Genomic DNA, 60948 nt, shown 5'->3' with positions numbered 1-60948 from the left:
ATAGTACTGTAAACCAAAACTGCTGATGGTTTGTTCAATAGGGACAGTGTGAAGCGAGAAGACACTAAGCCGTCGGGACCTAGGACTGAACTTGAGAAACAACAACATTAAATTAAGGGACTGAGGACTGATCCCTAAGAAATCCTGACAATAAGAGGAATAGGAGGGGGCCTAGGATTGAACCCTTAGGAAACCCGACAGTAAAGGGTGCTTTACACGCTGCGACATCGCTACTGATATATCGTCGGGGTCACGTCGTTAGTGACGCACTTCCGGCGCCGGTAGCGACATTGTAGCGTGTGACACCAAGGAGCGACGATCAATGATCGCAAAATCGTTCAAAATCGTTGCTCGTTGACACGTCTCTCCTTTCCTTAATATCGCTGCAGCCACCGGTACGATGCTGTTCGTTGTTCCTGCGGCAGCACACATCGCTATGTGTGACACTGCAGCAACGACGAACATGTCCTTACCTGTGTACACCGGCAATGAGGAAGGAAGGAGGTGGGCGGCATGTTACGTCCCGCTCATCTCCGCCCCTCCGCTTCTATTGGCTGGCTGCTTAGTGATGCCGCAGTGACGTCGCTATGACGCCGAACGCACCTCCCCCTTGAAGGAGGGATTATTCGTCGGTCACAGCGACGTCGCTGACAAGGTATGTGCGTGTGACGCTGCCGTAGCGATAATGTTCACTACGGCAGCGAGCACCAAATGTTGCACAAACGACGGGGGCGGGTGCTATCGCGCTCGACATCGCTATTCCTAGAAGTCCCAGAGAGGGGTCATTGAACATTTCTACCATTGGAACCCTATGGAGCTCGAAATTTCTGGGACTTCTAGTGTTAAGAGGAGGAACCCTGAGAGTAAAGGCCCCGTCACACACACAGATAAATCTTTGGCAGATCTGTGGTTGCAGTGAAATCATGGACATATTGTTCCATTTGTACACAGCCACAAACCTGGCACTGATTGTCCACAATTTCACTGCAACCACAGATCTGCCAAAGATTTATCTCTGTGTGTGACAGGGCCTTGAGAGATGGCAACCTAGGACTGGATAGTGACAATAAGGGCTTTTTTCCACTTGCGTACAGCTTCCGATGCGAGAGTACTGGAAGCAATATGCTAATGACCCTCTGCTGCATGCGTCAGCCGAGGGTCATGCAACTGTGATGCGATCTTGCGATCGTTTCATAGCCTACCATCTCCTCCGCTGTCTGTCTATGCGTATATCGCACTGCAGTCGCATAACATGCGAGTGCAGTGCGATGTTTCACACGCTCCCATAGGCTTGTATGGGGGTGCGTGAGACGAGACTTGCTGCCAAACGCAGCATGCTGAGATTGCACCGAGAGCACGATTCGTGATAAAGAAAAGTAAGCAAGAGGACACTGCCTCATTGATTAACACTAGTGCGAATGCAATTCTATGTTTTATCGGATCGTACTCGCACATAGAAATTGCAAGTGGAAAAGAACCCTAAGGAGAAGAAGAGTCGGCTGATGATACAGTGAAGGAGCGGTCAGAGGTAGGAGGAGAACCAGGAAAGAGCGATGTCCTTGAGGCCAATAGAGCAGAGCATAGTGAGGAGGATCCAGTGTCAGGTGCAGCAGAGGAGAATCAGCAGGGAGCAATAGATTTAGTTGTTAGATTGTTAGAGACTTTAGTGAGGGCAGCTTTTGCCTGTAAAGAGCGGAAACCGGATTGTAAAGGGTGAATTATCTGAGTGATGGTGGATTAGAAGTGAGTGGACCAAGTTTGGCGATGAAGGGGAGATTAGAGACCGATCTATAGTTCTGGTCCAGGGATGGGTTTTTTGTTTGTTTTTTTTTCTTTTAGTAATGGGTGTATGATATCATGTGTGCATATGAAGGAGAAGATACTGGAGAAAAGAGAGGTTACATATTTTAGTTAGGTGGACAGTAACAACTGGGGAGAGGGAGTGAAAGCTGTGCGGAAATGGGGTCGCTGGTGCAGTTAGTAAGGTGAGGAGCCGGGACCCTCTTCTTTTGTGACCAGTTCATAGGTAGAAACAGAGGCGGCGTCAGCACCCGGCACACACGGGCAAATGCTGGGGCCCTGGACAGCTGGGGGGCCCACTCGCCGTCTTCACTTCTGCAAGCCCCAGGCTGAGTTTCGGCGACTGCAGTGCTTGGGCTGGCAGCCGCACTCAGGCCATCAGGGCATTTCAACCCCGACTCCTGTAAGGGGCCCGGCAAGCAGAAGCCAAGAGGGGGTGGGGCCTCTGACAGCCCAGGCCCCTCCCCTTTCATCTCTCAGCTCACCGGGCCCCAGGGGACGGGGCCGCCATCAGGGCAATGAGGGGGTGCGGATCGCTCACAGAGAGCTGCCCTCTCTCTTCCTGCACTGCACTGATCTATGTGATCGGTGCAGGACAGGAAATGTACTGACCAGAACGGAGGCTGAGAAGGTGAAGGACCTTGCCTGATCACATGACCGGTGGAGTGGCAGGTACTGCTGTTCAGCTGCTGCAGCCTCCGTGCAGCTCCCAGTGTCTCCTCTCCTGCTCTCCAACGATCAGGAAGTGCAAGATGAGGTCATGTATAGTGTGTGTAACTGTGCATGTAGTCTGTCTCTCTCATTCTCTGTTTCTCTGTCTCTCTCATTCCCTGTCCCTCTCATTCAGTCTCCCTGTCTCTCCCCCTCATTCCCTGTCTCTCCCTCATTCCTTGTCTCTCCCTCATTCCTTGTCTCTCCCTCATTCCCTGTCTCTCCCTCATTCCCTGTCTCTCCCTCATTCCCTGTCTCTCTTTCATTCCCTGTCTCTCTCATTCCCTGTCTCTCTTTCATTCCCTGTCTCTCTTTCATTCCCTGTCTCTCCCTCATTCCCTGTCTCTCCCTCATTCCCTGTCTCTCCCTCATTCCCTGTCTCTCCCTCATTCCCTGTCTCTCCCTCATTCCCTGTCTCTCCCTCATTCCCTGTCTCTCCCTCATTCCCTGTCTCTCCCTCATTCCCTGTCTCTCCCTCATTCCCTGTCTCTCTTTCATTCCCTGTCTCTCTTTCATTCCCTGTCTCTCTTTCATTCCCTGTCTCTCTCTCTCATTCCCTGTCTCTCTTTCATTCCCTGTCTCTCTTTCATTCCCTGTCTCTCCCTCATTCCCTGTCTCTCCCTCATTCCCTGTCTCTCTCTCATTCCCTGTCTTTCTCTCTCATTCTCTGTCTCTCTTTCATTCACTGTCTCTCTCATTCCCTGTTTCTCTTTCATTTCCTCTCTCCCTCTCATTCCTTCTCTCTTTCATTTCCTGTCTATGTCTCTCTCACTCTCATGCCCTGTCTGTCACTCCACTGATATCATATTACCTCACACATAAGCTTCTTACACTAAGAATGTCCTTTGTTGCCTATAGCAACCAATCACAGCTTCTGTTAATGACCTGTAGCTCCCAGCTCCATTGACTTTAATGTAAGAAGGCTTTTTGGCGAATAATTGTATAGCGCGGGGTAAAATTTTCCCCTCAAAACATAGTCTATGACGTTCCCTAAGTCACATGAGGTACTTGGTCAAAATATCATGATTGTAAATGCGATGGTGCAGATTCCTTTAGCGGACAGGCACGCACGCACACACACACAGAGCTTTATATATTAGATATACGCATATGGCTGACGATTCTGTCTAGGGCTCATCATTTTGATGACCTGAGAAACGGTGCATGCAGCATTTTTCGGGCTGTCAAAATGACGACTAGTGGTTAATGTTTGATTGGTGAGGGCTGTTTGCAGAGTTGGAGATTTTCCAAGATGTGTATCTATGTATGTCCGTGTATATGACTGTATAGGTTTATGTCTGTCTATATGTATTTTTTGTGAATTTGTCTTTAAATATGTATGTGTATGTATGCCTGTATGTGTATGTATCTGTGTATGTGGGTATCTACGTGTGGATGAGGCCCACTGAGACTCTTTCACCCGGGGCCCACAAAAACCTGGAGGCGGCCCTGGGTAGAAAGGAAACTGTGAAGTGCAGGAAGGAAGGGGATCCATGCTATTGGGGGATTGGGAGCCAATTTGATTTTTTTGTCTACGAAATAAGTGGCAGATGGTCCGCGCTGAGGTTGGTGATCGGGGCCTGTTCTTTATGACTGAGGAGGGAATGACAAGTGTCAGTGGTTTAGGATTGTAGGGTGGTGAGGAGGGCGGTGAAGTCGCTTGTTTGGGGAGGTGAAGGGCAGAGTTGTGTTTTCAGCATGAAGTTTTCTGACATAAGTGATTTTCTCCGCAGACGCTCGGTACCTGGAGCACCGGTGGAGAAGACGTGTTTTCCGCGTGTGTCAGGGTTTCTGTCGTCTGGGCGGGCCGTTCTGGGTGTCGCGGGTGCAGCTTCATCAAGGTCAATTTCCAGTAAATTATAATGTATCAGAGCAGAGACCAAACAGAAGGGAGTTTGGGGCCAATGTGGACTGCAAATCCTTCATAAGCTGCTGGGTATTGATGGCACGTAGATCTCTGTATGTGCGGGTGAAGTTCTGCACAGACCGGCCAGCTGTAATAAAGTAAAAAGGGGCGGGTCTTAGTTTCTCTGCCCCTCCCCCTGGCTGTCAAACTGCATACATTATAGGGGACTTTCCATTCAATGTAAGGCCTCTTTTACACGTCCGTGAAAATCACACATGTTTTTCACGGACGTGTCAAAGGTGCGTATTGCCCTCGGTGTGCCATGTGTATGGCACACGTGTGTTCTCCGTGTGCTATCCGTGATAACACACGGAGAACGGGAACTTTCTACTCACCTGTCCCTGGCCTTGCTGTCCGTGGTGCTGATCTTCGGTCTCTGGTCCTACCGACTCCCCGCTGCTGCTGCTTCCGGTCGCAGTGAAGTGAATATACAATGAGCATAATGAGCGGCGGTCGGCAGCAAGTGACAGCAGCGGCAGAGACAGGAGAATGTGAGTAAAGTTTTGTTTGTTTTTTCCTCACAGACACGTCTTCTCTCCAGGTGCGTGCCACACGGAACACATTTGTGTGTTCCGTTTGCATTACGTGTGACATGTTTGCGTTCTGTGTGACACCCATGATGCCGGAGAGAAAACAGACATGTCGGCGTGAGAAACACACGTTCCGTGTGCAAATACTTACAGGTGTCCAAAACCATAGGAATACCTAGGTGTACGTGAGAAAACTGCCAAACACGTACCGGAGGCACGTACGTGTGAAAGAAGCTTAAAGAAAATGAAGTTCCAGTACCTATAGTGCTGGCAGAATACTACTCCCAGTCAAGAGTGGAGACTGAAGAGAAAGTTACAGCAGCAGAATTGGGACAAATCCTGGACATATTAGACTGGTATGATTATGATGATCCCAGACCATGATTATCTGCATGTTCTGTGTGAAGGGGGACAGGTGTTAGAAGTTCTGTATATGGCGAGGCTTCAGTTTATTTGGACCCATTAATCTCTCAAAATATTTTGTGTTTACAGGCGCCGCTGATCTCCCGGGATTAGATAGCACCATTTCCTGGCGCTCTGTGGTTTTACTTTTCTCCTTGGCCTCCAGGGATTCCTCCCTTTTTGTTCTTAAAGGGCCGGCGCAGTCAGGACGTCTCACTGTACATCCACAGATCAGTCTCAGGTTGGTTGTTTTCTCTGCTGATCTTGTTATGTTTCCAGTTTTGCCTCTTTTTGTCTTTTTTTTTTTTTTTTTACATTTTTTTGGTTGCTTTTTCACTCACATTCCCTTTATGTTATTTTTTCCCCTTCCAAGTTAGTTTTGCTCCATTTCTCTTTCCTTCCTGTGAGGCCGCAGTCAGACGTCAGGATGTGATCCAGGAGACGTGTACGGACAGGCTGTGGATCACCAGAATCTGGACTCTGTGTGGTAGTTGCACTCCTGAGGTGGGGCAGGTAGGTGGCTGCGCTCCCTGATTGTGTAATGTGGAGGGTGGAGTTGCTGCTCCCTCCCTTGTCTCTGCCTCCAGCTGCTCCTGGTCAGACCAGAACTCCCATCCTCCTGCCCCCGCTCCTGGGACACATTCCTCAGCTCTGGCAGGTAAGATCTATGCCGCCCCGGGATCTGGATTCCTTAGGTTCTCTCAGATTCTGGGATCCTTCTTCAGGATCTCTCTCTCCTCTCTTCGGGATCACTTTCTCGTTCCTGGAGATCTTGTCTCTCGTCATCATGTTATGCTACTGGATCAGATCCTAGGAACTGGGATCCCCGGAGAGGACTACACCTGAGATATGAGATTCCCAATGATATCAGATCCCCCCCCCAGGATTCAGTCGGAAACTTTACACTCGTGGCTGCACCTGTGGGATCGTCCATTTCCGAGGCTCTGGTATCTACAATGTACGTTGTGTGTGTGTGTGTGTGTGTGTGTGTGTGTGTGTGTGTGTGTGTGTGTGTGTGTGTGTGTGTGTGTGTGTGTGTGTTCGTGATCCTCTATGTTGGTGTAGGATTGGGATCAGACATAGTTTCTCTGCACGGTGATCCGGTCGGCGGTTGTGGTGATCTGATGATTGCTCTCATATTTGGCGCCGGTCGTATCTGTGGTCGCTGTCAGTTGATGTTTCCAGTTTTCTCATTACATTGACCCCTGCCAGGCAGAACATACACAGTTGAAGCTCGTCCTGCCAGGAATGTGTCCTCTTCTCCTGCAGAACCCTCTGGTAACTATCCCTGGTAATGACTAGTCCCTGACTCATCTCTCTTTGGGAAGTTCCTTGATAACAGATATGGCCGCCATTAGTGTCCTGTACAGGAAAATGAGACCGTGAGCTGATAAGGTTTGCTGAGAGTTGTAGTTCTTCACCCCCTGGGCTGACATGAAGTTGCTGTTCGCAGGATATCGGATTCTTGGATATGCGGTATCTGGGGATTTTTGCGCCGCTCCTTTGTTTACTCCTTTCGTTCATAGATCGCCATCATTTCCTGTGTACTGTCTGTATCATTTAAAGGAACGGCGCACTCCTGACATTATACGGTAGCAGGTGAGGCTCCAGATGTGCAGCTGCAGCCAGGGATCAGACTGACAGGTTGAGTCTTGCAATTCAACATAAGCCAAAAAGTTGCCAGAGTCTGCTGGGAGTTCTAGTCCGCAGTGTCTGGGAGAGCAGCGGGTGCGCTGGGCTCTGTAGTCCCTGTGTTCGGGTGTTTATACTTGGACCAGTGCTGGCGCTATGCCTGGGGTGTGTTGTAATCCTAAAGAGTCACCAATTGCCTAATTCTGTAATAAATAAATAAGATTCAGTATGACCGCTGGAAAATGTCACGAAGAGTTACCAGAGGAACAGTGCCTCACCGAGATGAGGATCCACATATGTTATTCATACATGACACCCTCAGGCATTCTCAGTGATGTCACCGCTGATCTCTAGTGATGGATAGGCGGCATTCTCAGTGATGTCACCGCTGATGTCTAGTGATGGATAGGCGGCATTCTCAGTGATGTCACTGCTGATCTCTAGTGATGGATAGGCGGCATTCTCAGTGATGTCACCGCTGATCTCTAGTGATGGATAGGCGGCATTCTCAGTGATGTCACCGCTGATCTCTAGTGATGGATAGGCGGCATTCTCAGTGATGTCACCGCTGATCTCTAGTGATGGATAGGCGGCATTCTCAGTGATGTCACCACTGATCTCTAGTGATGGATAGGCGGCATTCTCAGTGATGTCACCGCTGATCTCTAGTGATGGATAGGCGGCATTCTCAGTGATGTCACCGCTGATCTCTGGTGATGGATAGGCGGCATTCTCAGTGATGTCACCTCTGATCTCTAGTGATGGATAGGCAGCATTCTCAGTGATGTCACCGCTGATCTCTAGTGATGGATAGGCGGCATTCTCAGTGATGTCACCGCTGATCTCTGGTGATGGATAGGCGGCTTTCTCAGTGATGTCACCGCTGATCTCTGGTGATGGATAGGCGGCATTCTCAGTGATGTCACCGCTGATCTCTGGTGATGGATAGGCGGCATTCTCAGTGATGTCACCGCTGATCTCTAGTGATGGATAGGCGGCATTCTCAGTGATGTCACCGCTGATCTCTGGTGATGGATAGGCGGCATTCTCAGTGATGTCACCGCTGATCTCTGGTGATGGATAGGCGGCTTTCTCAGTGATGTCACCGCTGATCTCTGGTGATGGATAGGCGGCTTTCTCAGTGATGTCACCGCTGATCTCTGGTGATGGATAGGCGGCTTTCTCAGTGATGTCACCGCTGATCTCTGGTGATGGATAGGCGGCTTTCTCAGTGATGTCACCGCTGATCTCTAGTGATGGATAGGCGGCATTCTCAGTGATGTCACCGCTGATCTCAAGTATCTTACTTGCATATGATCAATGTGACCCGGAAGAAAATAATATATATCTTTGTACCATCTTAACCAGTAGATAGAAAAATATTAATGAGTTCTCAATGGTCAATACCTTTTTAATGGCTAACTGGAAAGTTGGTAAGAAACAGCAGTTTTCAAGACTACTCTGGCCTCTTCATCAGGCGTCAGGTATAACACAATCTGAAGAGTCTCGCTGATACACAGCAGGACACAGGAATAGTGCATGGGACGCTTCAGATTGTGTTATACCTGTCGCCTGATGAAGAGACCGGAGTAGTCTTGAAAACAGCTATTTGTTTCCATCTTTCCATTTAGCCATTAAAAGGTATCGACCATTGACAACTTTTAAATTTTAATATTTTTGTAATGTGCTCCAGCTATTGTAGTGTTAATCTCGGGGGTGTACACTTTCGGTCGGCCCCACCCTGAGGGCGCAGGACTCTGCAGGTTTTGTGCCTGGAATGCAGTAAGGGCAGTAGCTGCAGGTGACGGATCGGTGTGATCAGCGGAGTCATACTGAGCGCGACTGAAAACTGAAACTGCTGCCGATCCCCACTGAGGTGCAGTAGTGTATATAGCTATATACCAGCTCTGGGGTCACAACTGCTGCAAGGGATTCCCACGGGGCCCATGGGACTTTTGGTATAATGTCCTGGGGGGCTGGAATATGACACACACTCCTCAAATTATCTGGGTCACAGGACCACCCTACATTCTGTGAGCGTCCATAATGGGCCCAGAGGTCACCCCAAATAATCTACATATAGTGGGTGGGGTACAGTTTATGTAAGACCCCTCCCCTCATAGGCACAGCTTATTTCTGCACAGTGCAGACATCTGTGGATGAACTTTGACCTTGTGTATAAATCGAGGTCATTGCAGGAACTCAGAATCCAAACGTGTCACGACGATCACCCCGGAAAAAGTGACTGCCCCCCAACACATCAGACTATGGGTGGTCAGTGCTTACTTTACTGCTCTCTGTTATCAGCAATCTGGGGGTGAAACAACAGAAGGCAGAAGGAACGCTGCATGTAGCGTTTTTTGTGTCGTTAAAATAGAGCACCTTGACGGATTCCGTTGGAATCCGCCACGGTGTCTAATGATTGTCTATGGTGGCTGACAGATTTCGTCACGTTCTACTGCGCATGCTCAGCATGTCCAGCAGAACGATCAAAATCGTTTTAAATCACTCCTGGTCTCTCTCCCCCCCTCGCCCCCCCCCCCCCCCTCCCCTCCTCCTCTAATACTCACCGATCACGGGCGCGACGCTGCACAGCTGTCACAAAGCTACGGTGGCTTTTCCTGTTTTGAAAAAGCCAGCCCATTATTCAATCTCGTATTCCCTGCTTTCCCCGCCCACCAGCGCCTATGATTGGTTGCAGTCAGACCCGCCCCCACGCTGAGTGACAGCTGTCTCAATGCAACCAATCACAGCCGCCGGTGGGTGGGTCTATATCGTGCAGTACAATAAATAAATAATTGAAAAAAATTGGCGTGCGGTTCCCCCCAATTTTGATACCAGCCAAGGTAAAGCCACATGGCCGAAGGCTTGTATTCTCAGGATGGGGAGCCCCACGTTATGGGGAGCCTCCCAGCCTAAAAATATCAGCCAGCAGCCGCATGGAATTGCAGCATCCATTAGATGCGAAAGTCCCGGGACTCTACCCGACTCATCCCAAATTGCCCTGGTGCGGTGGCAGTCGAAGTAATGAGTTAATGGCAGCAGCCCATAGCTGCCACTAAGTCCTAGGTTAATCATGGCAGGCGTCTCCCCGAGATACCTTCCATGATTAACCTGTAAGTGAAAGTAAATAAACACATACACACGAAAAATCCTTTATTTGGAATAAAAGACAAAAAAACACCCTCTTTCACCACTTTATTAAAATTCCCAAATACCCCTCCAGGTTCAGCGTAATCCATACGAGGTCCCACGACGCATCCAGCTCTGCTACATGAAGCTGACGGCAGCGGCAGTAGAACACCGCCGCTCCTGTGAGCTCCACGCAGAAACTGAAGTTAATCGCGCTGTCAGCGGGGACGTCACACGCCTGTGTGTGTGTACAGGGATGATGGGTGCGGTAGTGCCGGTGTGTGTGCAGTGATGATGAGGGCTGTAGTGTCGGGATGTGTGCGGGGATGATGAGGGCTGTAGTGTCGGGATGTGTGCGGTGATGTAGGCGGTAATGTCGAGGTGTGTGCGGTGAAGATGAGGGCTGTAGTGTCGGGATGAGGGCTGTAGTGTCGGGATCTGTGCGGTGATGATGAGGGCTGTAGTGCCGGGATGTGTGCGGTGTAGATGAGGGCTGTAGTCTCGGGGTGTGTGCGGTGAAGATGAGGCTGTAGTGTCGGGATGTGTGCGGTGATGATGAGGGCTGTAGTGCCGGGATGTGTGCGGTGATGATGAGGGCTGTAGTGTCGGGATGTGTGCGGTGATGATGAGGGCTGTAGTGTCGGGATGTGTGCGGTGATGATGAGGGCTGTAGTGCCGGGATGTGTGCGGTGACGATGAGGGCTGTAGTGCCGGGATGTGTGCGGTGATGATGAGGGCTGTTGTAGTGTTGGGGTGTGTGCGGTGATGATGGGGGCCGTAGTGTCGGGATGTGTGCGCCGGCCCTGTGCGGTGGTGATGAGGGCTGTAGTGTCGGGGTGTGTGCGGTGGTTATGAGGGCTGTAGTGTCGGGGTGTGTGCGATGGTGATGAGGGCTGTAGTGTCGGGGTGTGTGCGGTGAAGATGAGGGCTGTAGTGTCGGGGTGTGTGCGGTGAAGATGAGGGCTGTAGTGTCGGGGTGTGTGCGGTGGTGATGAGGGCTGTAGTGTCGGGGTGTGTGCGGTGAAGATGAGGGCTGTAGTGTCGGGGTGTGTGCGGTGAAGATGAGGGCTGTAGTGCCGGGATGTGTGCGGTGGTGATGAGGGCTGTAGTGTCGGGGTGTGTGCGGTGGTGATGAGGGCTGTAGTGTCGGGGTGTGTGCGATGAAGATGAGGGCTATTTCTCGGCTAAAGAAAACCTAACGCAACGCGTTATTTCACTGGAATCCGTGGCCTTTATTATCACACTTTTTGCAAGGCATCCGTCACATGCATTACACAACGCATTGTGACGGATGCCGTTCAACGCAAGTGTGAAACTAGCCTAAGACAGGTGGGTACAATCTATTACACTCTGGTATCAGCCATTACGGAGGGGGGGAGTGATTGTAGGACAGGTGAGTACATTCTGTTACTCCCTGTTATCAGCCATTACTGGGGAAAGGCGACTGTAGGACAGGTGAGTACAATCTATTTCTCTCTGGTATCGGTCACTACGGGGGGAGAGGGGGGACGGGGGGTGTGACTGTAGGACAGGTAAGCACAATCTATTACTCCCTGTTATCAGCCATATAGCCTTGGGGTGAGGGTTGCGTGCTTTGCTGCTCCTCAGTATTGGGGGCCTTTGGTTGTGGATTTCGCAGTTGACGGCTTCACACTCTTTGGGGCTCAGACATTTCTAGAGCTTGCTGCTCGTAGTGATGATCCCGGACCCCTCTGCAGTGACTCCAGCTCCTCACTGGCTGATTTCTTACATCTTGCTCCAGTTCCTCCATCTTTGTGTCTCCTCTCAGTGTGATGTGGCTAATCCCATCACTGTGGCCATGTGACCACTGTAAACTACATTTCCCAGAAGCACCTGCTTCTCCCCTGGGATATGCTCTGACAGGGCACAAGGTACCAGGCACAGCCTCTAACATTGTTTAAAAATATCATTATTGTGTGTCTCGGCCGCCCTGTGTAACAGACTCTTATCCTCCAATCTTGTGTCCTCATCAGTCTTTGTTGCCTGTAGCAACCAATCACAGCTCAGCTTTCATTTTACCAGAGCTGTTAAAAAAATGAAAGCTGTGATGTGATTGGCTGCTGTTAAATAGCTTGTCTTGTAGGTTATGGCTATGCTTTTGAGAGTAGGCGGCCATTGTAACCAATACGGACAGATAGTCTTAAACCAATGGGTATTTGGCTGCTATAGTGCGTGCAACACCCAGCGCAGAGGGCCCCGCGTCACTGTCACCCAGCGCAGTGAGGACGGGGCAGTCACATGTCCACAATCTCCTGGTATTGTGTGAAAATCCCTTTGATCTGTGCCAGGGCTGATGTCTGGGGAGGCGGCTGCACGGATTCTACACATCAGCGCCTTGAGACAGCCATGGTGAGTACAGAGCCTCCATGGTCCTGGGGTGACCATTGCTCCTCGCCTCCATGGTCCTGGGGTGACCATTGCTCCTCGCCTCCATGGTCCTGGGGTGACCATTGCTCCTCGCCTCCATGGTCCTGGGGTGACCATTGCTCCTCGCCTCCATGGTCCTGGGGTGACCATTGCTCCTCGCCTCCATGGTCCTGGGGTGACCATTGCTCCTCGCCTCCATGGTCCTGGGGTGACCATTGCTCCTCGCCTCCATGGTCCTGGGGTGACCATTGCTCCTCGCCTCCATGGTCCTGGGGTGACCATTGCTCCTCGCCTCCATGGTCCTGGGGTGACCATTGCTCCTCACCTCCATGGTTCTGGGGTGACCATTGCTCCTCACCTCCATGGTTCTGGGGTGACCATTGCTCCTCGCCTCCATGGTCCTGGGGTGACCACTGCTCCTCAGCCAGGATTTTCCCAGCAGTACAAAGTATTTCAGGAATGCATTGCATGGATCATTTGAATAGTCAAAAACTGTGAGCCAGCAGCACAGGATTTCAGGGGAGGAATATGTGGAGGCAGTGACCTGTTCTATACATATCTGAGGCCTCGTTAGCGGTTTGCTAATGGGCGGGGGTTGTAGGGAGCGTGCAGCTGCTGATATGTCCACATCCTCCACAGACCACCCAAAGTAATGATCATGGGTCTTTATAGGAAGCATTAGGAGCATCTGACAGCTGTGCTCTCTGTCCCCCTATAGTGGCGGGCGTGACGCCTGTCCCCCTATAGTGGCGGGCGTGACGCCTGTCCCCCTATAGTGGCGGGCGTGAAGCCTGTCCCCCTATAGTGGCGGGCGTGACGCCGGTCCCCCTATAGTGGCGGGCGTGACGCCGGTCCCCCTATAGTGGCGGGCGTGACGCCGGTCCCCCTATAGTGGCGGGCGTGACGCCGGTCCCCCTATAGTGGCGGGCGTGACGCCGGTCCCCCTATAGTGGCGGGCGTGACGCCGGTCCCCCTATAGTGGCGGGCGTGACGCCGGTCCCCCTATAGTGGCGGGCGTGACGCCGGTCCCCCTATAGTGGCGGGCGTGACGCCGGTCCCCCTATAGTGGCGGGCGTGACGCCGGTCCCCCTATAGTGGCGGGCGTGACGCCGGTCCCCCTATAGTGGCGGGCGCGACGCCTGTGCCGACTGCCTTCGGGGGCGCGACGCCTGTGCCGACTGCCTTCGGGGGCGCGACGCCTGTGCCGACTGCCTTCGGGGGCGCGACGCCTGTGCCGACTGCCTTCGGGGGCGCGACGCCTGTGCCGACTGCCTTCGGGGGCGCGACGCCTGTGCCGACTGCCTTCGGGGGCGCGACGCCTGTGCCGACTGCCTTCGGGGGCGCGACGCCTGTGCCGACTGCCTTCGGGGGCGCGACGCCTGTGCCGACTGCCTTCGGGGGCGCGACGCCTGTGCCGACTGCCTTCGGGGGCGCGACGCCTGTGCCGACTGCTTTCGCGGGCGCGAAGCCTGTGCCGACTGCTTTCGCGGGCGCGACGCCTGTGCCGACTGCCTTCGCGGGCGTGACGCCTGTGCCGACTGTCTTCCAGCAGCAGATGTGGCCAGCTGGAGTGCAGTTTATGTATACACATGGCCCTTCCTGCTTTATCCTGCCTTCTTGGTGAGGTTTTAAGACCAGTGACAAATAAGTTGACTGTCACTGGATTCAGAGGAGGACACGTACAATCCTGCAGTGGAGAATGTAGACTCCTGTGCGACATTTCGGGGCAGCTCCCCCTTCATGTGCAGCATATCCGCATCACGTTACAATACAAAACCAACGTTCAGGAATGAAGAAATGCTGAAATCAGGAAGACGTTTCATAACGTTAGAGGTTTTATTCCCCCCAGTGATGAGCCCGCACCCCACACACTGTGTCCTGTCCCTATAATCCCAGTTTTTCGTTGCTTCCTCTAGGGGTCGCTGAATCTACCGTACAGGTCCGATGTTACTCCTTGTTCTTCCTGTCACATTCTTTCCATCGTCGACCTCCACATTTGGTCGCATTCTCTGTGTCCAGCCTCATAGAAATGAAGCTGGAAAGTTGTCAGCCAACTTCTTGTTGTTCCTTTATGTGAGTAATGATCTGGGGCATCGTCATGCGTTATGGGGGTGCACGGAAAAGTCGGTGTTTCTGCGGGGATACGACTGAAGAGAGATTTGCTGTAAAAACGCAATGTGTGAAAATGGCCTAAGCGTTACTGCAAAAGTCTGGAGTGTTTTGTTTTATATTGTAGATCAAAAAAAGTCCGTGGAGCCTCTGTTAGGAGTCTCGACACAGAAAATAGCCAGATATCCCTCCGGGAAGGACCTCTTTTTAAGGAGACCACCATAACCACTATATTAAGTGGCCCTTTTAGTCAATATCTAACTCTTTGATGACGAGTTTAAAGATATGACAACGGAAATACCAAGGCCAGGTATCCATCCACTTACCATGGGGCAATGCACCTAGGATTTCACTGTGTTGAGCGCCCTCGTTGGCTGCCGGCAGTGTTTTCTCTGGCTGGTCTCCCCGAGATCAGTGATTGTTTTGTCTTGCTGGTCTACTAGGCATTGCTCCCACCTAGCCAGAATCCTACTCCACACTGATGAGGGGCAATACCCCGACACAGCTGTCTGTGGATGGATACCTGGCCTTGGTATTTCCCTTGTCATATCTTTAAACTCATCAAAGAGTTGGATATTGACTAAAAGTGCCACTTAATATGGTGGTCTCCTTTAAAAAGAGCCACTCCTTGGCTAGGTCCTTCCCGGAGGGATATCTGGCTATTTTCTTTGTTGAGACTCCTAACAGAGGTTCCACAGACCTTTTTTGATTTGCATACTTCCCAGGGGGCAATGCACCTAGAATTTCACTGTGTTGAGCGCCTTTGCTTGCTGCCACCAGTGTTTTCTCTGGCTGGTCTCCCCGAGATCACTGATTGTTTTGTCTGAATGCTTTATACTGTGAAACTTTCTGCACCCGTGGTATCGCACCATTTACCTGTGATATTGGGGTAAAACTAGAAAATGATGATGTCATAACCAATCGTTCGGATATTACGTGTCCACATGTGGTGAGATGACAGGACAAGATCACATGACTGGGAATTGCCGATTATTAGTGGTCAATGTTTTGCAATGGATGCCTGGATTGTCACCATTTCATACATTTTAATGAATGTGACATCTGCTCCTCATCCAGATGTGTGCAGTGCGACTACCACAAGCCACACCCTGCAGGGATTGGTATGTAGAGAAATTGCTCCTGAGGAACTACAATTCACAGCATCACCAGCAGACATATATAGGAGAGAGCTATGTGATCTGTGCAGAGGGGGGCGGAGGTGAGCTGTGATCTGTTGAGAGAGGGAGAGGTGGTGATCTGTGGTCTATAGTGTGAATGGTAGGTAGACCCTGTGTTATCTGCTTCCAGCTTTATAGTAAGGTGTTACCGCATATTGTAACCCTGCCTTCTTCTGGTAATGACGGAAACATCCAGGCCCTGCCCTCTTCCAATAATGACAGGACGTCCAGGCCCTGCCCTCTTACGGTAATAACTGGGACGTACAGGCCCTTCCTTCTTATGGTGACGGCAGGATAGCCAGGCTCTGCCCTCTTATGGTGATGGCGGGATGGCTGGGCCCTGCCCTCTTATGGTGATGGCGGGATGGCTGGGCCCTGCCCTCTTATGGTGATGGTGGGATGGCTGGGCCCTGCCCTCTTATGGTGATGGCAGGATGGCTGGGCCCTGCCCTATTATGGTGATGGCGGGATGGCTGGGCCCTGCCCTCTTATGGTGATGGCGGGATGGCTGGGCCCTGCCCTCTTATGGTGATGGCGGGATGGCTGGGCCCTGCCCTCTTATGGTGATGGCGGGATGGCTGGGCCCTGCAATCTTATGGTGATGGCAGAATGGCTGGGCCCTGCCCTATTATGGTGATGGCGGGATGGCTGGGCCCTGCCCTCTAATAGTAATGGCGGGATGACCGGATCCTTCCCTCTTATGGTAATGATGGGATGGCCGGGCCCTGCTCTCTTATGGTAATGACGGTGGGATGGCTGAGCCCTGCCCTCTTGTGGTAATGATGGAATGGCCGGCCTTGCCCTCTTATAGCAATAATGAGTTGGCCGGGCCCTGCCCTCTTATAGTAATGATGGGTTGACCTTGCCCTGCTCAATTATGGTAATGATGTGTGCCTCTCTCCACAGGTTCCCCACAATGATCACTCTGTTGCTTTCCCTAATCCGACTGTGGTGAGTGTAGAAATGCAGTGTATTGTCCACTCTGAACCTTCATGATGTGGACACATTGCTGGATCCTCCTTTTCTTCTGGACCTCAACGGCTACCACATGGCAATGTCCTGCTGAACCCTTCCAGTCTCTGAACCCCAACATCCACTACGACCTTCCACACTTCACCGCCCCAGGCCTCATTCAGAATGTGGCTGCCAAAGAAGAGCTGGATGCCTTACTGTTCCTCACCGCGTCCAATCGCCTGCACGTAGTCCACAGCTCCGACCTTCACCTTATACAAGAGCTCATCACTGGCCCTACGGACCACCCTGGATGTAGCCTCTGTGCCAGCTGTGAGATGGGAAGGGCACGCCCGGGCCGGGGCGAAGACACGGACAGCATTGTCCTACTGGTGGATCCAGAGGAGAACTTCTTGTTTCGCTGCGGCTCCTCATTACATGGCCTCTGCTACTTGCATAATTTTGATGACTCTGGCATCATTAGTTCTTCCTGCCTCTTCCGGCCGCAGGATAATGCCCCGGAATTGTGCCCAGATTGTATCGCCAGCCCCCAAGGCACCGTGATTGCCTTGGTACAAGGCAGAGGCACCCTCTCCTTCTACGTGGCATCTTCCGTGGATTCTGAAGTGACGCAAAATTATGGTACAACGTCTATGTCCATACGCCGACTCCTCTCATCAGAAGATGGGTTTAGTGGTATCTTTCAGTCGCTGACAGTCGTTGCGCCGTTCCTGGACACTTACCCCATCCGCTACATCCACACCTTCAGCACCGCAGAACACGTCTACTTCTTAACTGTGCAGCTGGAAAGTCTCCAGTCCAAATCCTACCAGAGCCGGCTCATCCGCCTCAGCGCCACAGATTCAAATATGAAAAGGTAAGAACCATAGTGGAGAAGGAGGCACCAAAACTCCCTTGCACTCACTGCTCACAGTACCTGGTGCCCCCTGCTGCCCTGTGCTGGTCTTCTGCCCTGTGCCTCTTGCTCATACTTCAGAGGCTGCATAGAACGAAACCCCAGGGGGGGGTGCTGGACTCAGACGCTCCAGATTCATTAAGTGGTGCACATTTTTATTCCCAGGGTCTGGCGTAAGATTTCTGGCATAATCAAGGCCACATCTGGTTAGGTATTAGAAGAACTGTAGTGTCACTACCCACAATGCCACCATCATGCCCATTCTGTTTTAAGTGCCGATCATTATCAAGATCTCTGCTTGCTGTTATGTTCTTTGAGGATTACTGTTCTTGGCCTGGAGCCGTTTCTCTCCGGAGGATGATCCACTGATCACACCTTGATCTTTCTCGTATTTTTGCAGCTACCGGGAGCTGGTCCTGGATTGTCGCGTGGAGGAAAAGCGGCGCCGCAGGTCCGAGCCCAGACGTTTCAATGTCCTTCAGGCGGCGCACGTTGTGGGGGTGGGGAAGGACTTGGCGGCTGAGCTGAACCTGGACCTAGGAGACCTTGTGCTTTTTGCTGCATTTGCACAGAGCGAACCTAACAGCGAAAAACCCACCAAGATGTCAGCGGTGTGTGCTTTCCCCCTGAAGTTCATAGACCAGTCTATCATGGACGGAATGAAGAAGTGCTGCAATGTTGGTGACACAGAAAGACCATCCCGAGGTCTCCGCTACTACCAGGACGACCACTATTGCCCCCAGAACGTAAGGACTGCATGGGAAAGGGCGCGGTCATTGGCCACTGACACACTGTGAGTGGCGGATTGTTGCATGTTTTGGACTGTCAGTTTTCTTACATCTTTGGGTTTTGTTTTGGTTCAGGCCTCGGACACGGACCTCAGCTGTTGGGGGGTCCCGACGCTGGTGACTCCGCCCATGACTCGCGTGGATCTGTTTAATGGACGTATGAGCGGGATCCTCCTGACTGCCCTGTACATCACAACCCAGGACCACCTCACCATCGGGCACCTGGGCACCGAGGATGGCCGCGTGATGCAGGTGCGGGCATCTCCATCAATTTCGGTTATCGTCACAATATTTGCCTGTCGCCCACTTCTTCCCTCTCCCTCCACAGGTCATCCTACAGCGGAACAGCAACCCGCTTTTCCTGTCCAACTTCTCCCTGAGTGACGCTTACCCCGTGTCACGTGACGTTATCCGTATCGGCGACCACCTTCTCTTCACCACGGGGAACCAGGTGGGTGGAGACTATCCTAGAGCCGAGAGTTTCATAGAGGAGAAGTCTTACATCTGTCTCTCTGCAGGTCACCAAGGTCAATGTCTCAGGGCCCGGCTGCCGCCACCTCCTCAGCTGTGGCCGTTGCCTGCGCGCCCCACGCTTCATGGGCTGCGGATGGTGTAACAATGGATGCACTAGAAGGGAGGAATGCCCAGAAGGGTGGAACCAGAACACCTGCTCCCCAGTAATCAATAACGTAAGAAGTGTGGTGTGGGGGGTAGGGCTGACAACCTTTCCCACATGTATACAAACTGGTTGTCAGCAGTAATAGACAAGGAGCTGGTGCGATCTCATGTCTGATCGCGCATTATGTCATTGAAGTCATCACCAAGGGAAGGGGCTGACAACCTCTCACACATATATATGGGCTGGTTGTCGGTTCTTTTTCCTGACACATTGCTCTTGTTGTTATGGGAAATTGTATGGGAACCTGGAGAAATAAGCCAAATTATGATTCACATCCCCCCTGCTGATCAAGTAACCACCTCTCTTTGTGGTCTTTCTTTCCTGGCAGTTTTATCCAAGGGTTGCTCCTCTACGTGGTCAGACCACTGTCACTATCTGCGGCAGAGACTTCCAGTCCCATAATGTGTACGGTGGGCCGCCCAACGCTCAGATCACAACACAGACTCACCAGGTGTTTGTTGGGCAGCGGCCGTGCTCCGTGGATCCACAGAAGAGCAGCAGCAAAAGGTGAGGACAGGCACAGCTTCTTAATGTGGAGGCTGCATCCTTTGGCTCAAAGGGGTCTCACTGAGCTTTTTGTGTTTTCAGCCTGGTGTGCACATTACAGACTCCAGGGCCCCTGGACGTGGCATCTCCCGCTGACATCACTGTAACCATAAATGAAAATCTAAGGACAGTCTCGTATTACGTGTATGGCAGTGCCAACATCAGTGGTTTTGTCTTTGTGGTGAGGACATTACCCAGGGTATGGGCACAGAAGGTTTCAGGACCATGCGGCGGCTCATGGCTTCTTTATCTTGATGTTTCATTTAGGAGCCGCTGCTGATGTCACTGTCTCCATCATTTGGACCTTTAGTCGGAGGAACTCGTGTCACTCTGAAGGGTCAGAACCTGATGGCAGGAGAGAAGCGGCGCGTGTATATAGGAGACTTGGAGTGTCCCACGTACAACCAGTGAGTGATTATAGCTTCAGTGGTCTAAGCCCAGGTCTACTATAGATATCTGACCTTCTATATCTGGCTTGCAGGTTGTGTCCAGACATTGACATCTGCTGTATCTCCCCTTCGGTCTCCTCTCTGGGACTCAAGAATATCACCTTATGGTTGGATGATGCTGAGAACCCTCACCTTCAAACCTTCACCTACAAGCCAAACCCTGTTGTCAATAGTATTCAACCCAACTGCAGCTTGGCACGGTGAGATATAAAATATACTTACTCCAGAGCTGCACTCACAATTCTGCTGGTGCAGTCACTATCATCCATTACATTACTGATCCTGAGTTATATTCTGCATTTTCTCCAGAGCTGCACTCACTATTCTGCTGGTGCAGTCACTGTGTACATGCAATACATTACTTATCCTGTACTGATCCTGAGTTACATCCTGTAGATCTTTTATTATAAAAATCAAAAATAACAATAATAACAGAAACATGACAAAAATATTAATCAGAAGGTAATCAATATAATGAGAACTGGTTCAGCCCCTCACTCTATCCTCACACACATTGTATTACTATACATATAACTTTGAATCTATGGTAAATATATACAGAATCTTAACTAATAATAATGACATCACTGACTTCTGCTCCAGTTGCCTAAAGCTAAGTTCACATTTCCGTTGTTTTGCATCAGTCAAATGCGTTGCTTGACGCATGTGACTGATGCGTTGTACAACGGATGACAAAGAACAGAATTCTTTGTCGGACTCCGTTCTGTGCGGGGGGCGGAGCGCGAGGGGGCGGAGTTTGGGGTGGGTGGAGCCAAGCGTGGCCGTGGCACTGAGGACGTCAGTGCCGCGGGGACTGCAGGGCTGGGGACAGGTGAGTGTGTGTACATGCTGAGTGCGAGAGGGGGCGGAGCCGAGCGGGGAAGTGTCGGGCTCCCTGCACAGCCAGGGTAAATATCGGGTATAAGCAAAGCACTTTTTGCTTGGTTACCCGATATTTATCTTAGTTACAAGCATACACCGCTTAGCGCTGGCTCCCTGCACACGCAACCAGTGTAAATATCGGGTAACTAACCAAAGCGCATTGCTTGGTTACCCGATGTGTATCCTGGTTACGGGTGCAGGGAGCCGGAGAGCACATGCGCAGCGAAATCCTACGGATCGCGCTGCTCAAAAAACGTTACATGCTGCGTTCCGCCCGCCCGGCGGTCAGTCGTTCCACGACTGATCAGTTGGTCGGAGGGTGCAACGCAGCATCATCAGTCACAATCCGCCGCTCATACAAGTCTATGGGAACAACGGAATCCGCCAAACGGATTCCGTTGTTTACCAGAGCAGCGGATTGTGACTGATACAATTTAACGGAAGTGTGAACCTAGCCTAATAAAATAATAGTCACATCAAATAGTGATTGAGTTAGACAGCTTTCTTCTTCATATCCCCTGCCTCAGATGAGGAATCCAACCCCCTTTTTTTTAGTGACACATATATCTCCAGACTCTTGGCCAGTTCCTCCCCCTGAGGACCTTTTATCCCCAGAAGGAGACTCTGCACCCCCTATAAGCCCCGTCGAGGCCGGAACCTCACCCTCTGCTTTCTACGCAAAGGAAGAGATGTTCTCAAGGGCTTGGAACTGGTTAGAAAGATCAACCAGATGGGAGTCACTTTTACCTTCTTTAGGCATCTTGGTCAGTTTAGGAGAAGATGTTACATCTCCCTTCTTTCTGTTGCCACGCTTATGCTTTTCCTCTATCCACTGCCTATCCTCATCCTTACTTTCATAATGGTAGGATTCTGAGGAACTGGTGCTTTCCTCCCTGTGGATCCTCCTGACCTCCTCCTCATCTCTCAGAGCCAAAGCAGCAAGACTGGCATCTAGGACAGGAGCCACCCTAGTAGCCCGTGGTTCGCCCAGCTCCCTCTGTCTGCGCTTTATCTAGATGCCTCATCTGGGTAGGCATCTTTTTTCTTGCTTTTCCTCCCTGAACCCTCTGCTCGTCCCATCCCCAGTAGAATCTGCCTTACTGCTTTCTCCCACCAGTGTCAAAACCGCTTTAGCAAAGGAGCAAGGACCACAGCTGAGCAGGTGACCTAACTCAACAAACAGGTGGCACCTAATCTCTTTACAAGATGCAGCAAGATGGCAGACAATTTGCACTGAAGTGTGTGGGATCGCCACATTTGTGTCAGAGCTTCGGTTGCCCCTGGCAGAAGACCAGGATACAAGCCCAACTCAGGAATGCAGATGATGGAATGTGGGGACTGTACCACCTGAACGCTTTTGTTTTACCATAAACGTCCAGGCACCTGACCAGATACCAAACTCATTCCTGTTTTTCTTTAACAGTTCCATCACCTCTTTGTACCGACCAAGCCACGTCACGATATAACAACAAAGCGACTCTTTACAAGTCATCATGGTCACTTTCTTTTTGGTTTTGGTAATAAACCACCTGAACGGCCAAGCCTCGTCAGCCAGGTTTTTTCTTTGCTGACTCGCCCAGAAGAGCTCAAGCCGCTCTGGCTTAACAAAGCTAACATCATTCTCAGGAGTGCCAACGGGATGTGGAGCTCCATAACCTTAAACCTTGGAGAGCACGCATCATTACCCCTCCACCAAAGACTGACCACATTCCAACGCACACTGCATGGCCTGGCTGGCGGTAGGGACCACACAGTATTCCCCCCTCTTCGCACTCAGAGGGCCCCGAGGTCATGTCTCTCTTTCCTGAAGGATAGATCAGCCTCTCGACCCCCTACATTTAGTGAGCTCTCGCCCCTCTTTAGAGCCTTCAGGAGACACCGCTATAATATGTCGTCCTAAGAGTCCTGAGACTAGAACGACGCCCTATTTCTCCTGGAGGTGACCCTGGCATAACTCCTGACATGCTGCCACCGCTGGGGGGGACACCTGCATCAGTGACTGCATCTGCTTCAACATAATTGTTACCCACATCCATTTCGCCCTCCATCACATTAGCAACTACACCAATTTTCCCCCTATTAGATAAGGTCTTTGCCTCACTTCACCCCCACATTCACACCCGCTGAACCAGTAACGACTGTAGGTGACATTTTGACCTCAGCATCAACAGGCACAAGGAGCTGATCCTCCACCACAGTGCTGTAGACAACCTCACCTTGTTTATGCCCTCTGCGCCATCAGTTGGTAATTTCCAATATTTGACATTTGGAACAAGCCACCACTGATTCTTAGGTGCTGTGACGCGCACCGCTGATCTTTAGCATCAGGATCTGGTTGACCAGTTGCGCCAACACAGAATAAAACTTGTGGGAGGACCTTTATTCTCAGCTTCAGCAGCACCCTTCTCAACTAAGCAATCAACTCATTGCCTCGCTGTCTCACTTTGTAATCTCCCCGTGCCTATGCACCAAGTCCACAGCAGATCCCGGGCTGGACTGAGAACGGGCTTATACAGCGAGTAGACCCTGCGGCCAGCTCTGGGGCTTACATGTAGCTCACCACTTCCTGCAGCTGTGGCTTGGTCTTCTTCGCCTTGTTCTTGCTACAATATGCCTCCACTGGTACATCATCACCAAGGTGGAAATTCTGAAGGCACATTGGGGACTCCTGGAGCTTTATTGCCGCCATTAGAGCCCCTCCCTGGCTGCTGTGGTCACTGTCCTCCCCAGAGGCATCAGAATTGCGACTGGATGTCACTGTTGCCTGTCGTGGCCTGCAGATGGTTCTGCAGGTTGTCAGGTTGGGGCTTTCTGCTGGTCATCGTCGTCGTCATCATCCTCGCCCTCATCAACCACCTGGCTCTCAGGCTGCAGCCTCTATTATCAGCCATGCTTCTGAATCATTAGCTTTTCTTTAAAGGGTCCACTTTTTCTCTGAAAGCCTTTCTCTCCTAAGGCTCACTCATTTCAATTTTAAGTCCCTTTATCTCTGCCAGGAGCTGTGTCTTCCTTTGCTTGGAAGCAGTAGCGGCTTTGGCACTTATGCAGTGCACCTTCTCCCTGAGTCTCCTGATGGTTTTGCTCACTTTTTCATGCTTTGTGGGTGACTCCATAACCTTGGAGCCCATAAATTGGAACAGATTGCAGGGGTCTAATGCAGCCCCCATCCTTCCTCAGTGAAGTCGGCCTCACCTCTGGAAGACTTGGCTTTCCTTTGGAAGGATGGCTATCATGCAGCTGGCTAGCATATCCTCCATTTTAAAAGCCTTGCGGCTTGCCTGGGTCTCTACAGATCCGGGGCAATAGGAGCCATGTTGGGCTGGAGTCACACTTGCACGAGGATCACATCGCCCAGACTGCATGTCCGCTTCATGTATTTTTATGTAGCTGCTCGCTCCTATCAGGAGGACAATGCAAGTGCAACTGCTGGTGGAATGTGTCCTCCCCAAGTCATCCGGTGGGCAGTCCAGTTGCTGGCTTCTCCTGCCCCATTCCGGCCTGCGTCTTGGCACCGTCGCTCATGCCCAGAGATTGACTCCTTCCCTAGGTTACGAGGAAACTGCCCCAGGTGGAGAGTTCTTGCTTCTCATGAGCTCAGGAGCACACAGCAGGATTGGAAGTGACCACATCCTCAATTAGCACAGTGAGCAACAGCTAACCAGAGCTGCATTCACAATTCTGCTGGTGAAGTCCCTGTGTACATACATTATAGTTTTTGTCTTGTGTTCTACTCCAGAGCTGGTTGTTATTGGAAAGCAGTTGACTAACTTCTGCCTCTAGCTGAGTAATGTCGGGGCTCCGTTTGCGCCCTACTCACTCTCTGCTCTCCCTCTGTACAGGGGCAGCTTGCTGACCATTCGGGGCTCACACCTGGATTCTGTATCCAATATTGTAGTCCGATATCAGAATCAGGAACAGGTAAGTGTGATCCAAGATCTGTGGGTGACGTGTCCCCAGAATTGGGGCAGCTCTGAGCTCTGGGTCAGACCTGTGTAATTGCGACTATAACATGATCTTTGGATTGTGCTTTTGTGGGTTGTACCATATACAGACAGCGCTTGCCTGTATATGGTATATACCATGTATGTGTCACGTGTGACATTAATTCATTATAATCCACAGGTCTGTGAACGTGCCACCTCCCCCAACTACATCATCTGCAGAACCCCCACATTGGATGATAGGATGTGGTTTGGGGTACTGAGTCTGGAGCTGGACGGGTACTCCTATAACTATTCTGGGAATTTCCCTTCCATCAAGAACTACATTATCTACCCGTTCGAAAATGATGAAAAGCGTTTCCATCTGAAAAAGGGCGAGACTGAGATAAACACCCATGTGAGCTGTGACTGCTGGTGGGGGGTTTATAAAGGGTCCACCTAGTGGAGGACTGTAGAGAGAGGCTACGTGAGGTGTGTGGGGGAGGAGATCTGTAGAGGGGACACAAGGGCTGTGGGGGTCTGTAGAGGGGATATATGTCATAGGTGGATCTGTAGAGAAGCCACATGATGTGTAGGGGTCTGTACAGGGCACACGTATGGTTGGAGGGATGGGGTGGGTGATGGTCTGGGAATTTTCTGAGTAGGGGATGTGAGGTGATTTGGGGGAGGGTGGTGTTTCCATACTCTCTAGTGGCAGTGGTGGATATGAGCTCTCCATCATTCTTTCCCAGGAGCTGACAATCTTCTTCTCCTTTCAGCACAAGTATCTGTCTCGGGTGAATGGCTGCCTCAATGTCTCCATGATGGTGGAGGGCAAAGAATGTTACCCCAAAGTCCTGGAGAATGAAATAACCTGCAGGATCCCAAAAGACGTGATCATCGCCTCAAAGGGAGCGCCTGTCAAGGTACCGCCAAATGCCAAGTTTTCTTTCCATGTCTCCTGTTGTCTGTGACCATGGCACCTGTGTTTTTCCTGTCTGTGACCATGACCTCCACGTGTCTCCTGTATGTGACCATGGTCTTGGAAGTGTTGTCTCCTGTCTTTGGCCGCCGTGTGTGTCTCGAATGTGACCGTGGCCGCCACGTCTCCCATTTGTGGCCGTGGCCCCGCATGTCTCCCATATGTTTGATCGTTGCATCCCCTTGTCCCTGATCTCATACCCTCCTCTTTTCGGCAGGTGTGTGTGGATGGTGTTTGCGTGGATTTGGGTCACGTAGTTGTGGTAAATCTGCTAGACCCGCTCCTGGGAATCGTGCTGGGGACTGTCGCTTCCGTTCTGGTTATTGCAGTCTTAGTTTTCCTTTTACTAAAACAAAGAAAGAAAGGAAAGAAGAAAGGTGAGACATTATACCAATGTGAGCGATGATTAGACAAGTGAGCATCCATTATAGCCAACTCTTCCTTATTTGCAGTAGCAGAAAACTTGGAGCTTCTGGCGAATAACCGCGAACTCGCCGTCTCTCCAACCGTCTTCCCTCATGGAGACTACAGGGGGTCTTGTAAGTGTTTTGGTGCATGAAGTCCCGGAGAAATGGGGGCTCCCGCACACGCAGGGAAGAATCTGACCTTCGTGGCAGAAGTGACATGTAATAGTGTGAACTATCCCCTCTCTTCACAGATATTCCGAGCAGCAGTTCTGGAGGAGTGTCATTCCGTGGTGGCCTGTATTCCGGTGGCAGCATCGGGGCTGGATCCATGCCGGTTCTCCTCACCAGTTTACTGGATAACCTAAGACCGGAGCTGCTGGAGGAAGTTAAGGACGTCCTGATCCCCGAGACCCGCTTGATCACGCATCGAGACCGAATAATAGGCAAAGGTCAGCCCACGAACTGTGCAGAGCCCACTCTGAGGGGATCAATAAGGGCGAGTAAGCTGTGCCCCTGACAGGCTCCTGCTGTCAGGTGACCCCACAAAGGTGGGATGTCCCAAGCTGGTGATTATGGGGGGAAATGTCCTGCCCTCAGCCAACTGCTCACTTCCCTTTTCTTGTCCCTCAGGTCATTTTGGGAGCGTTTACCATGGAACATACACCGATGAGAACGGAGGAGAGCAGCACTGTGCGGTGAAGTCCCTGAACAGTAAGACTATGGCGGGATGCATTGTGTAACAGAATAATGACTGTAGAAAAGTGACCACAGAATTGGAGGTGACTGGAGGAGAACACATGATATAATAGCAGGATAGTCACCGCAGCTCTAGATGTGACTGGAGAACACTGGATGTAACAGCAAAATAGTGACCATAGCTCTGTAAGTGACTGGAGGAGAAGACGTGATGTAACAGCAGAATAGTGACTGCAGCTCTGGAGGTGACTGGAGGAGAAGACTTATGTGAAGGCTTTCCAGTTTTCTAGATGTTGGCTACGTGTGAGATTTGTTGACTTTTTGCATCTTGTAGGGATCACGGATGTGGAGGAGGTAGAGGAGTTTCTCCGGGAGGGAATCCTGATGAAGGAGTTTCATCACCCCCATGTCTTGTCCCTCATTGGGATATTTTTGCCGCGAGAGGGTCTCCCCCTGGTGGTCCTCCCATATATGTCACATGGGGACCTCAGACACTTTATCCGCAGTGAGGATCGGGTGAGTTGTGTCATCAGCCTGATGTCCTGTGCATTATACGATTATATTATAGAGTAATAATGGCTCTGGGCATGGCTGTCTTCACAGAACCCCACAGTGAAGGATCTGGTCGGCTTCGGGCTGCAGGTTTCTCGGGGGATGGAATATTTAGCGCAGAGGAAGTTTGTGCACAGAGACCTGGCCGCTCGTAACTGCATGTGAGTGACGTTGGGGTGGGGGAGCGGTAGTACGGAGATGTAGCATACATCATCTGTTCCATCGCACATCTCCCCACCAACGTGTGGATGCCCCGCTCTGTGGCTAATGCCATCCGTGTCTTCCAGGCTCGATGAGACGTATAAAGTAAAGGTGGCGGATTTTGGCCTCGCCCGGGACGTGTTTGATAAGGAATATTACAGCGTCCGACGCCATAAGAATGCACGTCTCCCCGTGAAGTGGATGGCACTGGAGAGTCTACAGACCCAGAAATTCACCACCAAGAGTGACGTGGTAAGAGGACAAGAGGATGAAAGAATGGGGGAAAGTCAGGTGATCAAGAGAGATAATAACCCCTTTATATAATGCTATTTTCTATCCAGTGGTCTTTTGGGGTATTGCTGTGGGAGCTGATGACACGAGGGGCACCCCCATATCCAGATGTGGATCCATATGATATTACACGATATCTATACCGGGGAAGACGTCTCCCACAACCAGAGTACTGCCCGGACCCACTGTGAGTACCTGTACTGTGATCAGAATATCTCTATACACAGTGAGCAAGATTAATTTGAGCAGGACACCGGCCTTTTTTATATACCGTGTGTATATATATGTATATATATATATATATATATATATATATATATATATATATATATATATATATATATATATATATCTATATATATATATATAATATATATATATATAATATATATATATATATATATAATATATATATATATAATATATATATATATATATATATATATATATATATATATATATATATATAATATATATATATATAATATATATATATATATATATATATATATATATATATATATATATATATAATATATAATATATATATATATATAATATATATATATATATATATATATATAATATATATATATATATATATATATATATATATATATATATATATATATATATATTATATAATAAATATATATATAATATATAATAAATATATATATATATATAATATATAATAAATATATATATATAATAAATATATATATATAATAAATATATATATATAATAAATATATATATATAATATATATATATATATATAATATACATACATACATACATACATACATACATACATACATACATACATACATACATAGCCTTATTCTGTCTGTCTGTCTTGCTCCAAAATGACGTCATTACAGTGACAACCATCACATTGGCAGCTCGGCCCGGCCACGCCCCCCGCACGCATTGGCCGCTCCACTTGGCCCGGCCACGCCCCCCGCACACTGTGGCCCGCTCGGCCACGCCCCCTACACACTGTGCCCCGCTCGGCCATGCCCCCCGCACACATTGGGCACCTATACACCTCCCCCAGGACTATTCCTCTCTCCCCAGGACTACTACTCCTCCTATTAGACTCCTCTCCCCCCAGGACTACTCCCCCTATTATCCTCCTCTCCCCCAGGACTACTCCCCCTATTTGACTCCTCTCCCCCCAGGACTACTCCTCCTATTTGACTCCTCTCCCCCCAGGACTACTCCTCCAAGACACACACACACTGCACAAAACATACCTCCCCCAAAACACACCCACACACACACCCACACACACAACGCTGCAGACACAAAGTGCTCCACAAACAACGCAACACAAACAACGCAACACACACAAACAACACCGCTCTCACCCCCCCCCCCCACACACCCAGACAACACCCAGAACATGTACAGCGCCCTACACAAACACTTGGCAACTACACACAACAACCTCTCTCTCTCTCTCTATATCTATATAAACAAAAATCATGCATTAACTACACAATAAATTCTAGAAAACCCGTTAGAATCGGGCCACCTTCTAATGTATAATATATATAGAAGGTGGCCCGATTCTAACGGGTATTCTAGAATTTATTGTGTAGTTAATGTATGATTTTTGTTTATATAGATATAGAGAGAGAGAGAGAGGTTGTTGTGTGTAGTTGCCAAGTGTTTGTGTAGGGCGCTGTACATGTTCTGGGTGTTGTCTGGGTGTGTGGGGGGGGTGAGAGTGGTGTTGTTTGTGTGTGTTGCGTTGTTTGTGTTGCGTTGTTTGTGGAGCACTTTGTGTCTGCAGCGTTGTGTGTGTGGGTGTGTGTGTGGGTGTGTTTTGGGGGAGGTATGTTTTGTGCAGTGTGTGTGTGTGTCTTGGAGGAGTAGTCCTGGGGGGAGAGGAGTCAAATAGGAGGAGTAGTCCTGGGGGGAGAGGAGTCAAATAGGAGGAGTAGTCCTGGGGGGAGAGGAGTCAAATAGGAGGAGTAGTCCTGGGGGAAGAGGAGTCAAATAGGAGGAGAAGTCCTGGGGGAGAGGAGGATAATAGGAGTAGTAGTCCTGGGGGGAGAGGAGTAGTCCTAGGGGAGGTGTATAGGTGCCCAATGTGTGCGGGGGGCATGGCCGAGCGGGGCACAGTGTGTGGGGGGCACAGTGTGTAGGGGGCGTGGCCGAGCGGGCCACAGTGTGCGGGGGGCGTGGCCGAGCGGGCCACAGTGTGCGGGGGGCGTGGCCGAGCGGGCCACAGTGTGCGGGGGGCGTGGCCGAGCGGGCCACAGTATGCGGGGGCGTGGCCGAGAGGGCACAGTGTGCGGGGGGCGTGGCCGAGCGGGCACAGTGTGCGGGGGCGTGGCCGAGCGGGCACAGTGTGCGGGGGGCGTGGCCGAGCGGGCACAGTGTGCGGGGGGCGTGGCCGAGCGGGCACAGTGTGCGGGGGGCGTGGCCGAGCGGGCACAGTGTGCGGGGGCGTGGCCGGGCCGAGTGGAGCGGCCAATGCGTGCGGGGGGCGTGGCCGGGCCGAGCTGCCAATGTGATGGTTGTCACTGTAATGACGTCATTTTGGAGCAAGACAGACAGACAGAATAAGGCAATGTGTGTATATATATATATATATATATATATATATATATATATATATATATATATATATATATATATATATATATATATATATATATATATATATATATATATATATATATATATATATATATATATATATATTTTTTATAATAAAACACACACACACACACTGGTTAGTCACCACTAGAGGGAGATCCTCACATACAGATGTGTGTGTGTGTATATGTATAGTCATCACTAGAGGGGGCTCCTCACATAATGTGTATATACAGTCACCAATAGAGGTAACTCCTCACAGGCAGATGTATTTATACAGTCACCACTGGAGGGAGCACCTCATGAGCAGATATAGTCACCACTAAAGGAAGCTCTTCACATACAGATGTATTCATTTACAGTATCCACTAGAGGAAGATCCTCACATAACGATGTATTTATAGACAGACAGCGGCCACTAGAGGGAGTGCCTTACATACAGATGTATTTATATAGTCACCACTAAAGGGAGCGTCTCACATTCAGATGTGTGTATTAGTGTTGCGCGAGTAGTTAACTATTCGAACTCGCTATGCTGTTAGCGAGTACTGTCCACTACTCGCATATTCGGTACGAATAGCGGGCACAATGTAAGTCAATGGTAAATCGCTAAGTAGTGAGTAACCCGAAAGAGTACTTTTCGTGCGAGTAGCGAATAGTACGGCTTTCGGGTTACTCACGATTTAGCGAGTATTTCTCATTGACTTACATTGCGCGCCCGCTGCTCGTAACGAATATGCGAGTAGCGGAAAGTACTCACTAACAGCATAGCGAGTACGAATAGACAACTACTTGCTCAACACTAGTGTATGTATGTATAATACACACAATAAACACTAGAGGGAGCTCTTCATATAAACATGTATTTATAAACCATAACCATAAGAGCAAGCTCCTCATACAGATGTGTAAATATACAGTCGCCATTAGAGGGGTCCTTATATACAGATATATTTATATACAGTCACCACTAAAGGGAGCGCCTCACAAAGATTTAGTTGTATACAGTCATCACTAGAGGGAGTGCCTTATCTACAGAATTTTCAGTGTAGGGCTTATTTTCGGGGAAAAGTGGGTTGGGGGTAAGTTTTATCCACCAAAAAAAAAGGCAGACACCACCTAGGAGAAAGGCACTTGCCAGACCCCGGACATCTGCATCACTCCTAGGTCCTCCTGCAATCCACAGCTGGCACTCCCAGGAGGTCCTTGTGTGTGCCACTGCGGTCCTCCCCTGCTTCTGGCCGGCATCCCTCCGTTTTCTTACACCCCCCGATCCCAGTAACATCACACACACATCCAGTGATACCGTACTGCTTCTGGCCGCAGGGGACCTGGGACGCTGTGGAACGCGAGGACCAAAAGCCGTACGGTATAACTGTGTGCATGTGGAGGGATCCTGGAACCTGTGTGTGTGTGTGTATGTATCAGATATATATTATATTACATACTGTGTGCAGAATTATTAGGCAAATGAGTATTTTGATCCCATGATACTTATTATACATGTTGTCCTACTCCAAGCTGTATAGGCTTCAGAACCAACTGCCAATTAAGTAAATCAGGTGATGTGCATCTCTGTAATGAGGAGGGGTGCGGTGTAATGACATCAACACCCTATATAAAGTGTGCTTAATTATTAAGCAACTTCCTTCCTTTGGCAAAATGGGTCAGAAGAGAGATTTGACGGGCTCTGAAAAGTCCAAAATTGTGAGATGTCCTCCAGAGGGATGCAGCAGTCTTGAAATTGCCATACTTTTGAAGCGTGATCACCAAACAATCAAGCGTTTCATGTCAAATAGCCAACAGGGTCGCAAGAAGCGTGGGCAAAAAAGGTGCAAAATAACTGCCCATGAATTGAGGAAAATCAAATGTGAAGCTGCCAAGATGCCATTTGCCACCAGTGTGGCCATATTTCAGAGCAGCAACGTTACTGGAATATCAAAAAGCACAAGGTGTGCCATATTCAGGGACATGGCCAAGGTAAGGAAGGCTGAAAAACAACCACCTCTGAACAAGAAACATAAGATAAAACGTCAAGACTGGGCCAAGAAATATTTCAAGACTGATTTCTCAAAGGTTTTATGGACTGATGAAATGAGAGTGACTCTTGATGGGCCAGAGGCTGGATCAGTAAAGGGCAGAGAGCGCCACTCCGACTCAGACGCCAGCAAGGTGGAGGTGGGTGCTGGTATCATCAAAGATGAACTTGTGGGACCATTTCGGGTTGAGGATGGAGTGAAGCTCAACTCCCAGACCTACTGCCAGTTTCTGGAAGACAACTTCTTCAAGCAGTGGTACAGGAAGAAGTTGGTATTGTTAAAGAAAAACATGATTTTCATCCAGGACCATGCTCCATCACATGCATCCAACTAGTCCACAGCGTGGCTGGCCAGTAAAGGTCTAAAAGATGAAAAATAATGACATGACCCCGTGTTCACCTGATCTGAACCCCAAAGAGAACTTGTGGTCCCTCATAAAATGTGAGATCTACAGGGAGGGAAAACAGTCCACCTCTTGGAACAGTGTCTGGGAGGCTGTGGTGGCTGCTGCACGCAATGTTGATCGTAAACAGATCAAGCAACTGACGGAATCTATGGATGGTCGGCTGTTGAGTGTCATCAGAAAGAAAAATGGCTATACAGTACAGACCAAACGTTTGGACACACCTTCTCATTCAAAGAGTTTTCTTTATTTTCATGACCCTAAAAATTGTAGATTCACATTGAAGACCTCAAAACTATGAATGAAAACATGTGGAATGAAATACTTAGTGTGAAACATCTGAAAATATGTCTTATATTCTAGGTTCTTCAAAGTAGCCACCTTTTGCTTTGATTACTGCTTTGCACACTCTTGGCATTCTCTTGATGAGCTTCAAGAGGTAGTCACCGGAAATGGTTTTCCAACAGTCTTGAAGGAGTTCCCAGAGATGCTTAGCACTTGTTGGCTCTTCTGCCTTCACTCTGCGGTCCAGCTCACCCCAAACCATCTCGATTGGGTTCAGGTCTGGTGACTGTGGAGGCTAGGTCATCTGGCGTAGCATCCCATCACTCTCCTTCTTAGTCAAATAGCCCTTACACAGCCTGGAGGTGTGTTTGGGGTCATTGTCCAGTTGAAAAATAAATGATGGTCCAACTAAACGCAAACCGGATGGAATAGCACGGCGCTGCAAGATGCTGTGGTAGCCATGCTGGTTCAGTATGCCTTCAATTTTGAATAAATTTCCAACAGTGTCACCAGCAAAGCCCCCCACACCATCACACCTCCTCCTCCATGCTTCACGGTGGGAACCAGGCATGTAGAGTCCATCCGTTCACCTTTTCTACAAAGACACGGTGGTTGGATCCAAAGATCTCAAATTTGGACTCATCAGACGAAAGCACAGATTTCCACTGGTCTAATGTCCATTCCTTGTGTTCTTTATCCCAAACAAGTCTCTTCTGCTTGTTGCCTGTCCTTAGCAGTGGTTTCCTAGCAGCTATTTTACCATGAAGGCCTGCTGCACAAAGTCTCCTCTTAACAGTTGTTCTAGAGATGAGAAGGTGTGTCAAAACTTTTGGTCTGCACTGTATATGTATGCATGTATGAATATATATGTGTGTGTGTATGTAGAGAGATATAGATATACGGTAGATAGCGATATATAGATATATATATATATTCTCTCTCTCTCTATATATATATATATATATATATATATATATATTTATAGATATACTGTGTATATACACAATCTCTGCGTGTATATATACAGTCACCACTGGATGGCACTCTGGTCCCCTTTATTTTCTGTTTGTCCTTTCGCTGCTTGTTAGACAACAGTAATGAATTGGGGTCCTGGCAGCTTATCAACAGGACTCTCATAATAATAATAATAATAATAATAATAATTTTATTCATTTATATAGCGCTATTAATTCCACAGCGCTTTACATACATTGGCAACGCTGTCCCCATTGGGGCTCACAATCTAGAGTCCCTCTCTGTATGTCTTTGGAGTAATGATAATCTTTTTTTTTTTTTCTGTTTCGGTAGCTACTCCCTGATGTTGCAGTGCTGGAGTCCACACCCCGAGGAGCGTCCGACCTTCTCCCAGCTAGTCAGCGAGATGGAGGTGATCTCTAATTCCCTATGGGGAGAGCACTACATTAATCTAAACGTCACTTACATTAACATGGACCGTGACGAGCTCTACCCTCCAGCACCGCCCGCCTCAGAGGACGAGTTGGATAATGTCTCTACTGACGAGGAGGATGGAGCAACGGGAATGTTGTGAGCACAGGTCAACCGGACTCTACGTATGAGCGAGTGTGTACTTCAAGGGCTTCCTTATAGATGGAAAGTCCCATCAGACTGGCTGCAGCCATATGTGGGGGAAGGGGCTTCCATAGTGGAATCTGTTCTGACGAGGTATAGCAGTTGCCTCAAGAGCTTCTATTGAACTGACAATATTGGCCGCAGTCCTGTGCACCGTGTCCTAGCGGTGGGAAAAGAGGCTTTTACATTACGACAGATTTTTTATTTTCTTTTTGTTTTGCTATAAGTGGAATCCACAGTGTATATTTATGGGATCCCGGAATAATTGCTTTCCATTAAGCCCGAGGGAAAGGGTTAAAACACACTATTTATATTATACAGGCCGGTTATAATGTACTGTGGATGATTTTTGCTGGGTGCCCCTTTCATTGTCCGGATCCTCGGTGACTGCAGCGTTCATTGTGGGCGATACTTGAATTGCACAGGGATCAATACTCCTTTGTATATAGCACTACCAAGAAGAATATTTTTATATAGAGATTTGGGAGAAGAAATTTCTTGCGTTCATAGTAAGAAGATCTGTAAATAAAGGAAATTTACTTTCTTATGTCAGTTGTTTGTTTAAAAGCAAAAGACACCTCACAAGTCCTACAGAAAGACCCCGGTCACCCCCCAAACCACAGAATACACAGAGAAGAATTTATTATATAAAATGTAGTCATTGTGTACATACACTGCATTACTGATCTTGAGTTGCATCCTGTATTATACTCCAGAGCTGCACTCACTATTCTGCTGGTGCAGTCCCTGTCTATATACATTACTGATCCTGCGTTACATCCTGTATTATACTCCAGAGCTGCACTCACTATTTCACTTGTGGTCACTATTTACATACATTTAGATTCCTTATCCTCTACTGATCCTGTGCTACATTTTGTAGTATTCTCCAGAGCTGCACTCACTATTCTGCTGCTGGAATCGCTGTATACATACATTTACATAACTTATCCTGTACTCATCCTGAGTTGCATCCTGTATTATACTCCAGAGCTGCACTCACTATTCTGCTGGTGCAGTCCCTGTCTATATACATTACTGATCCTGCGTTACATCCTGTATTATACTCCAGAGCTGCACTCACTATTTCACTTGTGGTCACTATTTACATACATTTAGATTCCTTATCCTCTACTGATCCTGTGCTACATTTTGTATTATTCTCCAGAGCTGCACTCACTATTCTGCTGCTGGAATCGCTGTATACATACATTTACATAACTTATCCTGTACTCATCCTGAGTTACATCCTGTATTATACTCCAGAGCTGCACTCACTATTCCGCTTGTGGTCACTATTCACATACATTTAGATTTCTTATCCTGTACTGATCCTGCGCTACATTTTGTAGTATTCTCCAGAGCTGCACTCACTATTCTGCTGGTGCAGTCACTGTGTACATACATTACATTACTTATCCTGTACTGATCCTGAGTTACATCCTGTAGATCTCTTATTATAAAAATAATAAAATATACAAATAATAACAGAAACATAAAATATCAATCAGAAAAATAATATGAATACTGGTCCAGTCGCTCACTTTTTTCTCACACACATTATTATTACTATACATACCATGTTTTTCCAAAAATTAGACACTGTCTTATACTTTTTTTTATGCCCCCCAAAAAAGCACTAGGGCTTATTTTTGGAGAAACATGGCTGGGGGGGTAAGTTGACCCCCCACTTCCCAGGAGACTTATACTTACCAAACCCAGACATCTGCGTGGCTCCCAGGTCCTCCCTGTGATCTCCGGTGGGTGCTGCACGCCATCTTCCCCTGCTTCTCGCTGACTGACTGACCTGACAGTGACAGCCAGACAGAGACACACACACAGGTTACATCCAGCGTTACAGAATACTTCTGGCCGCAGGGAATGATGGGAGGAAGTCACATGTCCGCAGGTCCTGTAAGCTAGCATTGCAGCAGCTCCTTGTACTCCACTGCACAGCCTCTCAGGATTCTGCCAGCCAGAAGAAATCGGTGTCACTAGATGTAGTGAGTATGTGATCCGATGTTTGTGTGTGAGATCGTGTGTGTGTGTGTGTGTGTGTGTGTGTGTGTGTGAGATCTGGTGTGTGCGGGGTGCAATCACTGCAGGTCGTCTGGTGAGTGTGATTACAGGGTGCCCGCTTTCTATAATGAAGTGTCCTGCAGTATCTTTAACTTCTTTAGCTGCACGGACAGTTCATTATTGAACTGCAACTAGGGCTTATTTTCGAGGGAGGGCTTAGATTTAAGCCTTGCTCTGAAAATCCCTGCTAGGGCTTATTTTTGGGGGAGGTCTTATTTTTGGAAAAACACGGTATATACAACCATAAACCAGACAGAATCCTAACTAACAACTACTTACATCTCCTACTTCTGGTTCAGTTGCCAAAGAAAATAACTCAAAACAATAAATAAAATAAACAATAGCCCACAAAGATATATACATAATCAAGTGTGTGTGTGTGTGTGTGTGTGTATATATATTCATCTATCTAAACTATAAGCTACCCCATGCTTGATTCTACCATTTCCAACTCCCACACTGACTGGTCCTGCGTGTCATGCCTCAGTCTAGGTCTAGCGTCCATGGTCAAGATCAGGCAGCCCAAGTTTTTACCCAAACACCCTAGTATTTCATAGTTCCACAAGATGACCCCCCCCCATTTTTCCCATCACCCAACTTAACACTTACACCCATATCTACTGTCTATCCCTATATACAATAAACACAACATACAAATCTCAAATCCAGCCCTACATCACTGTTTACCAAAGGTGGGCAATACATTTTGCCAAGGGGCCACGAGTCCTAAAACTTCAACAGGATTCTGACAGAATTCAAAAGATGTAAACCCACTCCAAGATCTGGACTTGTGCAATTCCTGAGTGCCAGAGGTCCCTGAAAATGGGTAAACAGAACCATTTCCCACATTCCCAGACCCTACTGGTGCAAATTACCTTCAGATCCATGGTAGCATAAGCCAGAAGATGTCCATGCGGTGTGTGAAGATCCGTCTCTTGCCCTCCTGTCTCCGATTCCTGGAAGAAAGGCTGATACCATCTTCTAAAAAATACCCAAGCAGGTGCCCTCTATTTCAAGATGTTTGCAATGTTGATCTTAGTGAAGGTATTCACAAGGAATACCACAGGGCTGACCATATCCAACCCTCCTAGTCTTCTTGTATGGGAAGTCCATTCTCCCATAAGAAAGAAACAAACTGTAGACCTGAAACCAAAGAGGCAACGGCAAGATGCACACACTGCACAGATATATCAGTAAATGGACCAGGTAAGTTCTGATCAGGTTTTCCCTTCCCTTAGGGTAAAAGACCAAACTTTCCATTGGTTGACCTTCTGAGTGGTGATCACTAGCCTGCTGTCTCACTTTTGTTTGGGGTAATCCCCCTGACCAATATAGATACTACGGACTTTTGCAGTGGCTTTGGGTCCTGGAAGGGTGCCAGGGAGATCAAAAACAGAATCTGCTGCTCCTAGCCAGAGACTCTCACACTTATCCCAGGTGACCTTGGGACAGAATTTCATTGAGTAGTGATCTACTTCTCACGTGGGCCACTCTGCCTCCCCATCTGAAAAAACAAAAACTATGATGTCCTCGGCATACACCACCACCTAAAGTGGCTTCCGATGCCGCCCGATCCTTCCAGATCCTGGCCAACATTCCACACTCCAACCCCTTAGGATAGGGTCAATCGCAAAAAATGCAGCAGCGGACTCAAAGGAGAAACTTGGTAAACACCAGACCCAACCTCAAAAGACCTGCCAATGCAACAGTTCAAAAGCCTGAAACTCTCTGCCCCAGCATTCAAATGCCTTAAGCCAATCAACTTCCCCCTCCTGCAAGACTATACCTTAGAAGGACCGAACAAAAGTACTTCAGATTAAGCTAAATAAACAGCATCTTTGATAAGGGTCCCGTCACAGGTAGCGGTGCACCAACGATTCCACCAGCGATCCGACCTGGCCGGAATCGTTGGTGTGTCGCTACATGGTCGCTGGTGAGCTGTCAAACAGGCAGATCTCACCAGCGACCAGCCATCAGCGACTCGTGTAATGATGCTGCGCTTGGTAACCAGGGTAAATATCGGGTAACTAAGCAAAGCGCTTTGCTTGGTTACCCAATATTTACCCTGGTTACCAGCGTACACCACTTACAGGCTGCCAGCGCTGGCTCCCTGTTTACGTAGCTAGGGTACACATCGGGTTACTAAGCAAAGTGCTTTGCTTAGTTACCTGATATTTCCCCTTGTTACCAGCGTACGCTTCTTACACAGTCGGTGCTCGTTGGTCTCCCGCAGTCAAACACGCCGATGCGTGTTGCACAGCGGGAGACCAACAAGCAAAAAATGAACCAGAACAGTATGTAACGATCAGCGATTTCACAGCAGGGGCCAGGTCACTGCTTAGTGTCACACACAGCGAGATTGCTGATAAGGTCACGGGTACGTCACAAAACCTGTGACTCGGCAGCGATCTTGCTATGTGAGAAGTACCCCTAACACCTTGCTGTGTGCAATAAAAAGTGCTATGGGATGGCAATTCTCAATGCAAGATGGGTCCTTACCTTTTGACCAGATGATCAGAGTCTGCTACCTGACTTCGGCAGAGTGTCCAAGGAAAGACACTCACTCAATACCTCAGTCAAAAGACGAACCAAAGCGTCCTTAACGGTCTTATAGAACGCAGATGTTAAGCCATCTGGATACGTCATTTCTATAGGGCAGGCCTATCAATCGCCAACCTAACTTCCTCTTCCCTAAACATCTCTGTCAGTCAATATGTCCAGAGAAAAGTCAGTTTCAGCCAGGAAATCTGGCATCTCAGAGGTGCGAGTAGAAGGATCTAGCCACTTCCAGGATCCCTCATCTGGATCTTTTCAGGGAGTCCATATGTGCCGCCCCCGTGCCAGCAGCCGGTGCTGCTCGGATCCGGATCTACGGTACGGCTCGAGGGGTCCTCTGGACCCAGGGGTCGCGCGGACACTCCGACTGAAAAGGGGGGACGTATTTATACGGGATTGGTTGTAAAATGTCTGTGACGCCACCCACGGTGTGTGGTGAGATGTAGCACTACCGCTGCCGTTGCGGGGCTCCCAGGGACGTTGGGCTTGCAGCTGGATGTTAACCCCTCCGTGGGTAGGGATGGATGTCCCGGGGCCCAATGTCTCTATGCTGAGGATGGTGATTGCAGGGGCCGGCAATGTTACTCACGGTCGAATAAAGCACACAAGTCCTGTGGTAAACCAAGGGGATTGTGGCCAGCTGCCGCAGACGGGTGTATCTGATCCCACACCCGGGTTGGTAGTCAAAGTCTCTCTCCTCTGCACTCAGTGTGTTGTAGGTAGGACTTCCCGGTGTGAAACACGGGAGTCCGCTCCCGGTCCTTTGGTTGGGAGCCGTGCCCGTCTGACGCTGACTCTTGGGATCTACGGCCCTGTCGGTTGCCCTATCCCTCTCTGTGGGTGGTTGTCTACTTTTCGGGACTTAGGTTGGGACAGGACCTAAAATCCTGCCCTCGATTGGTTAATTAGCTAGGCCGTCTGTGCCGGTCCTGGCTTCAGGCTCCAAGTACCCCCTCTGTGCACACGGTTTGCAGGTCAGTTCTCCGGTATCGGTACCAGCAGGCTACAACCCTGTCCCGGTCCACCTCGGATCTCCGGCTGCTGTCTTCCCGTCTCCTGCAGACTCTGGCTACCGTCTGCCACCTAGCCAAGGTGTCAGGGCTCCGACCCTGGCACCTGTCTGACATCACTCCTCACTTGAACTCTACCTTAAATTAAGAAGTAACGTCTGGAACACCAATTCTGAGTCTGAACTGGGTGCAAAAACCTAAAAAATCTACACTATATGGAGAGAAGGTATGCACACCAGTGACTATGTAAGGGGAATATATGAAAAGCAGAACTGCTGTGTGAATACTGACATGAGAAATCCAATAGCTATATGTAAGAATGAAAATATGAAAATGGAACCTGCATTACTGCCATGAACATATGAATAAAGAGAAATTTAGCTATTGAATTGATCAATGCAACAGAGCCCCAACACTACGCCAAAGTATTTCTCTACATTGGGGTCCCTAGCTAGTGTGTGTCCTCTCATGCAGTTAAAAAACTTACCGTGTTGGGAAGCTGAGACCCAGGCTATATATGCATATAATGTGGACTGGCAAGAGGTGTGGTGGGGCCGGGTTCACAAATGAAAGACTACAAATCAATTAAGAAATAACGTCTGGAACACCAATTCTGAGTCTTAACTGGGTGCAAAAACCTAAAAAATCATTTTTCATTCTTACATATAGCTATTGGATTTCTCATGTCAAAGATCAGGCACCTCTACATTTCAAACTCAATAACTTATTGTCATTCTACCTATGCTGTAAAAAGGACCGCCACTCTGCTATACGGCTCGGCCGAAAAAGACCAACATGAGAGCCCAGGTACCAACTTCCTGTTAGGGCTGCTTCTCACTTGCGAGTTTCTCGCAGTAGAGCAATGCGAGAAAGACTCGCATTGGAATCGGACACGTTAGTGAATGATTCAGCTCTCATCTGCGATTTTTTTTCTCAGTCCAAATCGGACTGAGAAAAAAATCGCAGCATGCTGCTTTTTTGCGAGTTTCTCGCACCATTTGTCCCAATGATTTCCTATGGAAGGGGATTAAAAGTAGCATCACACACGCGCACCAGCGTTCACATTTGCGAGTGTGGCAGTAACTTCGCTCATTAGATGAATGTGACAGCACATTCCAATAGGTTAATTAAATGACACATGTGTAATAGCTTTTATCTAATTAAGATGTTGCATGAAACTAGCATCGCAATCGCAACACACACGCGAGCAAAAAGCATCGCACTTGCGTTGCACTCGCACCTAACGTGAACTAAAATCAGCCGAGTATTTTTCAGCCCAGTCGGACCGATTTTACTCGCATAGATGTGTTTCCACCCTTAGCTTTAAACACTGTTTCCGAATTCTGCAGTTTGGTCTCTTGCAATGGAAAGAATGTCAGCTTTAAACTGGCTGAATAAAATCAAAGGCTGCAATTCTAGCCGTATTTGACCTAATGCTGGCGACATTAACTGATGCCAGCATCAACGGAATGGGTACCTCAATCTTTGGTGATTGAGACGGATTTCTTATTCCCACTCCGCTTCTTATCTATCCCCTCTTTAATGACACAGAGGTATCCAATTCCCACCTTTTTTCTTCCTTAATCGTTCCTGTCTCTGGACTCTAGGATACTGCCTCCCCCTGAGGATCTTTCATCCTCACATGAAGGAAATTTAAGAGCCCCCGGTAAACCCCGCCGACGCTGGAACCTCACACTTAGCTTCTTCTTCAGAAGAAGAGATGTTCTCAAGGCCCATGATGAATTCATCCTAAATGGTTTACCCAAAGCACACAATGATGCCAGAAATCCAATTGGGGCAACGTGCAGGGGCTACACTTCTAATGAGCACAGAAACACTCCTGATGAGCATGAGCCACCAAACTACTGTGCATGAGGTCACTGAGGGCAATGAGCACAAGCGACAACCCTGATGTTGGAGAGGTGTGACTCAGAGACTACCTTGTCTCCTCTAGAGCCTCTAGTAGTGAGGTTAGGCTTAAGCTGCTTGTCGTGGTACCACTCCAAGGCAGTCCCCCAAGTCCATAGCAGCTAACCAGAACGACGGCAGACAGGGCTGAGTCGGAACTACGGGCAAGAGACAGGACTGGCAACAGGCAAGACGGAGTCAGAGCCACCGGTCAGACTCTGGACTGGCAACAGGCAAGACTGAAACGGAGCCACAAGTTGGAGTCTGACAAGACAGGTACAAGTTCAGACACCAGCAGGATGAGTACAGGTTCAGGCAGAAGTACGGATTAGGTACACAGGTTGGGTTACAGGTCATATAACAGGTACTGGTAAACAGGACGGGCTCTGGGTCACAGGACAGGTACACAGGAGGGGTTCAGGTCCTGGTCTAGGCAGGGTCACAGGTACTGAGACACAGAAATACGGACCTGACAAAGTGACTGGTACGCACAGGAGAGACTAGGAACTAACACTGTTGAAGTACCTCCCTACAGGAGAGATACCTAGTGCCTCCCAGCCATAGGCTGGGGACACTTCCAGAGTGCAGCTTTTAAGAAGTGGGGAGTGCTCACGGCCAGGAGACCCATGCAACGTGAGCAGGCCCAGGGAGCTTGGAACCGTGGCAGGAACTGGTAGCAGTAGACGGGAAACGTGGTGCAGCTGTGGTGGTGAGCGCATTAGCGACAATGCCAGAAGGGAGAAGTGGGGCAGTGCAGAGATGCCAGTGTTACAGTACCCCACTCCATACGCTTCTGTGACGCCCCTGAACTAGTCAGGGTGTCACAGGGTACTGCACTCTTTTATCTTTTGCTACAGGACTCAACCCCCCATGGTTCTGGGATCCTAACTTTTGGTATTTCTCCATCAGCATGCAAATCCTAGTCACACCTCACACCACACCCTGTCAGGCACAGTGGGTGGTCTAGCTGGAAAAGGGCCACCCGCCTTGGATAGTATATTTATGAACTTTCCCCAAGAGCTCAGAGATTGAAGGCATCAACACAACGAGGGGGATAGGGCTTTCCAGCTTATGCGGCCCACTGAAATCCCAAGTGTCAGCCATCGAGAGCACAGCTTCCCTACTTAACAGTAGGGAGTGGGACCCCGACAGCTTCAAGTATAGTGGTCACTCAAAACATCTAAAATACAGTGCATGGAGGCAAGGTACAGATCACTAGCAATGCCAAAGGGAGCGGACTCCCGGACGGGCTCCCCTGAAGTGGCAGCGGTACCCAGACACTGGGTTTACTCTTTGTGTCAGAGTCTGCTTTGCGGTCACATCGCTACCAACACTGCCTGAGTGAGTACGCTGTCCTCCCATGCTTCCAATCTGCACCACGCTTCCCCCCTGCACTCCACCATCCAGAGTCCCGGGGCCTCCCCTACCCATGGAGGGAACGTCATCTGGCTGCCCCACTCCATCTCCCCCCCCTCACTAAGCCAGAAAGGATTTCTTCAGGAGTAGTAGAAATGAATGTTCTCCTTGGGTTCTCACAACCTTTCTTCAGGACCAAATCCCTTCCAATCCACCAGAAAAAGGCTCTTTCTTTTCACCTTCTTCATGGCCAGGATATTCTTTACCTCAAAGACATCTTCAGAGCTGACAGGTGTAGGAACAGGCTGTGGTAGGGGAAGGCCAGACAGTCATTGCTTGGCAGCCTTGTTCCAAGCACATGAAAGACAGGCAGAGACAAATTCCAGAATATCCTTCAGCATGTAGGGCCACCACTACTGCCGCGTGATGAGTTGCATGGTCTCTCTCTGCCCGGCATGGCCAACTAATTTGGAAGAGTGACCGCACAGCAAGACTTGCTTCCTATCTGACTCAGACACTAAAGTCCTTCCTGGGGGGACTTGGGAAAAATCTACTGGAGCAAGAGCAACCATCTCAATGGACTAAATTACATGTTGGGGTTCCCCCTTCTTCCTGTTGAACACATCAGGGTTAGACCAACAGGCAGGAAGTGACTCGCCCACCCCAGGGCTATGGGACACCCGGTGCCAGGCCGGACTAGTCAGGGGGTAGTCAGTGGTGGCGGGGCCCGACTCCGTGACCCTGGCAGGGTCAACTAATATGGCTTCATTGGGGGTGGTGATTAATAATAAAGTTTTTAGGTTATTCGTGACGCCACCTGTGGTTTGCGGCTATTAAGCCGCCGCTGTTGTATGGGGCCTCCGGGGCTGGTGGAATGGCAGTTTGGATGGTCCTGCTCCACACAAGTGGAGCGGTACCCCGGGGCAACCGTTGGTGCTTGTAAGAGTCTATTCTGGTTTTGTGTGAATGATACGGTGCAGGGCCGACAGGACAGTGAAAGAAACAGACACAAACAGTAGTCTCTTTACCTTCTTTTCTTTTACTTGGCAAAACAGTCCAGTCCTGGGAGACCATCACAGGTGGTGAAGGGGATCCGGTCGGCCTGGAAGTAACTGGGGTGGTCTTTGTGACGCCCTGGGTAAGCCAGGGGTCACAGGTCATAACACCACCACATCCTACACCCCAGTTAGGAACACCAAGGCTAACCTAAAATCCTTGTTGCCTTCCTCCAGGGGCTGATGTCCACACCAGGGGGTGGGCCAGGCGGTTAGCTCCGCCCACCGAGGAGTTCACAGCCCTGGAGGCGGGAGAACCAGGCAGTGCAGTTTAGGAGGAGGAAGTAGAAGGAAGTGGTAGAGGAGCTAAGGAGAGAAGCTGAAGTAAAAGGAAAGTGACAGTTTGTAAAGCCTGAAGCTGGTCCGGGTGTGTGCCCCGGACTGAGACAGCAAGGTCAGCAGACGGCGGTGACTGTCTGCAGGGGTGACTGCTTGGAGGTTGCTGGAAGGACCGCGGACGGGTGGTGGCCCGGCGGTACCGGAGCGGTATACGAAGAGCAGTCAGCACCAGTGGCAGGGGCCTTTCAAGGCTAGGAGTCGCCGTGAATTTGCCAAATCCGTTAGTGAAGGGGACCTCTGGGTCTCCCAACAACCAAGTCCCGATTGAAGGCAACAGTCCAACCGTTACAGAGAGACACCGCCACCGCCAGGGCACCAGTTTCTCAGGGCCAGCGCCTGCGGGCAAAGTAGGGCTCCTCCGGCCCATATCCAAGCCGGGGAGCGGGTTACCGGTGGGAACCCATCGAAACCATCATCATCTTAGGTGCAGGAAAAAGGGACCGTCACCGTCAACTACTGGGGAAAGCAAGTGCAGCTGTCCGTGGGAACCGTCTTTCCAGCCGTGTGTTTTACCGAGAACTGTGTCATCGTCTCAGGCTGAGTGAGTACCACAGTGCCGCAAGGCACAGCGCTGCCCCCGCGTCCCTGCACCCCACCAAGCCCTGCATCACCCACTTCATCACTGGGCCCCGGGACAACTACCCCCTACCCACGGAGGGGAGAACCAACAACTTTGCTGCTCCCTGTCATCAGTCCCCGGGATCCCCATACAGAGCAGGCAGCGGTGGTGTCAACAAATCACCACAACCGTGGGTGGCGTCACGGACAATAAACTATCCCAAATCCCAATCCCCTTTCACTCACGGGCGAGGAGCGCCGCTCGAGTCCCCGGGATCCGGCCCATCGCTCGAGCCACCGAGCAGCAGCAGCAGCAGGCCGCAGCAGCCGCAGCGGCAGCCGGACCCGAGCAGTGGGAGAGCGCGGCGTCCCCTCCTCCGCCCGCGACAACTTGGCGTCACGAACAGGATCTTACCGCTCTGCCGTTGGGTAGAGGTGCGCCTTATGACCGCCGGAGGTATCCGGCCGGAAAATTTCAGAAGTCGCCATCTTTGGCGCGAAAAGTTCCCACTCGAGCGTCTTCTCGAGTAGTAGAGGCGCGAAGGCCAAAACCCCGCCCCGATGGAGGAGGGGCCGAAAAGAGGCTAAGGGAGACGGAATGGCGGCTAGCTGCATGTGAGCGCGGCTATAAAAGCAGGGACGTCAGGACCCTGCAGCCATCTTGTTCCTGGGAGAGGCCGCCAGCAACTTGTTCATGCCGTCCCGCAGCACCGTAGCCCCCCGCGCCTGGAACCGCGGCGTGGGTGGAGATCCGGACCGCGCAGCTCTACCAAAGGCTGCAGGTCAAGATGCAGCTCTTCATGGAGGAGTGGGAGACCGACATGGCGGACGTCATAGCGACTGTGCGGAGACGCGAGGAGGAAGCGGAGGAAGGGAGGGTGAGTGACCCACGCCACGATGCCCTTGAAGGGCCGGTCATCGCGGCTGCGGGACCCGGTCCAAACCCTCTCCCCCTGCTGCCTCCCTCGCCACCCGTCTCGGAAGCCGTGACCCCGCCACTAGGCCCGCTACCACCGCAACCGGTAGCGATACCCAGCATACCCGCCCAGGCGGGCCGACCTGCAGCCGGAGCCCGTAGTCGACCGGAGGTGCTGCCCTGGAAAGCCCCGAAAACCGAACTGGAGGTGTCCCCCGCGAAAGTCCCCGAGCCGGAGCCGATGACCTGCTCCGTGCCAAAGGCCCGACTGCGGAAAGCCCCTGTGCCCATCCCCCACACCTCGGCTGAGGTTGCGCCGGGTTGCCGATGCAAGGCAGCGTCTAAGGCCAAGTCACCGCAGGACCTGACGCCCAGAGTACCAGCAGTGGGCAATGTCCAACAGGTCTTGCGGGGCCCGACCCGTGCGCCGGAGCTCGCAGCAGCACCGTATTGGGACAGGGAGCCGGTACCGTTGGGCCTGGAAATCGGTGAACGGTAAAGAAAGAAGGCGCAGTTGGTGGCCCGTGCAATCCGGGAAAAAGAGAGCCTCCGTCAGGCAACGTTCCGTGTCCGGGGCCCGCTGTACGAAGGGCAGGTGAGGCGGTTTGATGTCCGCCGGGGCTATGGGTTTATATATGAACCGGGCCTGGAGGCCGAAGTGTTTATAGCCCGGCGGGATGTGAATGCCCACCTGCCTGAGGAGCATCCCGGTCGTAACCTGATGCCGGGCGACATCGTGCAGTACACCCGGCACTGTGGGGAGAGGGGGTGGTTCGCGCTGGACGCTAAGTTAAGGGGCAGCCAGGAGTCCCGTGTGAGCGCCGCGCCCCCTCCCTCAGGGGATGTGGAGGACTCGGAATAACGGCAGCGGAGCACCGTTGCACCGTCCCCGTTGGGACCAGAAAACATGTGTGTTAAAGTGTGTTTGAAAAAGTTGTGAAAATGAAGAATTGATTACCGAACAGTTACCTGATTCTACCATGATTTGGAAACCGGCCGTTGCCGGCATCGTTGTCCCCGTGGGGACCGTTTGAAAAATTTGCATATTAACTCCTATGGACAAGCCCGTGAACTTGCAGGGCAACCACAAACGTTAAGTGGCTTGTAAAAAAAAAAAAATATGTTGTGCAGCTACCGTAACCGCCTCCGGAGAGACAGGTTGGAGGGGGGGCCCGCAGTAGAGCAGGCTGGGGCCCAGCCACCACAGGAACCGGTGGCTACCCTCTGGAGGGGAAGGACAGATCCCGCTCGGGTAACTTGGTGCAGGACTGGGGTCAAGGGGTGCTGCCTGGGTTTTAGGGGCAGCATCAGGGCCAGGTTACTTGGGTGGGAGAGAGCGGCAGCCACAACCGTTTAAAATGTTTGCAACGTTTAAGAACCGAGCCTCCCGATGTGGGATGATGTCATAACTTGTATTATGTTTTTACCTTTTTATATATTTACAGAAAATAAAACCGGTGTTGGACGGGCAGCCCGCGGACGGTCTGCATTTTGCTAAGGGGGAATGTGACGCCCTGGGCAAGCCAGGGGTCACAGGTCATAACACCACCACACCCTACACCCCAGTTAGGAACACCAAGGCTAACCTAAAATCCTTGTTGCCTTCCTCCAGGGGCTGATGTCCACACCAGGGGGTGGGCCAGGCGGTTGGCTCCGCCCACCGAGGAGTTCACAGCCCTGGAGGCGGGAGAACCAGGCAGTGCAGTTTAGGAGGAGGAAGTAGAAGGAAGTGGTAGAGGAGCTAAGGAGAGAAGCTGAAGTAAAAGGAAAGTGACAGTTTGTAAAGCCTGAAGCTGGTCCGGGTGTGTGCCCCGGACTGAGACAGCAAGGTCAGCAGACGGCGGTGACTGTCTGCAGGGGTGACTGCTTGGAGGTTGCTGGAAGGACCGTGGACGGGTGGTGGCCCGGCGGTACCGGAGCGGTATACGAAGAGCAGTCAGCACCAGTGGCAGGGGCCTTTCGGATCCCGGCAAGGCTAGGAGTCGCCGTGAATTTGCCAAATCCGTTAGTGAAGGGGACCTCTGGGTCTCCCAACAACCAAGTCCCGATTGAAGGCAACAGTCCAACCGTTACAGAGAGACACCGCCACCGCCAGGGCACCAGTTTCTCAGGGCCAGCGCCTGCGGGCAAAGTAGGGCTCCTCCGGCCCATATCCAAGCCGGGGAGCGGGTTACCGGTGGGAACCCATCGAAACCATCATCATCTTAGGTGCAGGAAAAAGGGACCGTCACCGTCAACTACTGGGGAAAGCAAGTGCAGCCGTCCGTGGGAACCATCTTTCCAGCCGTGTGTTTTACCGAGAACTGTGTCATCGTCTCAGGCTGAGTGAGTACCACAGTGCCGCAAGGCACAGCGCTGCCCCCGCGTCCCTGCACCCCACCAAGCCCTGCATCACCCACTTCATCACTGGGCCCCGGGACAACTACCCCCTACCCACGGAGGGGAGAACCAACAACTTTGCTGCTCCCTGTCATCAGTCCCCGGGATCCCCATACAGAGCAGCGGTGGTGTCAACAAATCACCACAACCGTGGGTGGCGTCACGGACAATATACTATCCCAAATCCCAATCCCCTTTCACTCACGGGCGAGGAGCGCCGCTCGAGTCCCCGGGATCCGGCCCATCGCTCGAGCCAACGAGCAGCAGCAGCAGCAGGCCGCAGCAGCCGCAGCGGCAGCCGGACCCGAGCAGTGGGAGAGCGCGGCGTCCCCTCCTCCGCCCCCGACAGTCTTCTTGGCCAGTCGAGTATTGAGGCCTACTCCCTGTTCTTCCTTCACTTCTACAGGACCCTGCACTTTGAATTTAGCAATGGCCCTCTTGTTCCTGGGACCGGTGGTTCGTCCCTTTCTCCTAGGATAGGCTGCGCAGGCCTTCTTTGATGCTCCCCTGCGGGGGTCCACACCGCGCCCTGGTGATGCAGCTGTACCTTCGGATGGTTTTGGGGGCCAGGAAACTTTCAGTCCTCCTGCCCTTCGGATTTGGCTACCAGGAAAGGGTTTTACACCCTGGCAACCACAGACTCCAATGTCTAAATCTTCTTCTGTGCCTCTTTACAACTTGCTTTCCTGGGTTGAGCTAACCTAGCACCAACCCCAACTCACAAGACTGCACTTCTCCACGTCCTCTCTCTCCAAACTTCCCTAACAGACTGAACACTAACTCCTCCCTCAGGTCAGACTTAAGGAAGTGCTCCCTGGAACTCCAGGTTTAGAGCTCCCTCTGCTGGCCTGAGAGAGGAATGGCATTGGATGTTGGTACCTACTGGCCAATGGACCTCCCAATTACCTCCAGGCTCAGCATTAACCCTTTGGAGGGGCAATGCTGTTGTGGTAACCAGATCCTGGGGAGCCACAGAAGCAAGGACGAAAGACAGGGTAGTGCAGGAGTAAGAGGTCTTAGGAGCTTGAAATGCGTAAAACAAGACGTGTTTTTTAGCATACTTTTAAATATGAACAATAAAAATTATTTCTTATGAAATTAAGAAGTTTGACGTGGATTATAAAGTCAAATCGGATGGTGCTGGACAACCCCTTTCTTGAATTCTGGAGGAATGGAGCCAGGTGCACTGGTCTCCTTTCATGTGTTAACTCTTTGGACTGTTCCTGGAACCTGAGATTGATCCGGGTTGCCACGGAAATTAGATCATCCAGAGTAAAAGGGGGTATCATCATCAGCCTCTTAATTCTATGTTCTTAATTCTAGCTATGTACAGGAGGATTTGGAAAGTTCGTGACGCCACCCACGGTGCGTGGTAAGATGGTGTACCACCGCTGCTGTTGGTGGGGGAGTCCGGTGGCGGTGGTATAGCAGGAAGGTGTTTAACCCCTCCGTGGGTAGGGGCTGGTGCCCCGGGGGCCCTTGGGGAGATGGTGATTGGGGTGCCGTTGGGTGGAGGAAAAGGGGCTTTCAGTATACTCACTCAGCCCAGAAATAATGACACCGACAGCTTGTAAACTAAAAGTCTGAGCACCACTGCAGCCTGGAGGGAGCACGCTGAGATCCGTGCCCTTGGTGTTGCTGTTAGCCTGTGGCCTTTTTCTTGGCACCTTTGTCTCTATTTGGACCCTCAAGTGTGAAACTCTTCGGGTCCCGCTCACCCGTATGGCTAACGGAGTGAGTTTGCTAATCAGGGTTCACGCGTAGGATTTCTTTGGACTGTATTGGGAAAGTCCTATCCCACTGGTGCTCTAGTACCCCGATTTTGGAGCGGGTTGGGGATGAATCTTGAATTCTACACCCCCGTCAGGTAAATTACCGGAACGCATGAAGCTACTTTCTGGCCTAGGGTCCACGTACCCCGTCGTGCCATGGCCCCTGCCCAGTGATAGCCCAAGGCCGCCGGTCGCCCTCCTCCGCAGTCCGTGCCCCTTGACGCAATTCCCTGCGACCGGGGTTTAAGCTCCTACCAAGCCCAGACCAACGTCTGCCACCTAGTAACTACAGGAGCCCTGCTCCAGGCCAGTGACCTCTCTCTCTTAGGGAGTCACTTTTCACCTCCTCCTCCTTCCACTCCTGATTCACTTCTCTTTTCACTTTCCCCTTACCAACCCCCATATGGGTGGCCCTATTCCCTTCAGGCCCTCCAATGGTAAGTCTGGTGGGTTCGGTGTCAAGTGTTTCTAGGATTTTGACTGGCTAAGCTGTTAGCAGCACCAAAGGACCAGGATCCGCAACCAAGGAAGAGTGGATACTGTGAAAAAGGGCAGATTGCACAATACCCTATGACGACCTAATAGGCCAGGGCGTCACAGCGACATGACCCGGCCTTGCGAAAGGTCCCCAGAAAAACCTGGATGTTCGAGGTGACAGTGTCTTCCCACTTGCACAAAGGGGTTGACCGAAGCGAGAGCCTACCAACCCAGGTGGGGCATCAGAAATCCCACTATGGCCCGGTCTGAAGAAAACCGGTGGGCTAGCAGTTCAAAGTGCAGAGTGCACTCGATGATATACCCTCAGCATTGCTTTGAGTCACCGTTGAATCATGGTGGTGCAGACAGACAAGGCCCGGATATGGTTCGTGCGGGAGCATTCAGGCAGATATTCATTGCCCATAGGTGGCTCAGGATTTGCCCTTGCTGTTTCCGTAGCTGAAACATCTCACGGTAAAGTTCGGACGGGGGGAGTGTCAGTGTCTGCAGGATCTATGGCCTGAATAAACTGTAAGTCTACAGGGGCGGGGGTGTAACAGAATGGGTGAGTGGACCCACTGGACCACGGAGTCCGAGCTTACTCTAAAGGCGTGTAACTAAGTGGCTACCTATCTTTTCTAGACCATCTGGTGTTGAGGTTAGGCTTGTGCTGCAGGTAGCTACCAGGTACCACTCCAAGGCAGTACTCGAGTATGCAGCTGCTGACACGAACGACAGCAGACAGGGCTGAGTCGTAACTACGGGCTAGAGACAGGACTGGCAATAGAAGAGAGAGTAGGAGCCACTGCCCGGAGTCTGGATTGGCAGCAGGCAAGACGGAGTCAGAGCCACTGTCTAGTCTGGACTGACAACAGGCAAAATGAAGTTGCATCCACAGGCCAGAGTCTGGACTGACAATAGGCAGGATGAAGTTGGAACCACAGGCTGGAGTCTGCACTGGCAACAGGCAAGATGGAGTTGGAATCACGGGCTAGAGTCTGGACTGGGAACAGACAAGACGGAGTTGGAGCCACAAGCTGGAGTCTGACACGACGAGTACTTTAAGAAGCAGGGAGCGCGAGCAGCCAGGAGTATCAAAGGTTTCCTTGAGTTTAGTCAAAATGTCCTTTGCCACTCTTTTATCGGTCTCCGGCCAAGACTTGACTTCTCGTCCAGCTGCCCCGCGGTCAATTGGCCAATAAGTACACTGGCTTTCCGGTCCTCTATCATAGGGTACACCCGGAATAAACTGTAAAGTCTCTCCTTGAAGTCAGCCAGGGTATAGGCCTTCCCGGAATATTGGGGTAGCCATGTTGCTCCTGGAAGGTATGGCATAGTGAACGGTAGCACCGGAGCTGGGGTCAATGCTGCATCTCCGGCAACAGGGACGGTTTGGTCTCTTTCCTCCCTGGACATGTCTTTGCAGGCACAGAGTTTCATGCTGGATTCCGACAGTGGGGCTCTCTTTCGCGCTCTTTCTGGGCTCCACCCACGCTTTTGTGCTCTTTGCGGGTACTGCCCATGACGACACACCCCTTCTTTTTCCTGAATAATAATTGAATAATCAATGGCGACTGTCCTTTTTAAGCAATATGTTTAACACAGTCCAGTAAGGCATACAGTACCCGGGTTTTTGCCCGGGCACGTTATCCTGTTCACAGCGCCAAAATGTGTCACTCAGGGGGTTCAGGTCTGGTCTCGTACCTGTTACTCGTCATCCGGGCCGGTGCGGAGGGTCTGGGATGTCAAGGGTGGCCTGCCCAGTTTCGTGCCCCAAGGTGTCCATAATAAAAGGGGATAGGCGGTGGATGTTGATGGAGATTCATTTGTAATGCCAACTGCGGTATGCGGCCAGGTATTAGCCACCGCTGCTGTCGCTGTCCTCCGGGGCGGATGGTAATAGCAGCAAAGATGGTATTGCTCCCCACAGGTGGAGCGGGCCCTGGGGAGGGTGATGAGGAGAGTAGTAGTGGCAGTGGCCGTTGGCGCCGAGGCTGTGTAAGGTTGCTCCTACTTCTACCCCAAGCAGAACCCGCCCTCCAGGTGGTTGTCCTAGTGACCGGGAAAGTCCCAATCTTCGTCTTGGCCAACCCCCTGCCTACCCTAGTCCAGCTCCCCAGTGAGAAGGCTCCTAAGCTTTATGTAAAGTGTGAATGTGGAACACCGGTGATTAACCCCCTCCTTACCCGAGACGAATACCGCACCTTACATGAGGTGCAGTACTCTGTGGAGTGGCGGTGGCCACTGGCGCCGTGGCGTGGGGCACCGGTGCCGGTAATAACAGTCCGAGTTGGCTGCTGTGGTTCCAGGTGTTTTTATTCACTCACTCTTATGCCACTTGCCCGGGAAGTATCGGTCACCCACTGTGATGGGCCCCATCGACCTCAGACAAATTGGAAGAAGCCACCGATGTTTGGAAAATATCCTTTCTAAGAGTTGCCCGTCCAGAAGTGAGGAACCCGGGCTAAGCATTCCGCTCCAAGCCGCAGGCCCCGTGAAAGAAAAGGAAGAAGGTGGTGGTGGTGTCGTGTCACCAGAACTGATGTCCCGACTAGACAGACTGAAGAAATCTAAGCAATGTAATGTTGCTCTCACTTCTACCCCAAGTGGAACCCGCCCATCAGGTGGTTGTCCTAGTGACCGGGAAAGTCCCAAGCTTCGTGTTGGCCAACCCCCCTGCCTACCCTAGTCCAGCTCCCCAGTGAGAAGGTTTCGCCACTCATTACCCGAGGCAAATACCGCACCTTAAATGAGGTGCAGTACTCTGTGGCGACTGGAGCCACAGGGGCGCCACAACAGTACACGTGTGCGGCCGTCGTGGTGAATGCATTGGCATCCCTGCCAGGAGGAAGAAGAAGGGCAGTGCAGGGATGCTGGCGTTAAAATGTGTGCCCCCCATTCACCTCCAGGCACTTGTCTGTCATACCAATTTTCCCACCAAACTCCCCCTCCATGTCTGTATAGACCTTATGACCTGGACACAGTCATGGGGAACAGAAAAGGGCCTTCCTCAAACTGTTCTTGCAATGCTGCAAGCTACAAATGTCCACAATGTCTTGTGCCAAAGCATTAAGATTTCCCTTCACTGGGACAAAGGGGCTGAGGGTGACACTTGATAATGTTGCGGGCGGGGAGGAGGGTGTCAGCACACTACGCTCGCCCCTTCTGCTCGGGTCTGGCGGCTTCTGCTCAGTGGTGGCTCGAGCCGTGGGCCGGATCCCGGGGGTTCTCGAGCGGCACTCCTCGCCCGTGAGTGAAAGGGGGGTTGTTGGGTGTGGGGATAGTTTATTGTCCGTGACGCCACCCACGGTTGTGGTGATTTCACCACCGCTGCTCAATATGGGGATCCCGGGGATGGTGATGCGGAGCAGCCGGGTGTTGTGTTGCCCCTCCGTGGGTAGGGGTTGGTGATCCCGGGACCCGGTGATGAGATGGGAGATGCAGGGCCTGGTGGGCGCAGGGACGCGGGGGCAGCGCTGTGCCTTGCGGCACTGTGGTACTCACTCAGCCTGAGACGTTGACACAGTTTTACGGTAAACCACACGGCTGGAAAGACGGTTCCCACGGACGGCTGCACTTGCTCTCCCAGTAGGTGACGGTGATGTCCCTTTTCCTTGCACCTTTGTTTCTGTGTTGGTAGCGATGGGTTCCCACCGGTAACCCGCTCCCCGGCTTCAAGCTGGACCGGAGGAGCTCTACTCTTTGCCCGCAGGCGCTGGCCCTGATAAACTGGTGCCTTGGCGGTGGCGGTGTCTCTCCTACTCTGGTTGGGCTGTTGCCTTCAATCGGGTCTTGGTTGTCGGGGGATCTACGTCCCCTTCACTGACGGATTTGGCAAATTATGGCGACTCCTAGCCTTGCCGGGGTCCGAGAGGCCCCTGCCCTGGTGCTGACTGTCCTTCGGTACACTGCTCCAAACCGCCAGGCCACTACCCGTCCGCGGTCCTTCCAGGAACTTCCAAACGGTCCCCCTCCAGACAGTCACCGCCGTTGCTGACCTTGCTGACCTGTCCTGCACACAGCTGGACTACTTCAGGCTTTCTTTCTGTCACCACTCTTGCTTTCCTCCTTTACCACTTTACTTCCTTTACTTCACTACTGTTTACTCCTCCACTTAGCTCCTCACTCAAGCTCCCCCTGAGCTAATCTTCACTCGAGCCCTGCCTGGGCTAATCTGCCTGGTACTTCCTGCCTCCAGAGCTGTTAACTCCTCGGTGGGCGGAGCCAACCGCCTGGCCCACCCCCTGGTGTGAATCATCAGCCTCTGGAGGAAGGCAACAAGGATTTCTGGTTAGCTTTGGTGTTCCTAACTGGGATGTAGGGTGTGGTGGTGTGTGACCTGTGACCCCTGGCTTGCCCAGGGCGTCACATTCCCCCTTAGCAAAATGCAGACCGTCCGCGGGCTGCCCGTCCAACACCGGTTTTATTTTTCTGCAAAATATAACATGGTAAACGGTAACATATATACATTTTTAATAATTCTTCCCATAACGGAAGGCACATTTCTTTAACGTTGCATAACGGTTTATGGTTACGGTTTCCGCTCTCTCCCACCCAAGCAACCTGGCCCTGATGCTGCTCCTAAAGCCCAGGCAGCACCCCTTGACCCACAGTCCAGCACACGGTACCCGAGCGGGATCTGTCCTTCCCCTGCAGAGGGTAGCCACCGGTTCCTTTGGTGGCTGGGCCCCAGCCTGCTCTGCTGAGGGCCCTTCCTCCAACCTGCCTCTCCGGAGGCGGCATTGCGGAAAACGGTAACGGCAAACAACTTATTTACAAGCCACTAACGTTTGTGGTTGCCCTGCAAGTTCACGGGCTTGTCCATGAGCAGTTCCTCATGCAAACTTTTTAAACGGTCCCCACGGGGACAACGGTGCCGGCTCCGGCCGGTTGCAATTCACAAAGATAATCTGGTGAAGTACTCGGTATCATTTTCACTTATTTTCCAAAACTTTCAAACAAAAACACAACTCTTTACATCCCCTGACCCCTTTTACTCACAGGACGGTCTCCCTGTACCTAAGTGGGGGTCTACCTAGGTTGGGACGGGTGGACCTCCGGGGCCCAGTGTCAGTGAGGCTAGACAGTGGGGTAGAGGGAACAATCGGTTCCTCCTCCCTGCTATAGTGTGGGGCAGGCGGAGGTATAGAGGAGCTGGGTACAGGTTCATTCCTGGGCACTGGCACTGGTTCTGGCTCACGGTTGACCGCTTCCACTACTTCTTCATCCACGGGTTGTGGGAACAGTATCACTGGAAGAATCACCACGCCATTCTGTGTAGGCCAGTTTGCTGGGAAGTCACCCATTACGGTGTGGATTACCTCTGCTGCCTTCTCTGCTGGTGGAGGAACTGGTACTTCAGCTTCTGCCCTCAATGCTGGTGGGCACCTTTTTAGATGGTCCCGGGAAACTGTGGCCAGAGTGCCCCCTTGGTCACGACTGATCTGGTAGGCCTTCCCATCTCCCCATTCTGTGGGTTGTATGACGTAAGGAACTTGTTCCCACTGATCATCCAGCTTGTGGGTCTTCCTTTTCCGCTTCAACACTACATCTCCTGGTTGGAAAGGACCCGCGGACGCCTTCTGATTGAACCGGTGCTCCTGCTGTTCTCGACTTCGACTGAGGTTTTTCTCCACATACTCCTGGATTTGCCGGTATTGTGCTTTCCTCCGACTTTCCCACTCCGCTGTCGAAGGGAGCGCTTCTGGGGCCTCCAGCCCCATCTCCAGATCCACCGGCAGGCGGCCAGGCCGAGCCCTCATCAGATACGCTGGGGTGCACTTCGTCGAGCTAGACGGGATATTATTGTACATGTCGACCAAGTCGGGTAACTTTTCCGGCCACAGGTTCCGTTCTTCCAGTGGTAGCGTCTTGAGGAGCCCCAGGACCAAGTGGTTCATTTTTTCACACATGCCGTTGGTCTGGGCGTGGTAAGGGGTGGTCCGGATTTTCTTGCAGCCGTACAACTGGCAGAATTCGTGGAACACCTCTGCTTCGAAGGCTGGGCCTTGGTCAGTCAGCACCTTTTCTGGGTATCCATGGGATCGGCAAAAATAAGCCTGGAACGTTCGAGCAGCAGTTCGACCAGTTAGGTCCTTCACGGGGACTACCACCATAAATCTTGAGTAGTGGTCTACAATGGTCAATGCGTAGGTGTATCCACTTCGGCTGGGGGTGAGCTTGACATGGTCTAGGGCGACCAGCTCCAGCGGCTGATGGGTGACTATTGGGTGTAGGGGCGCCCTCTGGCTAGTCTCGTCCTTTCTACTCAGCGTACAAGGACCACACTCTCGGCACCAGGCTTCCACCGATTCACGCATCCCACTCCAATAGAACCGCTCCCTCAACAGCATCTCCAGCTTCTTCCACCCGAAGTGCCCAGCACCATCATGGTATGCCCGCAGGACAGTAGCCACGAAAGCCTGAGGAACGACCAACTGGCATATTTTCTCATGGGTCTTCGGGTTGATCAGCTCACGGTACAGCCTCCCTTGGTGTAGGTAAAGCCGTTTCCGTTCCTTCCACAAGCGTTGGGCTTCGGCTGGAGCGGCAGGGTCTATTCCCACAGCTCCCTGTTCCACCAGAGTCTTGACGAGGCGAACAGCCGGCGCCTAATTCTGAGCTTCCTGCCACTCTTGACTGGCCCGTGGGTCTAGATCCACCCGTTGCTGATGTACTTGTACCCTCTCAGTAGGCGGCTGGTGAAACGCAGGCAACTCGATCTCCTCGAGGTCGTCGTCCTCGCACCCCTCTTCTGACAAATGGGGCATTCGGGAGAGTGCATCAGCATTTATGTTGACACGACCGGCTCGGTACTTTATGGTGAAATCATAGTTGGCTAGCCGGGCTACCCACCGCTGCTCCAGCGCGCCCAACTTGGCCGTGTCCAGGTGAGTCAACGGATTGTTGTCCGTAAACGCAGTGAATTTTGCTGCCGCCAAGTAGTGGCGGAACCGCTCCGTGATAGCCCATACCAACGCCAAGAGCTCGAGCTTGAAGGAGCTGTAGTTCTCAGGGTTCCTTTCAGTCGGCCGGAGTTTTCGGCTAGCATAGGCAATCACCTTCTCCTTTCCATCCTGGACCTGGGATAGGACTGCTCCTAGTCCCACGTTACTGGCGTCTGTGTGGAGGATGAACGGGCGCCCATAATCAGGGTACGCCAGGACTTCTTCTCCGGTCAAGGCCGCCTTCAGCTGGCAAAAGGATTCCTCATGCTTGTCCTCCCACAACAGTGGGGCTCCAATGGGTCTACCACCTTTGGTCTGTCCCACGAGGAGATCCTCCATGGGGGCAGCCATCTTCGTGTACCCCTTTATAAAGCGCCGGTAGTACCCCACCAGGCCCAGGAACTGCCTTACTTCCCTCACTGTGGTTGGTCTCGGCCAGCTCTGGATGGCAGTAATCTTCTCAGGGTCGGGGGCGACACCGTCTGCACTCACCACGTGCCCTAGGTACTGCACCCTGGGTTTCAGCAGGTGACACTTAGAGGGCTTCAATTTCATCCCGTACTTGGCAAGGGACGCGAACACCTCGGCCAGGTGCTCCAGATGGGCTTCGTACGTCTGGGAATAAACAATCACATCATCCAAGTACAACAGGACGGTCTCGAAGTTTAGATGTCCCAGACAGCACTCCATCAGCCGTTGGAAAGTTCCGGGGGCGTTGCACAGCCCGAACGGCATGCTATTGAATTCGCAGAGCCCCATCGGGGTGGTGAAGGCGGTCTTCTCCCGGTCCTCTGGGGCCACGGCCACTTGCCAGTACCCGCTGGTGAGATCAAGGGTAGAGAAGTAGTTTGCAGTTCTCAGTACAGCCAAAGACTCTTCGATACGAGGCAGTGGGTAGGCATCTTTATGGGTTATTTGATTAATCTTCCGGTAGTCCACACACATCCGCATGGTACCATCCTTCTTCTTGACCAGTACCAACGGAGCGGCCCAGGGACTACAGCTGTCCTGAATAACCCCTGCCTCCTTCATATTCCTCAACATGTCTTTGGCACACTGGTAATGCACCGGGGGAATAGGCCTGTACCTCTCTTTGATAGGGGGGTGTTCGCCGGTGGAGATGTGGTGTTGGACCCCTTTGATCCGCCCAAAGTCTAGTGGATGTTTACTGAAAACCTGTTCATACTCCTGCACCACCCTGTACACCCCTGCTTTGTGATGTGTAGGAGTATCGTCAGTACCCACGTGTAGCTGTTGGTGCCACTCCTTTACCACCCCTTGAGGCGGGGAAGTGCTGGTGTTAGGTGGGGAGACTGAGGGACTGGCTTCGTGGATGGTGTGGGGATCCAGGGTGAGCAGCTTGGCAATAGTGGCATACCGGGGAAGCCTGACTTCTTCCTCCCCACAGTTCAACACTCTCACAGGCACTCTCCCCTTCTTTACATCCACCACCCCCCTGGCAGCCATTACAGTGGGCCAGTGCTCGGAGGGCATGGGCTCCATCATAGCAGGGTAGTCACGCCCCTGAGGCCCTACTGCTGCCCTACACCAAATCATCATCTCACTCCTAGGGGGCACAGTCAATGGAGCAACATCCATCACTCTCACTCCACCAATCTCTCCTCCTGTTGAGCTTACATGCTGGCGGTACATCAGGGCTCGGATCTCACGCTGCACAGCCCTCTGCCGGCTCCCTGCCGCTGTGGCGGCTAGCTGTTGCAATAGGGTCAACACATCAGCCATGCAGTGCTCCATCACATTGGTTCCCAGCACTATTTTCGGGTTATGATCACTGGGTTTATTCATGATCACAATCATACCCTGATGTTGCAGTTCAGCTTGCCCCACTGTCATAGCTACTTGTTTATACCCCACCTGGGTCAGTGGAAGTCCATTAGCGGCAATTAGCGTTATACTATTATCTGGGGGTAAACACAGAAAATTGATCAAAAACACAGACCGTACAACAACACTAAATAATTAAGGTGTGAGGGAATTGGTACATATCCAAAAATAATAATAGTGTGTGGGTCATATGGACGTGGTTGACCTACGGTAACATAACAAGGCACCAAGACAGAACAAAAAATTCAAGAGAAAACCGATTAAGTCAAACAGTATATCAATTTTATTATTAAAAATGATTGCCAAAATGGCAGAGAACCTAAAAACAGTGGCATCACATGTATAAATATTTTGTACAGTAGGAGCCGGTATCAAGGTACAGGTACTATATTATTCATCTGAGGCAAAAAATGGCATACAAAAATGTAAAAACTTCAGCTGAATGTTGGTTAGAATGCAATGAAAAAAGGGGGGGGGTTGGTGGAATACCAAAATGATTCAACATCAATAGTGTAGTCATATAGGGAAAAAAACCAACAAATAACAGCCTGCATATGTATTTTGGTGTGAATGATAGTAAAGAGTGAAGGTTTAAATGAAGGAAGTGTACCAGTGAGGCATATGCAAGAACAGTTGATAACATGCATGAGGATTATAAGATCTATAGTGCAAGGGGTAACTGAGGCAAAGAATTCAGCCAGGGTTTAAGTACAAAAAGGCATATGAAGAGGATTTTTTTACCTAGACACAGAGATACCAGTGCTCGCATGTGA

The 60948-nt window shown here is 50.9% G+C and overlaps 1 protein-coding gene across 5 annotated transcripts; it reads left to right on the top strand.

Annotated features, from left to right (window-relative positions):
• The first annotated feature begins 5744 nt into the window (after positions 1-5744).
• On the top strand, positions 5745-35525 carry MST1R (macrophage stimulating 1 receptor). 5 transcript variants are annotated; one of them, XM_075321685.1, is made up of 22 exons: positions 5745-5862; positions 16695-17616; positions 18056-18401; positions 18519-18695; positions 18772-18894; positions 18962-19132; positions 19451-19629; positions 19711-19849; positions 19936-20075; positions 20150-20317; positions 24839-24917; positions 25122-25337; positions 25699-25845; positions 26119-26278; positions 26354-26440; positions 26560-26757; positions 26939-27019; positions 27339-27520; positions 27608-27717; positions 27844-28009; positions 28099-28235; positions 34697-35525. In XM_075321685.1, the coding sequence occupies exons 2-22, from the start codon at positions 16781-16783 to the stop codon at positions 34935-34937; spliced, it is 4083 nt and encodes a 1360-aa protein (XP_075177800.1). In that variant the 5' UTR covers positions 5745-5862; positions 16695-16780; the 3' UTR covers positions 34938-35525. The 5 variants fall into 5 exon arrangements, with proteins under 5 accessions (XP_075177800.1, XP_075177802.1, XP_075177797.1 ...); XM_075321687.1 differs by lacking the exon at positions 5745-5862 and adding an exon at positions 5927-6007 and having other exon boundaries at positions 26357-26440; XM_075321682.1 differs by lacking the exon at positions 5745-5862 and adding an exon at positions 5927-6007.
• The last annotated feature ends 25423 nt before the right edge of the window (positions 35526-60948 follow it).

The sequence above is a fragment of the Anomaloglossus baeobatrachus genome, chromosome 8, assembly GCF_048569485.1.
Source record: "Anomaloglossus baeobatrachus isolate aAnoBae1 chromosome 8, aAnoBae1.hap1, whole genome shotgun sequence".
In the NCBI taxonomy this organism is placed as follows: Eukaryota; Metazoa; Chordata; class Amphibia; order Anura; family Aromobatidae; genus Anomaloglossus; species Anomaloglossus baeobatrachus.
Note: the sequence above shows the minus strand (reverse complement) of the source record. Positions and strands in the feature narration are given on the sequence as shown.

What these genes read in the sequence shown, in the direction of transcription:
- MST1R (XM_075321685.1), top strand. Translation starts at nt 16,781, where the DNA reads ATGATGTGGACACATTGCTGGATCCTCCTTTTCTTCTGGACCTCAACG. An exon ending in GATATCAGAATCAGGAACAG is followed by an intron (nt 24,918 to 25,121) that starts GTAAGTGTGATC and finishes TATAATCCACAG; the next exon opens with GTCTGTGAACGTGCCACCTC. An exon ending in TGGAGACTACAGGGGGTCTT is followed by an intron (nt 26,441 to 26,559) that starts GTAAGTGTTTTG and finishes CTCTCTTCACAG; the next exon opens with ATATTCCGAGCAGCAGTTCT.